Here is a 72,089-nt window from a genome sequence, read left to right as displayed (position 1 = left end):
TATTATTAATTGAATATTTTATTAGTAAAATCTAGGTCATACAAAATGAAGGTCAAATACAAGATTCAATAATAAAAAGATGATTTAAAAGGTACTAGCTCAATGTTTGCATAATTCATTTAATAATAGTAATATTGCTCTCAAGTCATTGTATGTTAAAAATTTATAACATAATTGGAAGTATGTCATTCATGAGTCTCAACACCAACCCCAATGATGTCAATAGGAGGATATCTTGGATCAAACTATGTTTCATTCAAATGAGGATGGTCTGAAGAATGTAAATAACATAAAGGCTCTAAGTCTGAGTGTTCATCACTTTCACAAGGAAGTTGTCCCCATCACATGAATGACTGTAGTTACTATGAGAATAACCATAGTCACTATTATTATAAACATATTGACCATGTCCATATTGACTGTTCAAACTCATCCCCTCCATATTTGAAAGTTGAAACAAATGAGTCAGCATTAGTCTGAGCACCACCATGTGTGGATCTTCTACGAATGAAAAATTGTCCCATTGCCCCAATTCCTAGCCCACCAACTCTATGGTCATGGTTGGAGTCTTGTGTGGCATTCGTGAATTGAAATTCTCCCGTGAAAGGGCTAATTCTTGCTCCACCAGCTTTATGGTCATGGTCAAAGGGTTTTTTTCCCCTAAATTTAATTTCTTTGAAAATGAAAGCTTTGGATTGAAAATTATAAAAAGGTAAAAAAGCTTGATATTGGAAAAAGAAAAAAAAAAAGTGATATATAGAGATAATGACATGTAGATGAAATATCCATGGTATTTCCACGATATATCCACAAAATATCCACGGTTTTGTTGAGTTGTGAAAGATATTAGCCCAAAAAGTTATATTGGAGATATATCGGTAATATCAGAGATATATTGTGAAATTTGGAGAAAAAAGATCTCACCCCCCAATATCTCTATCGAATGTGTGATTTTACGGATATATCACGGATATATCGTCATTATATCGAGATATTTTCATCCTTAAGAGAACGGTTTCGTGGAAGAGAAGCTTCTTCTCCAAAGGCAGTAAACTCACCCTTATTAGGTTGGTCTATGTTGAGTGGTATTCCAGTGTACTATTTCTCCCTCTTTAGAGTTCCCTGTTCGGGTTGTAAAAGTATAGTGAAGCTTATGAGGAATTTCCTGTAGGAAGAGGTAGACAAAGGTAAAGGAGCCCCTTGTGAGCTGGGAGATGATTGGAAAATCTGTGAACACGAGAGGGCTTGAACTAGGGAATTTAAGGACTCATAACAAAGCCTCTTAGCGAAATTGCTTTGGTGTTTCTCCCTTGATTGTAGCTAGCTGTGGTGGAGGATCATTGTAAATATGACTCACCCCTTTGAGTGGTTGTTGGGCAAGTTTAAAGGCACACACAAAAATCTGTGGAAGGATGTTTATTTCAAGGTCCCTTCTTTTTCTCCTCTTGTCCATCGCGTTTTGGGAGAGGGAAAAGAAATGTATTTTTGGGACAATTAGTGGATGGGGGATATACCCTTCTATACTCATTTCTCATCTTTTCTACCTTTCCTTCTTAAAAAGCTGTTTTGTGGATGATATCTTAGATTGGTCTGACAGCTTCATTTCTTTTTCGTTCAAGTATGTCGTCCTTTGACCGTTAGGAAACAACAGATATTATGCCTCTCCTGTCTTTGATTGGGGATGTTGGTTTTAGGGACGGGAAGCCTCCTGTCTTTGGGGCCTTCTCATGCAGCTCCTTTTGTTGTTTATTGAACTCTTTTCCCATTATAGACTCTTCTTTAGGCCCATCTGGAAGATCAACACTTCAAAAAAGGTTTAGTTTTTTGTCTGACAGGTTGTTTACAATAATTTAAACACACTGGATTGGCTCTCGAGAAATTGGCCTTCGTTGATTGGTATGTTTTGTTGTATCCTTTACTTCACACGTTTCTTTGGTGTTATGTTTTTCTTTTTTTGAGACGTTTAGCTTTCAGCTGGCCTATCAAAGAGACCTGATCGGTTTGATTGAGGAGTTTCTTCTTCATCCACCTTTTAAGGAGAAAGTTTGTTTCTTGTGGCATGTCGGGGTGTATGCATTGTTGAGAGATCTTTGGAGGGAGATGAATAATAAAGTTTTTAGAGGATTGGAAAGGGACCCGATTGATGTGTGGTCCCTTATTACTCTTCTTCGATTACAAAGCATTTAAAGGTTGGAGGCTCTTCTGTAGAGACTCTTTTTCTTGTGGGTTGGTCTTTTTGGTGACCCATGTATTCTTTTATTTTATTCTCAACGAAAGGTTTTTTATCCCTAAAAGAAAGAGATTTCTAAATATGGAGTTTTGACAACCCCGACTTCTATTCTCTAATATACGAATTGTCCAGCTCTATATGGGCTGGTAAAATATTCAATTAAATTCTTGCTTTTGCTGTGGTTTTCATGATCATGTTGATGATCAAGTTGGTGCTTATGGTATCAAAGATATAGTAGGTGGTCGATATCTTTGAAACTCTTTGTCCTCTCTTGGTGTGTACCTCAGAGTTATATCAAGTTCCCAAACAAATGGCTCCGTGATAATCGAGGAAAGGTCTTTTCCGACAACTGCTACTGGTGGTCTTTCTCAAATATGATTGGAGAGAGATATTAGGATCTTCAAAGGGGGTGGATAATAATTTCTTCCCACGATATAATTAGTACCTCATTTATTATCAATTGTTTGAGGCTAAGATTTCATATCCCTCCATGGACGTTTTGTATTCTTTGTGACAAATATCAAATACAAGTTATATTCCTGTAAAGGAAATCTGAGGCGATTTAGATAGCGATACATGATTATATTTAACTGTTCGATTTAGCTTGAAATGCTCGATAATATTTCATCTGCTAAACTTGAAGTTCTCCAACATTCAATAACTTGATTAATGTTTAGTCTTCTTACTGGATTATTTTGCAGGCCTCTTGGTGATCCATCCTATTTGTCCTGGAACAGAAATGCAGCAGGGCAGGCAAATTAACCATCTCTTCTGGGCCAAATTCTCTTCTAAATAACATACTTTGCTGTGGTTCTTAATCAATGCTTTAAGTTACAGAATGAGAGAGGAGATCTAACTGAATTGTAAGCTACTGGTAAAAGCCTGGTTTATTTTTCTGGTAGCTTGGACTTTGGTTTATATATGTATATTTTTGGACCATGTCTTGTTTACAAATTTTCCAAATAAAAGGATTCTATGTAAGCGTCAATGTGAAGATGGGAACTAAAGTTTATAATCCTTGTTTTGTTGAAAAAGGCTGAGAATTGAGGGTGATATATACACACATATATACTTTAAAAAATGTATTTTAGATGAGAGAAAATATATACCTACAACCGTTCATGTTTGGATTGACTTTTTAAATGCTTAAAAAATGTACTTAGATCGTCAATCCAAATAGTTGCCTCTTATTGAATTCGACTGGAGTTTACGGCCAACTAACTCAAATGTCTTCCTAGATGAACCAAACTAAAACATAATTATCTAAAGTTTAAAGTGAAATTAATATATTTTTGTTTACTCCATATGTTGATTCGGTCTATTTTCATTCGATTGAATATAAAGTATTCAAGTAATTAGGTTCGTTATCTAGATTCCCTTGCTATATTGATTCTTGGTTAAAAACCATTTTTGGTCTTATAAATATAGTCTGCTCTTTACTTTTACTTATATTTTAGCTTGTAATAGGTATCCCTTTCATTTTTAGTTTTTGGTTTTTGAAAATTAAACCTATTTTTTTTTTTAAATAATGATTTGTATCTTTTTTAAGTATAATAGTTGAGTTCTTAGCCAAATTTCAAAAAGAAAAAAAAAATCAAAAGCTATTTTTTTTTTAGTTTTCAAAATTTGAGTTTAATTTTTTTAAATCATTGGTAAAAAGTAGATAACAAATGAAGAAATTTGGAGGTGTAAGGAGTGTATAAGCTTAATTTTCAAAAAAAAAAAAAATAGAAAACTAAATGGTTACTAAACAGAGTTTTAGTTTTCAACTTTTCAATTTGTAATAGTTAGTTTCTACCATGATAAATATCATTAGAGATTGTCAATTTTAATTACATAACGACTTAATCTTTATAATTTACAAATGAATTTGATCTCTATTCAATTTATTAATCTATACATGTAAGAAGTTTCATTAAATTTTAATGATATTATACATAATATGGACTACAAATGGTAAAGTATAAAGTTTAAATCATTACTTATTAAAGTTTTGAGATTGAATTGATACAAATGAATGTTTAAATAAATTGTTACTTCATTCAAAGACGAAACGTATTTTTTAACACTTGATTTGCTTATTTAGGCACCAAAATTTAAGACATGTTTGGGAGTATTTTTAAAATGGTTAAATCACTTTGATCCTATTTAAAGTTATTAAGTCAAAGTCAAATAGTAAATTTAACAAGTGATTTTCACCATTTTAAAATCACTCTCAAACGTGTTTGTAGTATTTGGTTAATATTTTTTTATTATATCTAATCCAGATAATAGATTTTTTTTGGAAAAAAAACTACAACCCAAAATAAAATCCATCATTTATTTATTTTTCATGTTGATTTTATGGGCATTATCATATCACCATAAAGGTCTAGATAAAATTTCCATGTATGAAACTTTAAATTAGTGTCAATAAGAGTGTAACTCAACTGACATAGTGTTTGTACTATTGACCTCGAGGTTTGAAATTCGATTCCTTCGCCCCACATTTTAATTATAAAACCTTTGAAAAAAAAAAAACTCTAAATTAGTATTGAATATCATAAATATCTAGGTCAGTAGCCAATAAGGCACTAACCATTCTGATAGAACAAATTCATCTAGCAGAAGGTCAAAGTAGAGTTAATGACTAACCCCAATAGTCACCAAATGATCATAAGTTTAGATTGAGTTTTAAATGATTATGAAAGTAAAAGCTCTAAGTAAAGCATCTTTTGAAATTAAGCATTTTTGCATTTACTATTTTTAGAAGGTTACAAGAGGTGTCTATATAAAGATAAAACTCTAGAGATTGGTCTTCTTTCTTCTCATCGAAAAATCTAATTAAGTTCTAAAGGAAAGTCAAGAGAGAGAAACACAACACCTCACGGATATGTTATTCTAAGTACTTTTATTATGAAAATCATCTAGTTCAGAGATCTTGATATTTATTATTTTATACGATATTATAGTTAGTGGTGATCTTGATATTTATTATTTTATACAATATTAGAGTTTAGTATATAATCATAAAGTTAAAACTTTCATGTGGTATCGGAACCATATTTTAGAATAGATGATTTTCCATTGATGATTTATTAGGTCTTTCGCTGCAAAACAATTGTATTTTTATGAATTAAGAAACTTTTATCAGCTTCTGATAATTGTCGTTTGAAGTAAAGTGTTTTTCATAATTGGAATGCTTGCATTAAAAAAATGATATTTGTAATATATAGTAGAATAAGAGAAAAAATCTAAAAATATATTACATCTTTAAAATATTTGTAAATATGGATGAGTTGACTAGTCAATCTTTGATTTTTTTTAATTTCCAATTTCGCCCTCCTTGTCTTATCTTGTTGTATACCTTTTTTTTAGTCTTTTTATTTTCTTTATTTTCTTCAATTTTTGCTTCTTTCCTCAATTCTTTCATTCTTTCATTTTATTTTCTTTCTCGGTTTTTGCTTCTTCTTCTTTTTATTTTATTTTGTTCTTTCTTTTATCTGATTTTTGCTTTTTTCCTTTATTTTTTATTTTCTTCCATTTCCTTCTTTTTCCCTTTTTTTGTTCTTTCCTTTATTTTTTATTTTCTTTCATTTTTTTAATTTTCTTTTCTTTCTTCGATTTTTGCTTATTCCTTTTTTTATTTTTATTTTCTTTCTTCAGTTCTTGCTTATTCTTTTTTTATTTTTATTTTCTTCCCTTTCTCCGATTTTTGCTTCTTCCCTTATCTTTTTTTATTATTTTATTTTCTTTTCTTTCTCCGATTTTTTGCTTCTTTCCTTTCTTTTTCTTTTTTAGTTTTTCTTTCATTTATCCGGTTTTTGCTTCCTTTTTTTCTATTTGATTTCCTTTCTCTTTTTTTTTCAGCTTTTGCTTCCTTTCTTTCTCTTATTTTTAAAATTTTTCTTTCCTTTATTTGAATTTTTTCTTCTTCCCTTTTTTTCACAAGAATTATGAGGCCGAGTTCCATACTCATGACTTGAAAGTACTCAATTCATAAGTGACTTAACACCAACAAACCAATCATCAATTTTGATTATTATAACAAACAATAAATATAAATAGCAAATGAAAGTCTATCAATGATAGCCACTAATATTTTCTATCATTGATAGCTTAATCTTTGATTATATTTTCATAGTTAATAGCCACTTATAGAAATCTATCATTGATAGCCAACTTAGTGAATTTAATTAATAAAGTTGAATCTTGAACTAAAATATAAGTGGAATGCCTAGAAGTTATTACTAATAGCATGTTTATTAGTGATAGAAGCTATCATCGAAAGAAAAGGGACTTACAAATGTTTGGGAAGGATGAGAAAGGGGCAAAAAGGTGTTTGGTGGCTATGATTAATAGAAGCTACTACTGATAGCATGTTACCAATGATAGAAGCTAATACTAATAGCATGTTATTGATGATAGAAGCTATCCAATAGCACGTTATTGGTGATAGAAGCTACCACTGATAGCACGTTATCGGTGATAGAGAACTATCACTGATAGCATGATATCGGTGAGATCATTGATAGCATCTTATTAGTGATGTTATCAGTGAAAGAAGCTATCATTAATAACCACAATATGAGTAATGTTAGCGATATCGGTGATAAAACTTAGGTGATATCTATATATCGAGTTTCTTTCAAAGGTGATAACCAGTTATAGAAGTCTATCATTGATAGCCTTAAGTGTTAATATTTCAAGGTTGATTCTAATTGATGAAAGTCTATCAGTGATAACGACTGATAGCTGCTATCGGTAATAGTCATGATAAAAGATTATTAGTGATAACTACTATGGTAATCAAAGTTGTTGGTCTTCTTTCAAAGTTGATCACTATTTATAAGTATATCATTGATAGATACTGATAGCCTTAAGTAGTAATATTTCAACGTTGATTCCAATTGATGAAAGTGAATCAATTATAGCTACTAATAATTGATAGCAAATTAAAAGTTAATATTTCAAGATTATATTAATTTTTCTCAAATTGAAAGTTATTGTTGATAACAACTATCATCGATAACAATTGATAGAAGCTATCAGCGATAAGAGCTGATAACAGCTATTAGTGTTATCACTATAGCTGCTATCAGTGGTTATCACTGATACCAAGAAGAAGCGAACCCTGCTAATAGTGATAGCTTTTAATTTGAGAAAATCGAGAAGAAGCGAGCACAATGGTGACTAGGCATGGGTTTTTTAGTCTTTTACCATTTTTTGATCTATCTATGTAATTATTTTATCCTTGTACTACATATTCTATTATTTTGGACTTGAATTCTATTTATGCCACTAACCCTTAAAAAAAATTGAAAGAAAATCAAAACGATTGATGTCATCCGAATTTGATATTCATATAAAATCTGGTAAATAAAGATTTTGATATGCACTAGTGGGCTAACTCAAAACTAATTATTTATTATTATCTTTTCTTTTAAAATGTTAGTCGATGTCTTCTGGTTAAGAAAATAATTGTATGCCAGAGTAGTCATGAATTTTTGTTTTAAATTCATATTATTTTTAAGTTGAAAGTTCATGATTCTCAAACTTTTCCATTTAAGTTTTAATGTTTCTATATTTTGCATATTTAAATTTCATGAAGTTTGGTAAAATAAATTTATTTATTATATTTTCATGTGTTATGTATATCATGAGAATGATCTAAGTATGGATTTATCCATGTGATTTAAATTACTGAATTTAGATGGTATGAAATTTTTTATAAAATTATTGCAATATCAATAAATGTTTATTGTTAGGTGGGATTTACGTTGTTAATAAACTCTTGACCTAAACAAATAATATTTGTAATTCACCGAACCTAGTTCTTATACTAACTAGTAGTATAACCGATAAGTATGGGGTCGAACTTCAAGGAACCAATTGGCCAATTAAATCAAGTAACAAATTTCTTGAAAAAATGAAGTTTTGTTTTTTTTTAAAAAAAAAGAAATTAAAATAAAGTAAAATATAGATTTTTATTATTTTAAGACATAAAATTTGAGCACAAAATATATTTGTAAATTCTGTATGAAAAGATTCTTGGGAAATATAGTCATTAGGTGTAGTTCTATGAATTAAAAATAATTATGAAATTTACACAATTCCGCAACCTATTAATCAATGTCTATTAACCCAATTAGTTAATAAAAAATATATTCCAATTAATCCTAAATTAGTCAAAAACACTTCCTTGACAACAATTATCATGTTTAATCCTAATTTACGTTAAAATCTTGGTTATTTGTTGTGACGTTCTTTAAGTTGGAAAGCGAAACTAATTTATTGGAAAATTCTAATTAGATTACTTATGCAAGAATTCAAAAAAGTCTTTATTCATTACAAGTAGAATTCGTAAGCAAGAAACTAAAAGATCCGAGTAGCCAGTACATCACAATCAATTTCTATTAAAAATTCATACAAGAATTAACCAAGAATTATGAGATTCATAAGAAAAATTACAAAATTCTCAAGAACTAAACCTACTTGACTATTTCCCAAGAGTTAACGCTTATTTAGCCTTACATGATGTTGATTTCTTCAATCAATCTGAAGGGAATAACAAGAATTGAATGAAACAATACAAACATAGTTGAAAGAATGATGAAATTTGGGTAGAGTTTCTTCAAGGTGTTCTAAAATTCTCTAAAAAATGGTCTCTCATTCATGCAAAATCATAAATTTTTCTTTTATATCTATGGTGCAACGTCGCGACTCTCCAATGAGCGTTGCAACACTTTTATTGATCTAGGCCTCGAGCGTTGAGCTGACTTACGATGAGGCAGCGCGCGTGGAAGCTAAAATTTCCATTAATCTACATAGCGTTGCGATGCAAAGGGTAGGATTGCGACGCTGTCCTGTATCTAATGCTACTACCTTCAAGCGTCACATTGAGCGTTGAGCTAGGGTTGTGACGTTATACATTACCAAATGCTCTCTATTGAGTTGCATTTTGGTAATTTGAGCAACTTCTTCAATTTTGTTGATTCTAAGCTCCATTTTAACACAAATTTAGCTCATTTTTCTTCTAAGTGTCTCATTTGGTCCTCAGGATGAATTTACCCATAAAATGAATATTTTATGTATAAGAATCATACAAATATGTAAGGACATAAAACTAGCTCTTTTTTTTAGTGCTATCAAACACCCTCAACTTAACTCTTGATTGTCCCGAGCAAGGAAAACTTTCAAGCAAAAAGATTTGATTCATTTTATTCAGTCGTCATTTGATTCACTCAATCATTTGGTTTACTTAATCATGTGATCTAATCTCAAGTCTCAGTTGTCTAGAAAGTAATCCAATCAATCACTTAGATAGTCAAATATTTGCAAACAATCAATTGAAACTCAGTTTTGAAAAGATTTTTTTTTTTAGTAAAATCATGGAAGAAAGAATACAATGCTCTCGTTATTTTAGAGTCTAAGACACCGAAAAGGGTTTATTTAACTCTCATTTCCTTTTCCCCCTACTCTGTCTCATTTATTGACCTAAGACATACCACCCTGCAAAAAAGAGAGGTATTACTAAAGCAAGGGTGCCTAAAAACTTACACACAAAAAATATAGAAGATATCTTTTTTACCTAGAGGGTTGGCTTTCACACTCAACCTATAGGAACCTATCCATTCTTTTCTCGCACGGTCCTAACTAGATACAACAGAGGTAGTTTTTTTCACCTCTATCCATGCACCCACACACTTTTTTTTTAAGCTTAACTAGCAATGCTTTTTTTTTTAATGCATTAAATAACTTTTTTTTTTTTTTTTTTTTTTTTTTTTTTATACACCACACTAGGCCTTTTTTTATCTACTTTGTTTAGTCTTGCTTCTAAAACAAGTTGATTACTTTGAAGGCTAAAGATGGGCCTTTTGAGGTGACAAAAAAAATCAAGAAAGATAAAACTTTTCTAGAAGTCTAGGATTCTAAATGAACTTGAAACAAGACATTCAATTTTTCATGAGATTGACAAGAAAAATTTTCAAAAAAATGAGGTCAAATTTTTTTTTTTTTTGGTATCTAAGGTCTCGAAAGCATACACCTAAAGGAGTGCATCATCAACTTTTCATTGATTATAAATAAATTATTGAACAAAAAAAATGAATTGAATTGATTATGTTTGTTTTTCTATGTATGTTCATACAATCAAACATTCATACATTTGAACATTGAAACAAAAATGAAATGCTCAAAGTCACAATTTTTTTATTTTCTATCATCAAGAATCACAAAATTCTCAGATTTCACAAATTTATCAAAATATCAAAGAATATACCAAAGTCACAAAGCATATATCAAAATCATAAAATCACAAAACACCAAAGTATCAAAACCACAAACTTGAGCTCAGATGAATAATATTTCAGCATCATTTATCATCTAGATATTAAGCCAAACTCAAAGCGAGCATGCATCACACCTACCCCCAACTTTAAAAGCTAACATTGTCCTCAATGTTGTGAAATAAAGAAAAGTAGAAAGACAAAATAGAAAGGGGAATAGAAAACTCTCTTGATTTTTGGACGGGTGCTAAAGCTTTTAAGCAAAATGTTAAGCTTTCCTGAATGATTATTTCCTACAAAGAATAAAAAAATTCAAAATTATTTTAGTTCTTTATTACTTGAAAATGCTAAAAAGAATTAAAAAAAAATAAGAAATAAGAAAAATCAAAAGAAAGAAAGAGAAAATTTTGACGTCTAGCTTCCTCCTAGAAGGACAAATTTTTCTCGTTGGTTGCTCGACGTTGGGTGATTATGGGCTAAGTGTAAGAGGATTCAGTCAAAGCAAAGCTCAAGTGAGCTAAGCTAACACACCCTTCTTGGAATCTTTTTGAGCTTGAGCCTTTTCACCCTATCTTTATTTCCTTTTCTTTTTAAGGAACAAGAAAGTTTTCAATCTTCTTTAGGCCTTTCTTTTTTGGTCTCTTGAAACACTTGTCCAAAAAGTTGCTCTTTAAAAGAGTTGGGAGCGTCTTGAGCTCAATCCCTTTAACCTGTAGATTAACAAAAGAGCAAGAATGTATATATATATATATATTTTAAACATATTTTGAATTCTTAGAACCATGCTTTAAAGATTTTTCTTTTATACAAAAACTTTTTAAAGAATGTGAATCAATCAATTGACAAGAATTATCATTATGGCAAAAATTATTTGAAAGATTTCAAAACCAAATTTTTGGAAGATTTTTCTTTCATGCAAATATCAAGAGAAGAATTTGAACCAAGCTTTATACAAGAATCATATTTGTTGCAAAAATTCAAAGAAGCATGAGAAAAATTGTTTGAAGCAATTTCAAAATCATAGTCAATATAAGGAGTGACCAAACCATCAAATTCATCATCATTCATAGACATCACAATCTCATCAACAACATCATTCGTATCAACCTAACACAAAGACAAATGTTCCTCTGGAATTTTCATGACATCGTAAATATTGAATGAAACAATTTCACCATCAAATTCTACAGATAGAGAGCCTTTATGAAAACTAAAACTTTATGAACATGTATTTTAGTTTTCATAAAGGGTCTACCTAACAAAGAACATGAGACAGTTAAACAATCTGGGTCTTTTTGTTTTTTCATAAATTTTTATGTTTATCAACGTGTTACACTAATGTGTTAATACCACGGATTCAAGCTCGCTGATCTTTCTTTTCTTTGACAATATACCCTTAAAAAACTTTACATAACTAGGAGATACCCTTAAAAAACTTTACATAACTAGACATTTGTTCTAATGCCTCAATGAGAGGGATATTGATGTGTAATTGCTTAAGAACCTCAAGAAGCGTTTAAACTTATTTTCGTCATTCTTTTTCTGTAGGCGTCGTGGGAATGGTGCATTCAGGCACACCTTAGGCACCCTTGTGTTGGATGTACTCGGCTAAGAATGACTATCAGAGTCAGGTGCACTTTCTGGTTGGAACTCTCTCAAATTTTGTAGTTGTTTGAGGTGTGTCTTCAGACGTTGAAGAATGATAATCTTTTCTTGGGTCTCTCTTCTCTTCTATTAGCGATCTACCACTGCGAAATGTCACTGCATGACATTGCTCCTTTCCGTTATTGTTTCCTGGTGCTTCAGTATTACTAAGCAATGACCCATGCGACTGACTCTTCAGCTCGTTAGTAATGGCCAACTTGCATCTCCAGATTTCTGATCGATGATGTTTGACTTTTCAACAATGCATTGTTCTGGACTATATATATTCTTTTAATAGGTTCTCAAGTGGAGAAGATGCATTCAAAGCATTGCCCCCTCTGTTAAAAGATTGATGTTGTGGATGTTGCTAAGTGGGCTGGAATCCAGGCGGTGGCCCTTGCCTTTGTTGCTAATGTGTTCTAGACTAATTTTGACTCTTTTGGTAACCACCTCAAGAAAAATTTGGATGGTTTCTCCATCCGAGGTTATATGTACTAGAGAATGGGTTGTTCTTCAAAGTAGACTGATTGCAGAATTTTGGGGCAATCACTATAGGAATGCGGCTCACACAACCCATACAGCTCAATATGGGTTGCCTGAATGTGTTGATTTGTTGTACACTATACGTTTGGGCTGCATTGTTCATTGTCAAGTTTTCATTAAGTTTGTCATTATAGTTATTTGTGCTGAAAGAGTAGTTACTTCATTAGAATTGATCACATTTTGTTGTCGCCTCTTATTGTCTGTTCTAGAGTCATAAGCATCATCAACTTACTCCATGTTGTGTTTGGCAATCCTATCCAAAATTTCCTTGGCTCGTTGTAAGATTGTCCATAATACCGCATGCATTGGCTACGTTTGCTACCATTTGGGATGATCTATTCAATCCTCCATAGAAAGTCTCCATCTATATAGTCAGAGGAAATCCAAGGTTAGGATAGTTTTTGACCAACCTTTTGAACCTCTCCCATGCGTCAATGAGTGTCTCAGATTCTCCTTGCTCAAAGTTCATAATCTCCTGACGCCTCCTTGCATTGACTGTGGGAGGAAAATATTTTGCATGAACTTCTCTACTAACTGGTCCCATATTGTTATTTCGTTCGGCTCCAATGAGCTTGCCCATTACTTGGCATCATCTCAGAGTGGGTATGGAAATAAGGACAATCTGATTACTTCTGGTGTGGTTTTAGAAATCACGAATGAACTACAAGTTTCTAGGAAGCGTTTCATGTGAGCATGAGACTCTTCGCTGTGGGCTCCACCAAGCTGTCCTGCAGTCTGTAACATCTGTAGCATGATAGATTTCATTTCGAACCTGGTCCTGTCAGACATTATATAAATGACCCCAGACGAAAAATCGTACAACACCAGTGATGCAAATTCATGTATTAGATGCGTGCTATTGTTCGCTATAAGGATTGGATTTACTGCAGCATTAACGAGCTGTTGGGCCAAATTTTGGTTATTTTGGTTGTTTGCCATTTGTTGTTGCCTTAACCATCGATGTCGACTTGATCTGCTTCTCCCTTTGAAAGTTCTTTCAATCTCGGGGTCGTATCTGAGTTCAAGAGTGTCCTCTCCACTCATAAAACATTTACAAGTCCAGGCATAACTTGTAATACTCATTCGATTGAAAGTGTCTACAAAAAGACACAATATCCAAATTCTTGTTAGCTATGTTGCTAGAATCTCTAACAACAAGGCCAAAAAACTTATTCGCTTCATATTTATAATGATGAATGATGATAAATGATGATGAGAGTGAATTATTGTGATGGTAAATGGTGAAGAGATTTAATTTATCTCTTAGTATGCAAAGATGTTATGCGTTGATCTAATGATATGCATACACACCTTAATAGTGCATACAAGTCATCTTAAGCTAAACCCAAGTATAAATTTAGCCTAAGTGTTCTAATAAGCTCAGGGTCGAACACAGGGATTCTAAAGTATACTAACGCAGGGTTGGCTTTTGAATCTATTGCAGAGGTTTCCTATTTACTTAGTAGGTGTTTGGTTATTTACACTAATCTACTAACACATGCAAAATGGAAGTAGGAATTTAGAGAGGGAAAATGTATTATAGATGAGTTACTCCAAACGGATGTGGTATGCGTTGATATCCTGGTGAGAACAACAAGCCTATATGAGAGCAATGTTAATGAATATGGAGATGGTATGGATGTCTGCTAGATATAAGTGTATATATGATGCGTTGGAAATCTGTTCTTTAGTTTATGTTCAACATCTCTCGATGCGATTGTCACACTTAATCCTATCTCTAGGGTGCATGTGTTAGTTACAAAGAATAGACACAATACATGAATAATTTTATCTCTAAGATTACTGCACGCCTTAGCTTGATGCGTTCAACAATTAATTACGCTCTCGAGTGGCCTAACTGCTCTTTTACTTCACCCTACTGATCAGATGGATTCATGTACAAACTTTATGCATCAATCAAGCCAGAAAGTTAAAAAACACAAGTAACTTAGAAAATAAACAAATTAAGACGTGGAGAATGGTTGATAATGAGATTCAATTAAATTTATAAGTTTCGATACAAAAAATCTTAGTTCAATCATGTAGAATAATAAATGAGAATGTAAAGAACAAAGAAGAAGTCAAGCCGTTGAGTTCAATCTCTTATCCTCTTTGACATTATTTTTAATGCTTGCTGTGACCAACTTGGTGGAGGAGTTGAATGAGATATCTATGAACCCCGAATCCTAATTTCTCTACTTGAGTATGTTCCTTACTGAGATCAGTATAGTGAGTAGGTTAATATGGAAATTAGTGTGTAATGGTAGAGAAAAGGGTGAAAAATTAGAAAGAAAAGAGAAAATTTGAAAACTTGACTTTTGGAAAAAAACATGGAAAATTTGGCTAAGTATAAAAATTGTGTGTTGATGTGTTGGAAGGGTGTATTGATGCGTTGGAAGGGTTGTTGGTGATGGCATGCGACTGAAGAAGAAAGATGGAGGTGATGCATTGGAAGGCACAAGGGTAGGCAAGGCATGCGTTGGAAGGCAGCCCATGCATCCAGCTGTCGATGCACAGCGCCCTTTCCCAATTCGTCGAGCGGCCAGCCAAGCGCTCCTGCCATGCGTCGAGCGGCCATGCCTATGCATCGAACGCCTTACCGAGCGGCCATGCATCAAGCACTCAACCATGCATCGAGCGCCCTGCCGAGCATCAATGTGTCGAGTGACCTGCCAAGCGCCCATACGGCCAAGCAAGCGAGCGATGGCCAGCCTATGCAGCCCACCCATGCATCGAGCGACCAACCTATGCAGCAAGCCCATGCGTCGAGCGGCCAGCTTATGCAGCACGCCCATGCGTTGATCGGCCAGCGCCTATGCCAAACACCATGCCCGTACCAAGCGCGAGGATGAGCGGCCACCCTATGCGTTGGTGATGGCTAGCTCTTGCGATGGCTAAGTTGGATTGCGATGGTAGTGAATTGGCTTGCTATGTGTTGATTATAGGCTATGCATTGAGTATGGACTATGCGTTGAACATCCAAGAGTTGGACGCATATAAAAGATGAGATCGCCTAGAAAACGTCATCAAACCATATGTCTTCTTGGGAGGAAGCCTTAAGCTTTAAGAATTTGAGGTGGTTGCATCAGATTGGAAGCTCATGCGTTGGCTACATGGGAGAAAGACACTTAGGTTGCACTGATCAAAAAGATGTATTGGTAGTGTGAAGGAGAAACACTTGGACATGCAGCCAAGTAGATGGTGTCGACTTTGGAGAAGGTTTGGACGCCTATAAATAGAGCCAGAAGATTTCATTTTCAGATCACAATTCAAAAATACAGTAAAAAGAGTGGGAGAGTTGAGCAAGCCTTGCGTTGAAGCCAAATTCCATGCGTTGATCATAGAATTTCAAAGAGGACGCATTGGATAGTGAAGTCTGGAAAGCAGCATTAAATTGGGACGAGAAGATCTCCCAATTTACTCGTGTGTTTGGAGTGATTCTAAAGCCACCTGAAATCTCTGGAAGACTAGTTTTCAGGGTAGGGCTATCGGAGAAAAAAATGAAGGGATCAGGCTGAAAACTAAAAAGAAGATAGAAGGGTCAGGCTGTCAAATAAGCTTGAGCCAATCTTGAAGATTTTGAGATTCCGGCCAAACCACGAGGAGGTCTGAGCTCAAATTTTAGGGTAAGCTTTCTGAGACAATTTAGAATATGTTTGTAGAAGGAAGTATCTCAAAAAAAGGTTTATAACTATGAGTAATCTAAGCTGTAAGATGAATCTAGATTCTAGGAGTGAAAAATGGAGCCCGAGGTAGAAAAGGAACTACTAGAGTGAAAAGTTCTTAAGCAATCGAGGTGAGTGATTAAAACATTTTGACTAAAATGTTTGATTTACAATGTTTTATAGAAAGCATGTTTTAAAGAAGATTATTCTCATGCTAGCTAGTTTTACAAAGTGATTACCAAGTAAATCATGAGTTATATTTTAAACGCATGCATGTGTGGGAAGTTTGTTGAAAAACTATTTATATGTGTTAAATATACCCAGCATGTATTAGTATCTTTAAAGCTATGTTTGTATATGTGTTATACTTTACATGCTTTAAAGAAAGTCATTTATGACTAGTTTTACTTAAAACGTGATACCGAAGGACATTTGAGAAGGTATCCGCCCAACTAGATACTGAAGGACATTTGAGAAGGTATCTATTGGTACTGAAGGACGTTTGAGAATGTACCAAACCAACCGGATACTAAAGGACGTTTGAGAAGGTATCCCAGTAGAGTCCATGCATTAGATTAAGTCCCATAAATAAGTCCCTAACATGTGTACCTAGTTAGGCAAAGATGCCGATGAGAAGTGGCAGACGTAGTAAGCAGACTGGGGAGAGGAATATTCACCCTACCAGTGGTTGTCTTGAAGCTAGACGGGACCCAGATCCGAAGAAGAAGAGAGTTAGAGACTCAGTAGAGCAGGAAGCGACTTCTGCAAATGAGTCGAGTACCCCACGGGTAGATGTAGATCCCCAGATGGAAGATTGAGTGTTTGATAGGATCGCTTAAAGATTGACGGTGAGTGTAGGATCGATTCAGACCGATCCAGAAAAGAAATTCGACGTCGAGAGGGTGAAAGCTTTAGGAGTCATGACGTTCGATGGAGCCACGGATCCAGTAGATGCTTAGGTCTGGTTGGACTTGACTGAGAAATTTTTTAAGGTTATGAGGTGCCCTGAGGACCATAAGGTCGAGTTAGTGGCATTCTTGCTGTAGAAAGGGGCTGAGAAGTGGTGGAAAGTGATAGAGGCCAGAAGGAATAGTTTGGAAACTATGACTTGGTCTGAGTTTAGACAGATATTTGAGGATAAATACTACCCTAGTGCTTTTAAAGAAGCAAAGAGGGAGGAATTCCTTAGGATATCTCAGGGAGTGATGACGGTTGTTGAGTACGAGCAAAGATTTACTGAGTTATCTCAGTATGCCCTTCCGATCATCGCAGAAGAGAAGAAGAGGTGTAGAAAATTTGAGAATGGCCTGAGAAGAAAGATACGTACACCCGTTACCTCTACATCCAATTGGGTGAATTTCACTCAGTTAGTTGAGACCGCTATCTGAGTAAAGCAGAGTGTAGCGAGGGAAAATATACTCCAGCCAGGTGAAGAACAGTTTAAGATGCCTGAAGAAACGAGAAGTAAGAGATTTAGACCCCCGTTCTCTGGACAGTCGAGTATGAGAAGTTTTGGAGGTACGAGCCAACAAGGTTCGAGTCAAAAGAGGTCAAGACCTACAGTTGAACCGAGTGGTAAATCAGTATCGGGTCGTGCTAGCGAGTCGGTAGCTAGTACAGGAAGGAGACCACTTTGTGTAAACTGTGGTAGACCCCATACTGGAATATGTTATGGCAATAGGAATGTGTGTTTCCAGTGCGGACAAGCGGGGCATTTCAAGAGAGATTGTCCTCAGCTAGGTCATGAAGCACAGAGTGAGCAAAGAGGAGTTACCCAGACTATAGACCAACCCAGAGCGACCGGAACTAGAGGTGAAGGATCCGATAGAGCTAAGCAGAAAGGGGTAGCTGGACGACCCCAACAGCAACAGCAACAGCAGCAGCAGCAGGGTAGAGTATACACTATGAATCAACAGTAAGCGGAAGAGGCTCCAGATATCATAATTGGTACGATAACTTTATGTAAATAATCCGCTTATACATTATTTGATCCTGGTGCTATGCACTCATTCATATTTAGTATGTGTGCATTATATATAGATTAAGTGCTTGAGCGTATGAATGAGGATTTGTTTATCTCTATGCCTGTAGGAGATACTCTAGTTGTACATGAATATTACAAGAATTGTGATGTAATTCTTGGAAATCAGAGTTTATGGGTTGACTTGATTCCATTAGAATTATTAGAGTTTGATGTTATCTTAGGTATGAACTTCCTAAGTAAACATTATGCCACTATGGATTGTTTTAGAAAAGAAATAGTGTTTAGAAAACTGGGTGAAAAAGAGATAACCTTGGTAGGAAGTAAAAGAATACTTCTAGGAAGTAAAAGAATACTTCTAGGAAGTTTAATATCAATAGTGAAGCTAGAAAACTGCTGAGTAAGGGATGTGAAGCCTATTTAGCCTATGTAGCAGTTTCACAGGATAAGAAACTGAGACCTGAGGATGTACCTGTGGTACAAGAATTCTTAAATGTGTTCCATGAAGAGCTACCAGGCTTACCACCTGATAGGGAAATAGAGTTTACTATTGAGTTAGTTTCGGGTACAACACCTATATCCTAGGCACCATATAAGATGGCACCAACGGAACTGAAGGAGTTAAAAGTTCAGTTATAGGAACTTATGAATAAGGGGTACATTAGACCCAGTGTGTCGCCTTGGGGAGCGCCAATCTTGTTTGTTAAGAAGAAAGACGGTATCTTAGATTATGCAAAGACTATAGACAGTTGAATAAGGTGACCATTAAGAATAAGTACCCATTGCCTCGTATAGATGTTCTCTTCGATCAGTTAAAGGGAGCCATAGTGTTCTCTAAGATAGATTTGAGATCAGGTTATCACCAGTTGAAGGTGAAAGACACAGATGTTCCAAAGACTGCATTTAGAACTAGGTATGGACATTATGAGTTCCTAGTAATACTGTTTGGATTAACAAATGCTCCTGCAGTATTTATGGATTTGATGAATAAGATATTTCATCATTATCTGGATCAGTTTGTGATAGTTTTCATAGACGATATACTAGTGTATTCTAGTAGTGCCGAGAAGCACAAAGAACATCTGAGGATGGTGTTGCAGATACTAAGGGAAAAGGAATTATATGCCAAATTTAGAAAGTGTGATTTTTGGTTAAACCAAGTCGTATTCCTTGGGCATATAGTTTCAGCTGATGGAGTTAGCATAGATTCCTAAAAGATAGAAGCAATAGTCAATTGGGAATGACCCCTGAATGTAACAGAAGTACGCAGTTTTCTGGGCTTAATAGGTTATTATAGGAGATTCGTGGAGGGCTTTTCTAAGATAGCTCTATCATTGACAAACCTGACCAGAAAAGATGCGAAGTTTGAGTGGTCGCCGGAATACGAGCATAGTTTTCAGGTGTTGAAACATAGGTTAGTATCAGCACCAGTATTAACCCTACCTACACCAGGTAAAGAGTCTGAGGTTTATTGTGATGCATCCCGACAAGGGTTAGGATGTGTGCTGATGCAGGAGGGAAAGGTAGTAGCTTATGCTTCTCGACAATTAAAGAAGCACGAATGTAACTACCCTACACACGATTTAGAGTTAGCAGCAGTTGTGTTAACTCTAAAATTGTGGAGACATTATCTGTTTGGTGAACAATGTCATATATTCACGGATCATAAGAATCTGAATTGATCAGAAGGAACTGAACTTGAGACAGAGAATATGGCTCGAGTTGATCAAAGATTATGACTGCACAATTGACTATCACACAGGTAAAGCAAATGTGGTAGTTGATGCTCTAAGTTGAAAAACCAGATCAGCTAGAGCTAGTATCAATTCAATGAAGGGTACACTGATTCATGAGTTGTATAATGCTAGGGCAGCATTATCAATCGGTCAAACAGGAGGATTACTAGCTTCATTTGAAGTACGTCCTACTCTCGTGGAAGATATTCTACGTGAGTAATTAAAGGATTCTAATCTTCAGAAGTTAGCTGAAGAAGTAGGTAAAGAAGTGAGGATAGACTACCAATTAAGATAGCATGTGTACCTAACAACTTAGCACTTAAACAAGCTATTCTAGAATAAGCACATAGTTCGGCCTATGCTATGCATCCAGGCAGTACGAAGATGTACATGACATTAAAGAGATCGTACTGGTGGCCTAGTATGAAAAGAGAAATAGCGGAGTATGTTGATAGGTGTCTAATATGTCAACAAGTTAAACCGGAAAGTCAGAGGCCAGCAGGATTACTTAATCCACTCCCAGTACTAGAGTGGAAATGGGAGCATATTACGATGGATTTCCTGTTTGGATTATCTAAGACACCAGCGAGCTATGATGGTATATGGGTAATTGTGGATAGATTGAAAAAAACAGCTAAGTTTTTACCTGTTAAAGTTACTTTTACCCTAGACCAATTAGCTAAGTTGTATGTTGATTGAGTTGTGAGTCAGTTTGGAGCTCTAGTTTCAATTGTATGAGATCGAGACTCCAGATTTACATCGAAGTTTTGGCCTAGTTTGTAGAAAGCTATAGGAACTAAGTTATATTTCAGTACCGCTTTTCATCCATAGACGGATGGTCAATCTGAGTGGACAATCCAGACATTAGAGGACATGCTGAGAGCGTGCATATTGCAATTCAAAGGCAGTTGGGATATGCATCTATCATTAATCGAATTCGTGTATAATAATAGTTACCATTCAAGTATCAGAATGGCACCGTATGAGACACTATATGGAAGACCATGTAGAACTCCAATATGTTGGGATGAAATCGGTGAAAGAAAATTACTAGGTCCAGAACTTGTGCAACAGACATCAGATAACGTTAAGATTATAAGAGATAATCTTAAGACAGCTCGAGATAGGCAGAAGAGTTATGTCGATAAGCGGAGAAGAGAATTGGAGTTTGAAGTTGGCGACAAAGTATTTCTTAAGTTATCTCCATGGAAAGGAATACTCAGGTTCGGTAGGAAAGGGAAATTAAGCCCGAGATATATTGGACCCTACGAGATAATAGAAAGAGTTGGCCCAATGGCATATCGATTGGATTTACCTCCAGAATTATCTCGTATTCATGATGTGTTTCATGTGGCAACGCTTAGAAAGTATGTGCCAGATCCTATCCATGTGTTGCCTGAGTAACCAGTACAGTTGAGAGAAAATTTGTCTTATGAAGAGGAACTAGTGGAGATCCTTGACAGAAAGGAACAGGTCTTAAGGAATAAGACAATCCCATTGGTAAAGGTACTATGGCGAAACCATAGCACGAAAGAAGCAACTTGGGAAACCGAAGAGTAAATAAAAAACAAGTATCTGCAGTTGTTTAATTGACGAACTTGTAGTGAAATTTCGAGGACGAAATTATTATAAGAGGAAGGTAAATGTGAACCCCGAATCCTAATTTCTCTACTTGAGTATGTTGCTTACTGAGATCAGTATGATGAGTAGGTTAATGTGGAAACTAGTGTGTAATGGTAGAGAAAAGGGTGAAAAATTAGAAGAAAAGAGGAAATTTGAAAACTTGACTTTTGGGAAAAACTTGGAAAATTTGGCTAAGTATAAAAATTGTGTGTTGATGCATTGGAAGGGTGTATTGATGCGTTGGAAGGGTTGTTGGTGATGGCATGTGGCTGAAGGAAGAAAGATGGAAGTGATGCATTTGAAAGCACAAGGGTAGGCAAGGCATGCGTTGGAAGGCAGCCCATGCGTCGAGTGGTCGATAAACAACGCCTTTTCCCAATGCGTCGAGTGGCCATGCCTATGCGTCGAACACCCTACCGAGCGGCCATGCATCAAGCACCCACCCATGCGTCGAGCGCCCTGCCGAGCATCAATGCGTCAAGTGACCTGCCAAGCGCCCATGCAGCCGAGCAAGCGAGCGATGGCCAGCCTATGCAGCCCGCCCATGCATCGAGCGGCCAGCCTATGCAGCATGCCCATGCGTCGAGCGGCCAGCCTATGCAGCCCGCCCATGCATCGAGCAGCCAGCTTATGCAGCACGCCTATGCGTCGAGCGGCCAGCTTATGCAGCACGCCCATGCGTCGATCGGCTAGCGCCTATGCCAAACACTATGCGCCCGTGCCAAGCGCGAGGATGAGTGGCCACCCTATGCGTTGGTGATGGCTAGCTCTTGCGATGGCTAAGTTGGATTGCGATGGTAGTGAATTGGCTTATTATGCGTTGATTATAGGCTATGCATTGAGTATGGACTATGCGTTGAACATCCAAGAGTTGGACGCATATAAAAGATGAGATCGCCTAGAAAACGTCATCAAACCATGTGTCTTCTTGGGAGGAAGTCTTAAGCTTTAAGAATTTGAGGTGGTTGCATCAGATTGGAAGCTCATGCGTTGGCTACATGGGAGAAAGACACTTAGGTTGCACTGATCAAAAAGATGTATTGGTAGTGTGAAGGAGAAACACTTGGACATGCAGCCAAGTAGATGGTGTCGATTTTGGAGAAGGTTTGGACGCCTATAAATAGAGCCAGAAGATTTCATTTTCAGATCACAATTCAAAAATACAGTAAAAAGAGTAGGAAAGTTGAGCAAACCTTGCGTTGAAGCCAAATTCCAAGCGTTGATCATAGAATTTCAAAGAGGACGCATTGGACAGTGAAGTCTGGAAAGCAGCATCAACTTGGGACGAGAAGATCTCCCAATTTACTCGTGCGTTTGGAGTGATTCTAAAGCCACCTGAAATCTCTAGAAGACTAGTTTTCAGGATAGGGCTACTGGAGGAAAAACTCGAAGGGATCGAGCTGGAAACTAAGAAGAAGGCAGAAGGGCCAGGCTATCGGATGAGCTTGGGCTAGTCTTGAATATTTTGAGATTCTGGCCAAACCACGAGGAGTTCTAAGCTCAAATTATAGGGTAAGCTTTCTGAGACAATTTAGAATATGTTTGTAGAAGGAAGTATCTCAAAATAAGGTTTAGAACTATGAGTAATCTAAGCTGAAAGTTGAATCTGAATTCTAGGGGTGAAAAAGGGAGCCTAAGGTAGAAAAGGAACTACTAGAGTGAAAAGTTCCTAAGCAATCGAGGTGAGTGACTAAAACATTTTGACTAAAATGTTTGATTTAGAATGTTTTATAGAAAGCAAGTTTTAAAGAAGATTATTCTCATGCCAGCTAGTTTTACAAAGTGATTTCCAAGCAAATCATGAGTTATATTTTAAATGCATGCATGTGTGGGAAGTTTGTTGAAAAACTATTTATATTTGTTAAATATACCCAGCATGCGTTAGTATCTTTAAAGCTATGTTTGTATATGTGTTATACTTTACATGCTTTAAAGAAAGTAATTTATGATTGGTTTTACTTAAAACGTGATACCGAAGGACATTTGAGAAGGTATCCGCCCAACTAGATACTGAAGGACATTTGAGAAGATATCTATTGGTACTGAAGGACGTTTGAGAAGGTATCAAACCAACCGGATACTGAAGGACGTTTGAGAAGGTATCTTAATAGCTCGATACTGAAGGACATTTGAGAAGGTATCTGAGCAGAAGTACCTAAGGTATGACAGTACTTAGTATGGCCACATGCACGTAGGTAGTTAGAGTCAGAGATTGAACAAAAGGGTTCTCTCTTGACTAGCAGTTGATGTTGGGATTGTTTTTACCCACAGTGGGGTTATTGTCAACTGAGAAATAGTTTTAATATTTTATGATTAAAAAAGCTTTATATGCTTTATGCTTGGAAAATGTTTATATTGCGGTACAAGGTACTGTAGAAAGTTGATATTTTAGTTAAACTCTTTATTGAAATATTGCATTAGAATCAATTATCTTTCTTAAGTCACTCACTAGGCTCGCAAGCTCACCCCGTTTTCAAATATTTTCCTTTCCCCCCACAGGTAGCGGTCAAATTCTTAGAAGATAAGCTTTGCATCTGCTCTGCCACTAAAGGATAAAGATATTGTAACCCGGCTGTTAGGTGGTTACTGTAACTATTGTACACATGTTACTGTTGTTCATATAGGGACTAGGGTTTTGGGCTTTAGGACTTATGAATCTAATGTTGTAATGACTCTAAACATGTTATATTTCTGAGTTAATAAATTTTTGGCCTAAAGACATTCTATTGTATCTGAGTTATCTATTAGTATCAGAGTTATTCCGCAACAGTTAGTAAGAAGTAAGTGTCAATAAAAGGGTTGATAACTGCTGCAATCACGCCCTTTCTCAAGCTAAGAGGGTGGTCTGGGACGGGGTGTGACAATATCTCTATCGAGTTTCTCCCCGGCAACACTTCGCTATCAATGATGGAAAATGGTGTTCGTCCCTCCTATTCCTTGCTTGCAGATGGAAAAGTTGAAGAATAAATACTTGCTAATTGTCTAACGTTTAACTCTCTAGCCATTCTCTTGTAGGTAGCTTCTTTTTAAATAGACAATCACTTAGCTACTTGATGATGTGATTGCATTAAATTTCATACCCTGGGATAGCTGCCTGCCATTCTACTTCAATTAGACGCTACCAGTTAGATGCCCATGCCTGCAAGTTGATAATATCTTCCATGCATAAAATAGTTTGGATGCATACCCCTTGCGCTGGCCTTATCTGCGACACTTATTAGATTTTTCTGATTCCTGCATCAAAATGCATTTGTGAAGCAGTTTTTCATTTGAAGGATACTTTTGTATGAGTTTATCATATATATATATAATTTCATACTTTTTTCCTTTACCAAAAGTGCTTTTACAATACTAATAATCCTAATTGTTCCAACTTTGAGAGAACAATACATTTATATTTCTACAAGTTATCATGGGCAAAGTTTTGGTCTCTCCTTCGTGCAAAATCTGAAATTTTCCTTTCATATCTAGGTGGCAGTGTTGCGACTCTCCAATGAGCATTGCAATGCTTTTATTGATCCAGACCTCAAGCGTTGTGGTGAGCATTGCAGAGATTCGATGTTGGCTTGCAATGAGGCACGTGAACGTGGAATCTAAAATTTCTGTCAATCTACGTAGTGTTGTGACTAGGGCAGCGTCAACGCTGCCCTATATCTAATGCTACTACCTTCAAGCGTCACATTGGAGCGTCGAGCTAGGTCGTGACGTTGATGCATAGGCAGATGCTATTTATTGAGTGGCATTTCGGTAATTTTAGCAACTTCTTCAATTTTGTTGATTCTAAACTCCATTTTGACACCAATTTAGCTCATTTTTCTTCTAAGTGACTCCTCTAGTCCTCAGGATAAACTTACCCATAAGGCGAACATTTTATGCATAAGAATCATATAAATATGGTAAAGCTAAGGACATAAACTAACTCTTTTTTAGAGCTATCAGTTATTTGCAAACTTTGTGATGTAATTAATTGTGAGTGTCTTGTTATAATATCTATGTTATGTGATAATTTATTAGTTGCCAAAGTGACCACATTAATAAATTCTATAAATATTAAATTAAAGTTAATTCAATTAGTCATGTTTATGTAATGCTTGTGAATGAGATGATATTATAAACTATTAAAGATTTTATCATGAGTATTTTGATGTTTATTATTATAAAAACATTTAAAACGCCCAAAAGTTGATTAATAGTTTTATAATTTGAACCTTATTGTGGTTAATTGAGGTAGTTGGTCAGATATTTTTAATTTATCCAAAGATAATTAATGTATCTAATTTGAGAATTTTGATTACTAATTATGTGAAATTAATATTTAGCATCAATTATGTATGAATGTTATATATTGTTGTATCTTCCAAAGAAGAACTTCAATATATGCTTAATGATTATGTAATGTTATCTGAATCTACATTATATACTTAAGTTTATTTCTCGAAGCAATAATGTATAAACATATTTATTTTGTAATTGCAACATCTGTTTCTGTTTCTCTTCATTCGCAAGGTACGTCTATAATCAAGTTTAATGGACTCAATTTCTCTGATTGGTGCGAATAAATTCGATTCCATCTTGGTATTTTGGATCTTGATTTGACACTCTTAAATGAGAAACCTGCTGCACTTACTAATGCTAGCAGGTTAAGGATAGATCTTTCTATAAAGCTTGAGAAAGATTAAATAGATTGAGTCTAATGTTTATGTAAATGACTTTAGCAAACAATATCAAGTCCACCATTGAAAAAAATTGAAAATGCTCATGAATTTATGAAATTTTTAAAAAAATGTTCTCAATCAGAGTCGACTGATAAGTTACTTGCTGAAACACCGATGAGTACTTTAACCACCATTAAGTTTGATGGTTCTCGTACTATGCATGAGCATATCCTTAAAATGGTGAACTTAACAGCAAGGCTAAAGACCATGGGAATGGAAATTAATAAGAATTTTTGGTATTGTTTATCCTTAATTCCTTACCTTCATAGTATGGTCCATTCCATATGAACTATAATAGATAAATGGAATCTGCATGAATTACAAAGTAAGCTCATTCAAGAGGAAGCAAGACTTAAGAAACCAGTAATTCACTCTACCAATCTCCTGGGACATATAGGAGCTGGAAAGAAACCAAGAAAGAAGAATGTAAAGGGAAATCATAGACAGCTAAGGATAAATCAATCATCTGTCCCAATCTACAAGAAGAAACAAATTAAGGATGAATGTCGTTTCTGCAATAAGCCAGGATACTATCAGAAAGATTGCCTGAAATGTAAGGCATGGTTCGAAAATAAAGGTAAACATAATGCTTTAGTATGTTTCCGATCAAATTTAACTGAAATTTTGTTTGATTCTGGTTGTTCCATTCATGTTTCAAATACGATGCAGAGATTCCTTATGATCCGAACCACAAACCCAAATAAGAAATTCATCTTTATGGGAAATCTAATCATAGTTTCAGTTAAAGTTGTGGGAACCTATCATTTAACTTTGGACACTGGACATCATTTTATGTTCCTTCTATTACTCGTAATTTGATTTCCTTATCTAAACTTGATACTTCAGGTTATTATTTTAAATTTGGTAATGAATGTTCCAATTTATTCAAACAAAACGTTTTTATTGGTTATGGTATTCTTTGTGATGGTTTATACAAATTAAAACTTGATAATCTTTTTACTGAAATTTTGTTAGCTCTGCATTATATTGTTGGTACTAAATGTGGTTTAATTAATGAATCATCAGCTTAAAAGGATTTATCAATGACGTTGAAAGACAATTAGATAAAAAGGTGAAAATTGTAAGGTCTAATAGAGGTGAAGAATATTATAGAAATATGACAAGAATGGATAGTGCCTTGGTCCATTTGCTAAATTCTTAGAAAGTCATGACATATATGCTCAATACACAATATTTGGAATACCACAACAAAATGATGCTACATGGTTAGGATTATGTTAATTAATTCATGTTCCCATATCTTTATGAATGTATGCATTAAGAACTGCTCAATATTTATTAAATAGGGTTCCTAGTAAATTAGCTCCAAAGACACCTTTTGAACTATGGACAAGAAGGAAACCTAGTTTAAAGCATTTGTATGTTTGGGGCTGCCAAGCGGAAGTAAATATTTATAATCCACATGAAAAGCAATTGGATTCAAGAACAATAGGTGGTTTCTTCGTTGGTTTTCCAGAAAAATCAAAAGGGTATACATTTTATTGTCCCAACCACATAGTGAATAGTTGAAACTGGAAATGTAATGTTCATTGAAGATGACAAAATTATTGGGAGTTTGGAATCACGTATAGTGGAAATTCAAGAAATTAGGGTGTAAATTCCTTTATCTATAACTTCTTCTCAAGTTGTTCCTGTAGTTATTGACTTTGTTGACAATCCACACGAAGAACAAATTAATGATCAAACACCACAAAATGATATTATGATGAATGAACCTATAATTGAAGAACCATAAGAAATAGATTAAGAATATCTGTAAGACAAAGAAGATCCGCTATTTCTGATGATTATGTGGTCATACTATGAAATGTTAATCTCTATAGTCAACGGTGTTATAAAGAAAGATTAATCATTTCGGGTTTCGGTCTTATACGAACTTTTTGCATAGGATATCTTCATTCACATGTCTTCACATGAACGATTAGGATCAAATCATTTGCAATACTTTACAATTTTTGTAACAATTACAAAGTGTGTTGTATCTATAGTGTTACCAGGATAAGACACCCAACCTTATCCATATACTACAAATCATTTAGATTATAACTTAAGCATGATCCACCTGTATATCAACCATATACATGTTTAAGTTACATAAAATAACATTGGATCTTTCTTTAATGGATTATTGCATATATAAAATAATCAACCATTATTTCAAATAACATATAAGTACAAGTCTTTAGCGCATACATCTCAACAATTGGGGACCTTGTAGAATTGCCTAAAGGAAGTAAAAGTGTCAAATGTAAATGGGTCTTTAAGACCAAACATGACTCAAATGGCAATATCGAATGACACAAGGCTAGACTTATTGTCAAATGTTAAAATAAAAGTGTCAAATGTAAATGGGTCTTTAAGACCAAACATGACTCAAATGGCAATATCGAACGACACAAGGCTAGACTTATTGTCAAATGTTAAACTTAGAAATATGGTATTGGTTATAAAAACTTTTTCTTTAATTCCTAAAAAAATTCAATGAGAATTATTATGGCTTTAGTTGCTCATTATGACTTAGAGCTTCATCAAATGGATGTCAAAAACTGCTTTTCTAAATAAGAATTTAGATGAAGAAGTGTTCATGGATCAATTAGAAGATTTTGTGGTTAAAGGAAGGAAACATGTGTTGTGTAAGTTAAAGAGGTCAATATATGGACTTAAACAAGCTCCCTGACAATGGTATCTTAAGTTTAATAATACCATCACATCTTTTGGACTTAAAGAAAATCGCTAGTTGATGTACATATATCTAAAGATCAGTGGGAGTAAATTTATAATTATTTTTCTGTATGTTGATGACATCTTGTTGGCTACTAATGACTTTGGTTTATTATGTCAAATCAAATTGAAAGATATGAGAGTCATCCTATATGATTGAAATTGAAATATTTCATGATTGAGCACATGGATGGTTAGGGTTGTCTCAAAAAACATATATTAATAAAGTTTTAAAGAGATTTAAGATGGTAAATGCTCTTCAAGGATAGTTTCAATTCAAAAGAGATATATGTACAGTCTCATGCAATGTCCAAAGGATCAACTGGAACAAAATCAAATGAAAATCATTTTTTATGCTTTTATTATTGGGAGCATAATGTATGCATAAACTTGTACCAAAACAGACATCATTTTATTACCGGCATGCTAGACAGGTATCAAAGTATTCAAGAATGAATCTTCGGAAAGTTGTAAAGAAAGTGTTAAGGTATCTGTAAGGAATGAGTGATTATATGCTTACTTACCTAAGATCTGATCATCTTGAGGTGATTGGATATTTAGATTCAAAATTCGTCAGGTATATGGATACGTAGAAGATCCACATTTGGCTATTTGTTCCTATTATGTGGAGGAGCAATTTCATGGAAGAGTGCAAAGTAGTTTATCATCGTTGCATCCACTATGAAAGTTGAATTTATAGCATGCTTTGAGGCTATAGTTAATGGTTTATAACTACAAAACTTTATTTTAGGACTTGGAATTGTCGATAGTATTGTCAAGCCACTGAAAATTAATTGTAATAATTTTGTAGAAGTCTTCTTCCATAGAATGACAAGTATTTAAAAGGTGTTCAATAAATGATTGAAATACTTTGTCACTAAAGAAAATGTTTAGAAACAAAGGGTGTCAATTGAACACATTAGTACTAAACTTATGATTGTGGATCCACTAACTAAAAGATTGCCACCAAAGACATTTAATGAATGTGTTGAACATATGGCCATTAGTGGATACCATTATTGATGTTATCATTATGTTATTTGACACTTTGAGCTTATTTATTTATTGTTTCTAATTTTATCTTACGATCTTGTTTCTTATGATTTGTATATACATAAATGAATTATGTAAATATGTAAATTAAACATGATATTTTCTTTGATAAACACACTCATTGTTGAACCATTATCGCTTATCTTTATTATAGATCATGTTAGATGAAGAACTATTTCCACGATACATGAAAGGGAGTATGTCAATGTAATGATATATGACCACTATGATCCTTTAGTAGTTTCTTTCACTTGACATTGATATCATGATATGAAGATAATTTTTTTTTTATCTTCTCTTTACATTATATTTTTCAACTTATATATAAAAAAAATAATGTCAAATAAGCTAAGTGGGAGAATGTTATATTTTATTTAAAGAGCTTTCTACATAAAAAGCCTTAAATATAGGTGTTCGTGTCATGCTCTGTGAGTGCTCAATCGTGTTCTATAAAGCATAATAATATTCTAGTAAATTGCACAAGTTTTATTCCTAATAGCCCAAGTATAAACTATTCAAGAGGTAGTCTTGATAAGGACTGAGGTCGAACACGGGGATTTGAATTAAAATAAGAAGCAATTCATATAATGAATTTCTACTCTCAAACGCAGGGTGGTATGCATACTGATAGATGGTAGTGTGTTTTTGAAACACATGAACTAAATAGAATGCAAGGAAATATGCTGAGAGAAGATGTAGATGTAAGTGGATTTATGAATGCATAGCATAGAACGGGTAGAAATGAAATAGATGAGAAAGCTGAGCTGGAATAAGCAATCCTCAAACCTTTTGAGCTTATAAATGACAAACTCATGTTCATGTCATAACTTTTTGGACTCCACCACTCGGTGAGTTAGTCACACTAATCATGTCTTCATGATGTCATGCATGGGTTACTTGGAACATAAGGTTTATCTTTAAAAATTTCATTTACTCGGGCTAATGAAATCCACAATCACTTACTCTCTTAAGTAGTTAATTGCTATCTTATGAATCTAATGATTAAAAGGATCCATAAGTTGGATTCGAAGCTTCATTATCCGAATGAAATGCTTGCTTAATCATCAAGCTTACAGGAATGAAGATTAACTCATTCTAACTCACTTTAGATTTAGCTACTCATGGTAAGAAAATAAAAATAAAAAAGATAGAAGATGAATTCATGATATGATATTGAAATATGAAATAGTTTGTTACAAGAGCAAATAGAAAAGTGCGTAAAAGATAATGTAAAACAAGAAAGAACAAAGTAAACTAGAAGGTGAAAGATTGATGATGAGGATCACCGGTGGCTTTCTTAAACTTCTATCGATGTAAGTGGATGTCAATCTGTGCTATGCATTTGGTGATGGAGGAGATGCTCTCTTGAATGCTCTTCTTCGATGGTGTGGTTGGATCGTTCCAGGAAGATCTCTTGGAATCTCTCGATTTTCAAGACTCTTTCAAACTTCTCCAATCTCTCTCATCGATCTTTCTACATATATCTCCATTTTTTTTCATTTGGGCAATGTATATATAGAGCTAGTGTGGGGACCACTTCTGCTACACAAGACAGTGGCAAATGCTCGTCAGGGAATGTGTGCGTTCGTTCTTGCCACCAATCCACATGTGATGTGTGAATAATGAAAGTTATGGGTTGTGGTCCCCTTCAGATGCATTGGGCTCTTGCTTTTATCGCTTTCTTTGCTTTACCATGTGCCTTGTTGTTGATCTTCTTTGCTTCTATCTTTCGATCCTCCGCGGTTTTCTTCTGTCACATGTACTTTCGTCCCCATGGCCATTCTTTGATCTCAGCGCATGGCTTCTTTCCTTGTCTTTTCTTGTATTTCTGCATTGCAAACGCATTAGTGTATCATTTTTTTTTCACTTAAGTTCTCTTTCAGGTTTAATAAATGCATGGGATTCGATTTGCCCAATTTTCTTCTATTCTGCATGCTTTTCTCATCAAATACTTATAAATATTCTAATTTCAAGAGACAAGAACTTGTAAAACTACTAGATATCAATAGGCTTATATTACATTAATATCTTTTACCTTCCTTCCCCTAAAAAATAGTTCCCTACTCTTTCTCCTCAATTAATGCTCGTTCCCTCATTTTCTATTCTCCATTCATGTTTGTCTCCCCCATTAATATGTCAATTAAGGAAAAATCGAGTGTCTCATTCCCCATTTTCTCTCTCAGAGATCGTTTCCCATTATTTCTCTCTCAAAAACCGTTTCTCTCCCTCAAAAAACATTTTTTTTTTATTAATGCTCTATATATACAAAAATTTATTTAAATATCTAACCTATAATATATACCTCAGTATAAAAAAATAAAACAAAAACAAAACACCTACTATATATGCAACTAGACATATATATGTCACATCATGTTTTAATCATATCCTTATGTATGAAATATCACATTTAAATACACTTCTGTATACACAGAATATATGAACCTTTGTGATTTAGGCGTTTTTATATATGATATATACATGTGTATATTTGATGTTAAACATTGAATTAATTTGTTATTTATTTATTATGGTATATACCGTTATATAGTTGTATTATATGTAATATATGATATATATTGTGGGTTATGTGAAAAAAATCATCACATATTGGAATGTTGTAAACAAGTTACAGAAAGAGCACAACGGAGAGAAAGCAAAAGGATTTCACATTCTTCAAGTAAACGGGGTCCAAAAAACAACATGAGAAGGAATAAATTATCTATTTTATTAGAAAGAAGTATTTGATATACACATGTTAATATTATATATCAACATGTAAAATGATTGACTGTTATCGGTTGGGTTACTACAAGAATTCTGGCCTTTAATATCAGTTTTAAACCGACATTAAAGCCTAGAATCCATGTCCCTTTTTTTCAATTATTGTCCAATTTTTTAAATCCCATTGTCGAATCCATTTTTAATGTCGGTCAAAAAATTAAAAATGACATTATATGTCTCACGTTGGGTCAGGAAATGTCTGTCATTGTTTTTTTATTAAAAAATATGAAAAATTGTTCATTGTAATGCGTGCTTGTTATATTCTGCATGGCACACCAACAATATTTGTCTTCCACCTACGAATTCACTGAACTCAAACCTGAAATATAACAATAGACAGAACAATACACTACTACAAAACTAAATACAAAGTTACCTGCAAACAAGAATTAATATTTCCAATCCATTCTATAAGTACTCATCAAATATGAAATAAACACACTAACCAACATTTGTATATCGACAACAGACTTTCATAGGACAATAATTACAATTGTCAACCACCTCTATAATATTAATAATCATTTCTCCCATTCACAAATATCAATTAGTACTTCCATGAATACTTACACCAAATACCCCATAAACAAAATATATATATACATACATCTTCCAATAAATAGATTAAGGTTAGATAACAACTCGTCTATTCACAAACCAACTATTAGTATTTTGGATTCATTATAAACTTGCATATTTTACTCAAAACTCGTCAAGATTCATTCTAAGCCAGCATTTACATTCTATAGAGATAAAAAAAAACAAGAAGTACATCCTTACACAAATCGACCAATAAAACTTGCCCATTGGATTTGAATTATGTCAATCTTTCCTTGGGTATATGCATTTTTTGTATTAAACTACAAAAAGAAAAAAAAAAAAAAAAAAGATAAACTCAACATAAGTTTACATCATTTATTAAATTAAAGCTAGTATATAAAAAATAACTAATTTACGTATGAGGCTAGTAATTGGAGTAGTAGGATTATGCACTATTTTACACATATACTTTTGCACATAGTACCTGCATCCTACAGAATCTAATTAACGGGGGCACTGCATATAAAGAAGTTGAAAACAGTTATTCTTATGTTCGAATAAACATAAATTGTTAAAAAATGAATGCAAATTTACCTTTACAGATTTCTATTTTGGAGAAGACCGATGGTGTTGGAGGTCGTACTTGGCTTACCATGTTTTCAATCCACTAAATATTTTGAAAACATTAGTTAAACATAAATACTTCAATTAAGAGTTAAAAAAGTTCAATTACACTTACATATTTATAACTTCATGAAAATCCTCTTGAACCTTACTTCGAATAAAATCCAAAACATAAACACAATTTTCTTGTAGATTGATTACAATCAATATCCAATGATAACTATAATAAACAACAATTTTGAAATATTAGTACGCGTATAATGCAAATTAAAAATAACTAAAGAACTTGTATTTACTTACCCTATGTTATATGAAATAAGAACTAATTGGTCCAAATTAGCCAAGTAAGACCAAATTAGTTTATATATAATTGAAAGAAAAGGATTTTGATATACACTTAAACCACACAAAGCAAGACTATCAACCGAGTACATATTTTTTAACTAATTTCATTCCAACATTAACAAATTTCAAGAAGTTTAATCATTGGAACAAAACATAAAATTAATGAAATAACACTTGAACCACACCAATCAAACATAATCAACCAAGTAAGACTAAATTAGTTTATATAGAGTTGAAAGAAAAGGATTTTGATATACACTTGAAACACACCAAGCAAGACTATCAACCGAGTACATATTTTTTAACTAATTTCATTCCAACATTAACAAATTTCAAGAAGTTTAATCATTGGAACAAAACATAAAATTAATGAAATAACACTTGAACCACACCAATCAAACATAATCAACCAAGTAAGACTAAATTAGTTTATATAGAGTTGAAAGAAAAGGATTTTGATATACACTTGAAACACACCAAGCAAGACTATCAACCGAGTGCATATTTTTTAACTAATTTCATTCCAACATTAACAAATTTCAAGAAGTTTAATCATTGGAACAAAACATAAAATTAATGAAATAACACTTGAACCACACCAATCAAACTTAATCAACCAAGTAAGACCAAATTAGTTTATATATCATTGAAAGAAAAAGATTTTGATATACACTTAAACTACACCAAGCAAGACTACCAACCAAGTATATATACTTCAACTAATTTAATTCCAACATTTTAAAATTTCAATAAGCTTAATCATTAAAATAAAAATAAAATGAATTTAATAACTTTAAATTACTAAATTGAAAATTCATATGAAAATTAAAATTTACCTTTCCAAGCAAACAATTTAAACAACTTACAAACTTGAAGAGATCCGAATCAGATCTCGAAGATTGGAACGTCGGTGAGCACCGGACCTTGCAAACAGAGTTAAGACGACAGATCTGGCAAAAGTACAACGCCGACGACTAGATCGGAAGACCTATGAGTAGATTAGGCAAATAAACGACCGGATAAAAAAAACCCACAATTAAATCTTAGATCAACGTCGGTGACCCACCTCCACGACCAGAACAAGCTGGACGAACGGGAGCTGACCCATCGGAAGAATAACCACGATGAACAACCATCGGAAGAACAACGCACGCCGACGACGAAAAACAACTGGAGAACCCCATGCGACAACGAAAAACAACTGAAGAATGCCCAACGACGACGAAAAACAACCGAAGAACACCCACAACAATGACGTACCACTAGAAGAAGCCCACGACGACAGAGATCCAAGCAACACCGATGACGACGATAACGATCAGAAGTGATTTGCACGACCAAGCTAAGGAGAAATGAGGGTTTGGTAAGAGAGAAGTGAAAGGAGAGAGAAGATTTGATATGAAATTAAGAAGATATTTTTAATAAAGTTTAAAAAAATAAAAAATAAATAAATGAGAGGCCTTTAATGTCGGTTTTAAACCGATATTGTAGCCCATATTCAATGTCGGTTTAAAACCGACATTAAAGATTCCATTTTTTAAAACCGACATTATACATCCGATTTCACTGTTTTCAACAGACATTAAAACTCAAAATTCTTATAGTGGGTTCTAAGCATATACTCTAGTTAGTCTGTGATATTCAACTATATATTCATATAGTTTGGATATACAATTCCTTATATGTATATTTTATTATTTAAATATAGTTGAATATGAACTAGTTGTTTCGATTAGGTTAGATTTATATTTCAAATTATATGAGGTACAACATAGACAAGTGTGATATCATGCATACATATTGGTTTCGAGTTATCTATTTTAGATGAAAGAAAATTTGATATACTCACGTTGATGTTATATATAAACATACAATATTTAAATATCTAACATACTTTATATAGCGCAACATACATACAAAATTAAAAATAAAAAAAAATAAATAAATAAAAAAAGGCACATACAATATATACCTAAATATATATGTGACACATGTAGCGTGCTAATTAATTAAGGAACGATAAACCTATAATAATATATCGAATCAACTTAAAACAGTTTTTTTATGCACAGACATACATAATAGTATTTACATATCTAACATACCATATATACCTCGGTAAATTAAAACAAAAAATATACCTATTATATATACACTTGGATATTTGTGTCACACATATATATTGAACACCTAAATGTACCCCAATGTTACACGAAATCAATGGATCCATCACTAACCCATAGCAATATTCAGTAAAAAAACACCTACGGTATATAAAGACATTTCTGAACAAGAACTCTAAAGCTAAGGGAAATTCGACTTTTTTCTTCATTTCCATTAACTTTAACAGTTTCAAATCTAGGCATTGCCCTTGTTATATATTAAAAAACAAACCCATTTTTCCACACATTGGCTGAGAAATCCGATCGTCTTCCCCATCGTGTTCACAACTCTCCAATGATAAATAGAGTAAAATTATTAAATTAAATTAGACGAAAACATAGAGCTCCAAAAAATGTAGGGCAAAAACCACTAGGGAGGGTGTCAAGGCCACTAGAAGTGATCGACAACAACGCACGGTGGTGGAGGCAAGGATCATGATCGGAGGATAGCGACAGAATATTGATAATGAAAATGAAAAAAAATGGAAAACTGCCAAGAGTGAAGAAAAAAGAAAGGGACGATGCCGAGGCGAAGAAGAAAATAGTATGAAAAAGATGAAAGACTCATTTATCGTGAATGAATCGATGAAAAAAGATGGAGAAGATGAAACAACGACCTATAGTTAAGGCATTGTTAATCATGGAATATTTAATGAAAATGTTGTTATGAAAAGGAGGGCTCATTAATGACATAAAAACGAATATAATAAAAAAAAATGGTAAAAGTGTCCAAAATTATCCCTAGAAGTCTTGAATGAAAATTTTCAAATTAAAATATATTTATGAAAATATATGGCTCTAACGGGATTTTTTTTTAAAAAAAATCTCTTATTTAAATTTAATATTATCATTAACGTGCATTATTTACTATTTTATATTTTAGGTCTATTATTTTATTAGGTCAATTAAGTAAAAGATAATTCATGGAAAGATTCTAGTGATTGGTCATCGTTAAATAATTATTTTTTTCTTATCAAAAAATCTAATTAAGTTCTAAAGAAATGCCAGGTGAGAGAAATACAATCCCTCGCGAGATCATTATTATAGATAAAGATATGTTATTCTAACTAATGTTATTATGAAAATCATCTAGTTCAAAGATCTTGATATTCATTGTTTTATTATAATATTAGGATTTTATTGTATAATCATAAAGTTAAAGCTTTCTAGGTGGCACATTTCCTTAGTAATATTCCTTCTAGAAAGTTGGAGCAAAAAAAAAAAAAAAAAAAAAAAAAAACTGTCTACAAAGGAGGATTATTGACTTTATCACAATTAGAGATTATTTAGCTTGCCTAGTTCTGATTTATATTACTCTCTACACTATATGTAATTTTTATGTTGCCTCCCTTGTAGGCTCAGTAAATTGTTTTATTCCCATTTCATATGCTTGTGCTAATTGGGAACTTTTTAAATGACGAGAGAGTTTCAATTAAGTATTTCAAATTTGAGAGTTGTTGTGAGATTTTGCAGGATGAAAAACAGTTGCTAAAAATTAGCAAATAAATGTCCATACTCACCCTAAATCACCCAAAACCACGTATAAAAAACGAGTTCCAATTGATGTTTCAAGTTTGAAAGTTGTTGTTAGATAAAAAAAAACTAGCAAACAAAGGTTCATATTCACCCTAAATCACCTAAAACACTTAGAAAAATGTGTCCCATAATCTAAAATGTTTTTTTTTTCAAAAAAAAAAAAAAAAAAAATTCCTAACATCTTGTATACCACCCAAAATCACTTAAAAATAGTTTTTCTGAAAAACAAACCAAAATAAATCCAACCAACAACAATGTTTGTAACTGATCTTAATGGAAAATAAACCCAAACAACAACTTTTGCAACTGATGTCATGAAAAATAAACCCAACAATAATTTTTACAAGTGAGGTCAATTGAGACTAAACCCAACTAACAACAAAATTCACAAGAAGCAAGCTAAAATAAACCCAATGAACTTCTACAAATAAAAAAACTCAATAAAAATTAGGGGTGTTTAGCTTATCAATATGAGTTGAGTTGAGTTATATAATATATCAACTCAATGTTTGGCCTACTAACTTTAAATATTGGTAGAGTTGAGTTGACATATTTTACCAACTCATCCCAACTCTTCATTATTCTAATGTTTTCAATAGCTCCACCTATGACCACTTACAGCGACTATTGTTGTTACATTGCGAGAACCAACTCCGAACTTCGACAACCACCTCCAATGACAACTTCGACGACCAACTCCGTGCTTTGACAACCACCTCGGATGACAACTCCAACGACCAATTCCGAGCCCCAAGAACTACTTTCGCGCGACCAACTCCGACAACCAATTCTAGGCTTCGGCAACCACCTCTAATGACAACTTCAGTAACCCAACTCCTACGATCACCTTCGCGTGACTAACTCCGACGATCAATTTCAAGCTTTAGCAACTACTTTCAATAACAAACTCCGATAACTAACTCTGACAACCAACTCCGATTACAAACTTCTACGAAAATTATCTTCGATGATCAACTTCGAGCGAACAACTTTGACAACTAACTTTGAATTTCGACAACCACCTCCGATAACAAACTCCAGCAACCAACTCCAATGTCACCTTGACCAACTTAAGGCTCTAATTGCGATAGAAAATTATATTTGATAATCTTAAATTATGTTGTAGGGTTGTTAATTACGTAAATAATAGTATTTTGTCTACGTTAAGTGTGATGTTTATACATAGAAATTTGTAAAATATTTTTATTTAATTGAATTCACATATCAAATAAATGTTAAAAATATTTGAAAAAAATATGTAATAGATAACAAAAAAAGTCATCAATGGATATTTTTTTAGTAGAATATTTTCTAGCAAGAATTAGTGAAAAATGAAGAATTGTTCTCTAATGATCCTCAAAATTTGGAGAAATTGAAAGTGAAATTGTTGAAGAAATGTGGTGGCATTATATTGGCTACTAAGATGACGGGAGAGATTCAATTCAAAAAATTCTTGATAGCATAAAAATACATAGCAACAACGAGAGAAAAATAAAAAGAAGAAGATGAAATTAAAAAAAAAATGGAATCAAAAGTTTTATTTTCTCTTTAGTGTCTCAATTTATTTAATCATATTTATGTAAAAGAAAATGTAGTGAATCATTGTTATTCATTATAAAAAAAAAAAAGGTGGGGGTGAAGAAAAGCTTTAAAAAGTAAAAGAAAAAAAATTACAAATCATATTTTATTGAAACAAAATCGGATAAAATTATTAAATTAAAAATTTTCAAAATAAATATAGTAATAATAAAAAGAGATTATTTAAAATTTTAAAAACGTACTAAACATATGAAGTCAATTCTATCCCACGATGGAAGAAATAACTGGACTCACAAATATATGAACCGTTTGAAGGTGCTGCCATTCGAAGTTGCCGCCGCTGGGGAAGAATCGCCGCGTGGAAGGTGCTGTCGAAGAAGAATCGAACGCGAGAGAGAGGCACTGCTCTTCTTTTCCTTCAATTTAGGTTTTATTTAACTAATGGCCATAGGGACATTTTTCCTTCCATTTGTCTTCCCCCCCCACCAAAAAAAAAAAAAAAAAAAAGCTTCTTCCCTCTAAAATGTATCATATTTTTGTCAATTTCCCATGACTTTAGGCTTATCTCTGAGGACCCTTAAAAACCAGGCGAAAATCACTGTTGGAAACGGCAGATTTCGGAGTTCTATACATCAAATCAAACATCCTTTGCATTCCCATGGCTCCCTTGACCATGAATCTTTTACCCTCTTCTCTAAACTCTCCCGCTCACGTTACGCCCACCAACTGTTCGACGAAATTCCCCTTAAAGATATCTCACACTACAATCGTCTTCTCTTCGATTTCTCTCGCAACGATCATAATCGAGAAGCTTTGCATCTCTTCAAGGACCTTCACTCGTCAGGGTTGGCTGTTGATGGGTCCACTCTGTCCTGTGCTTTGAAGGTCTGCGGAGTTTTGTTCGATCAAGTTGTGGGAAGACAGGTGCACTGTCAATCTTTGAAATCTGGGTTTCTGGAAGATGTCAGCGTTGGTACTGCTCTTGTTGATATGTATATGAAAACGGAAGATTTTGAAGATGGCAGAGGAGTCTTTGATGAAATGGGTATAAAAAATGTTGTGTCATGGACTTCATTGATGGCTGGATATGCACGCAATGGGTTGAACGATGAAGCTATACATTTGATTAATCAAATGCAGATGGAGGGTGTGAAGCCAAACGACTTTACTTTTGCAACTGTTCTTGGATCTTTGGCTGATGAGAGTAGGATTGAGGGAGGAGCTCAAGTTCATGCCATGATAGTAAAGAATGGGTTTGAGTTAACCACATCTGTATGCAATTCTTTGACATGTATGTATCTAAAATCTGAAATGGTTGGAGATGCTGAAGCTGTTTTTGATAGTATGCTTGTTAGAGATCCAGTCACTTGGAACATTATGATTGCTGGTTATGCAGCCATTGGGTTTGATTTAGAAGGCTTTGAAATGTTTCATCGAATGAGACTTGCAGGTGTTAAGCTCAGCCATACTGTAATTTGTACTGTTCTAAAGCTATGCTCTCACCAGAGGGAATTGAGTTTCATCAAACAGCTGCATTGTGGGGTGGTGAAAAATGGCTATGAATTTGATCACAATGTCAGAACAGCACTCCTGGTCACTTACAGCAAGTGCAGCTCAGTGGATGAAGCTTTCAAGTTGTTCTCCATGGTGGATGGGGCTCATAATGTTGTAACCTGGACAGCCATGATTGGTGGGTTTGTGCAGAATAACAACAACGAGAAGGCGGTTGATTTATTTCGTCGAATGAATAGGGAAGGCATAAGACCAAACCATTTCACCTACTCCACGGTCCTTGCAGGTAAACCTTCTTCATTACTTGGCCAACTTCATGCACAAATCATTAAAGCTGATTATGAGAAAGTACCTTCAGTAGCTACTGCTCTTTTAGATGCATACATTAAGACGGGGAATGTCGTTGAGAGTGCACAAGTTTTTTATTCTATTGATGCGAAGGATATTGTTGCATGGTCAGCCATGTTAAGCGGTTTAGCTCAAACAGGAGATTTTGAAAAGGCTATGGAAGTATTCATTCAATTGGTGAAAGAGGGAGTGAAACCAAATGAGTACACCTTTTCTAGTGTCATCAATGCATGCTCATCCCCTGCAGCAACAGTAGAACATGGTAAACAAATTCATGCAACTGCAGTGAAATCAGGAAAGAGTAATGCTTTATGTGTAAGCAGTTCTTTGCTCACAATGTACTCCAAAAGAGGTAATATTGAGAGTGCAAATAAGGTTTTCAGTAGACAAGAGGAGAAAGATATAGTTTCATGGAACTCAATGATCACTGGATATGCCCAACATGGTGATGCCAAGAAAGCTCTTGAGGTATTTCAAGTTATGCGAAACCAAGGATTACCAATGGATGATGTAACATTCATTGGAGTTCTTACTGCTTGTACTCATGCAGGCTTAGTGGAAGAAGGTGAAAAGTACTTCAATATTATGATCAATGATTGCCATATTGATCAAACAATAGAGCATTATTCATGCATGGTTGATCTATACAGTCGAGCCGGAATGTTCGACAAAGCTATGGGCATCATGAATGAAATGCCATTTCCTGCTAGTCCAACAATGTGGCGGACTCTGCTGGCGGCCTGTCGTGTTCACCGTAATCTAGAGTTCGGAAAACTTGCTGCAGAAAAGCTCATCTCACTTCAGCCGAACGACTCGGCCGCATATGTCCTGTTATCCAACATCCATGCTGTGGCTGGCAATTGGCAAGAGAGAGCCCAGGTGAGGAAACTGATGGATGATAGGAAGGTGAAGAAGGAAGCTGGGTGCAGCTGGATTGAGGTAAAAAACAGGATTTTCTCATTCTTGGCCGGTGATGTTTCACATCCATTTTCTGATGTTCTTTATGCGAAACTTGAAGAGCTAAGTATTAAGCTAAAAGATATGGGTTATCAGCCAGATACAAATTATGTTCTTCATGATGTAGAAGAGGAACATAAAGAAGCCATTCTCTCTCAACATAGTGAGAGACTAGCAATTGCTTATGGATTGATTGCTCTTCCACCTGGAGCTCCAATTCAGATTGTGAAAAATCTAAGAATTTGTGGAGATTGTCACACTGTAATTGAGTTAATATCGTTGATTGAAGAGAGAGCTTTGATTGTCAGAGATTCAAACCGGTTCCACCATTTCAAAGGAGGAGTTTGCTCTTGTGGGGGTTATTGGTAATTACCATTTTGGGTTAAATTATCATTTTTGTCCCTTTTGTTTTTTTTTTAAATTTTAATCCTTGTACTTTTAATTATTCGATTTTAATCCTAGAATTTCAATAAATCGTCCATAGAGGGCCTAATTCAATTCATTAAAAAAAATAAAATAAAATTGGGGCACTTTCTGATAACCTCCTTTGAGTAGGGGAGACTTTATTATATTGAGAAAATTCTATTTACTTTTGAAGGAAGAGGAAAAGTACCTACCTTCTAAAAGTCCATTTTTCCGAATACAGTGCTTACTAGCCACTCGTATCTAGAATTGAAAAGCCAATAGAAATTTTTTATAAGGGGAAGATCTTGAAGAAGGAAGTCATTTGATTTGTGGAGATTAAGTTGAATGTTTCTTCTCTCCAAAGAACTTGGCAGTTTTTGAGATCATCCTCAGTGTTGCATAGTGTTATTTCTAGTTTGGCATAGATAAATTTGCCCGGTTCTCCCATTGCTGGTCTGAGAGTGCATTTGGGATGGCTCTTGAAAATGATAATTTCTATTTGAAATCACTTTTCTCATTTTAGAAGAATTACTGATCATTTCTAGTGGAATGTTCTTTAGATTTTGAAAATCACTTTTGATTTTCTAACAAGATACCATTCATTAAATTTTTCAAAGTGCTTTGTTAATTTTATATATTATTGAATAAATTAGAGTACATAATTAACCTTTTACAAGGTGAATATAGGGGTGGACAACAAAACCGCTTAAATCGAACCGATTTGCAAAACCAAACCGATTTATAAGAAAAACCGAAAAAATCGGTTCGATGCGGTTCGCGGACTGTTAAAACCGAATTTAAATGGTTCGGTTCGGTTCCAAGTTTGAAAATCGGTTTCTAAATCGAACCGAACTGTTTAAATATAAATATATAAAATATTAATAAAAAGATAAAATATTCCCTTCAGTTCCCTCGTGCTCGTTCGACGTTCGGCGTTCCCCTTTGCTTTCGTTTCTTCTTTAGGGTTTGTTTGTGGCCGTCGCACCTGTGAGTCCGTGAGCCTGATGTCTGAGTCAATTCTTCACTTTCGTTTCTTTCTTTCTTCTTTAGGGTTTGTAGCTACCGCACCCGCCACCCGCAGCCAGCCCGGCGAGCCCGCAGCCGTTATTTGTCAGCCAGCAGTTCAGGCGACTTTCCAGTTCAGTTTGAGTCCATTAGCCAACATTTCAGGCGACTTTCTAGTTCAGTTCGTCTTCGACTTGTCACTCTTCATTTCAGCTTCAGTTTGAGTTCGAGTTCGAGGCTTCATCTTCAAGTTCCAAATCATTTATAGTCTTCATCTTTGAGTTCGAGTCCCAGTCTTCGTCTTCGTCTTCGTTTTCGAGTTCGAAATCGAGGTTTCATCTTCCCTCAGTCCTCATCTGATTTAGATTTCAGGTAAATAAAAAAAATTTGTTAAGTAGCTACTAAAATTGTGTAAATCTTTATCTGTTGAGTGTATCAAAAAATGAGGACGTTAGATCTGATCGGGCATTCAGGCCTATTGAACATAAGGTAGACCTACTGAAATTGTGTAAATCTTTATTTTAGATTAGGGATTTGATATGTTTTAGCACAAAAAGACATAAACTTTAATAGCTAATTAAAAATCATTGGAAAGAGGAGAGATTTGATATTGTTGATGTTGTTGTTGTTGGTTGTTGTTGTGTTTGAACTTTGATCTATCAAATGAATGAAGGATCAACAATTCGTGAATTCAATGAAATATTTGAATTTTTAGTTTAATTAAATGATTTTCTTTGATGGTAATAAGTTTTCTCTCTATTTTTCCCTTTATAGGTACCATCACAATGAGCTTGTGCTTCAGAGATTTTCCATTTTGATTTTGAAGATTTGGATGAAGATGATTCGCAAAGTGTGGATTTAGAAGTTGATATTTACTTACTGGAGCCTTGTGTTAAACGTGAGGATAACTTTGATATCTTAGATTGGTGGAAGGGAAATTCTTCTAGATATAAGATTCTTAGCAAAATTGCACGAAATCTTTTAGCAGTTTCGGTATCCACAGTTGCTTTTGAGTCTGCATTCAGCACTAGTGGGAGAGTAATTGATCCTTTTCGTACCTCATTATCTCCAACCACTATTGAGGCACTTGTGCACAAAACTGGTTACGTTCTGAACAAATTAGCATTGGTTTACGACAATACTTGGAGGAAATTGAAGATGAAGAGGAAGGTTCGTATATTCTAAACATATTTATATATATATTTTAACATATTTATTCATATATTTATTATAGTAACTACTAACAAGTTTATGGTTTGTTTCTTAATCTTTATAACGGGATTGAACGGAGCGGCAAATGCAAAAAATAAGGAGAAGGAGAATCATGATTGACAAGCGAACAAATTTGTTTGTATTGATTGAACTTTTAAAATTCAGCACTAGTGTTTAGCTTGTTATTTGCTTTTATGTGACTTAGACTTTAGTTGTTTGAAATTTGTGTATTGTGTACTTTGGAGAACTTTTTAGTTTTTAACTTTTTATTGTAGTCATTTGGATTGATATGTTTTTATGAGTTATTGTGGATTGATATTTGAGAAATTTGTGTATTGTGTACTTTTGACATGTTCTTATTGTGGATTGATATTTAAATTATGTTTAGAGTATAAAAAAAGAGAATATACAAATTTCAAAAAAATGAACAAGGAAAATAAAAGGCAATTTAAATTATGTAAAAAATTTGTAAAATAACAAAAAAAGGAAGAAGGAAAATAAAAGGCAAGAGAGAGTGGAAGGAAGAAGGAAAATAAATGACAGAAGAAAAAAAAAGTTTAAAAGAGGCAAAAAAAAAAAAAGCGAAACCGATTCATGAAATCAAACCAAAACGAATGGAATCAGTTTGGTTTGAACCACACAAACAGTACGGTTCGGTTCCATGTATAAATAATATCGGTTCGGTTTGGTTTGGTCTCTAAACCAAGCCGAACCGAACCAATTCCACCCCTAGGTGAATAAATAAACATCAAGAAATCACTAAGGGGTCATTTGTTTGGAGGATTTTCTGCATGGAAATTAACACAAACATACAAATCCCATGTTTGTTTTACCATTTTCAATTTCTATCTGGAATAAGTTATTTCCAAGAATCTGTAAGACCCCTAGTTAAGATTATGTGGGGATAATTAGTAGAATATTAGTATGAGTATTAGAAGGAGTAAATTAGCAAATAGTTAGTAAGAGAGTTGGTATTTTTACTATAAACATAAGGAGAATGATTGGAGAAGGGTATGAAGAATGTTGTGGGAATTTCCTTTGGGAAATTGAGGAAGAGGGTAGCCCTCTCCAAAGGCTATGGTATATTGGAGTTTCATTATTGATATTGCAATACAAATCTATCTTTGACAGTTCTTATTTGTTTTTATATTCTTGAGAATTTCCTTGTTAGATGGTATCCTAACAAATTGGTATCACAGTTGTTCTTTCTTGGGTACTGTTTTATTTTTTTAGCAATGGGGGAAGAAGAACCATGGATATGGGATCAAATGCAGAAATGGATGGAAAATTACAAGCGTGAAATATTTGAAAGAGAAATCTGAGAGAAGTTGCAAAAAAAACCGAGGAGAAGAAAAGAAAATGGTTCAAAAAACAATGGAAGAGAGGTTGGATGATATCGATAGAGGCAAGGCTGAGACAAAAGTAATGATATAGACCATTCTTCAACATTTGAAGCTGTTGAATGTTGAAATTCAGAGAATCAAACCTTCAAGTGAAGAAAAACAGGAAAAGTCGATAACGAGAGCCGAATTTGAAACCTACAATGAGCTTACAATTGAAGGCTTATTTATAGAAGGATCTTCCCAAATGTTGAAAGGCATTAATGAAGAAGGGAGGATGAAGGTTCTAGGATGCTCCATTGAGAGGAAATCTACAACAGTGATAGACAAAGGAGAAGGTGAATCCAATGGAACCCTTGGGAACGATGAGAAGATGTCATTGATGGAAGCAAAAGAAATAAAGAAAGTAATGGCAAGCTCCACAAAAGAGGAGAAAACGATAAAAAGGATGTTAACTCGAAATGGAGCAATCGACAAAGAACAAAAACCTGATCGTTCGTATCCACCACTAGCAGTGAAGTGTGAGATGGTCGGAGATAAGGACTTAGGGGAAGTGGAAATGTTGATCAAGAGATGTAGAAGCATCAGAGAGAAGGAAAAAAACATTAATGAGGAGAAGACAGAGAGCCAGATGGTCGAAGAAACAATTGAGGGAGTACTCTTTGAGGAACAAAAAGTCGAACAAACGGGAGGTCAGATGGAAGAAGAGACGATGAGCACTAGTTAGGTTGGTGATAACGTTTCTAGAAAGGTACGAATGCAAGTTTTGTAAAGAGAAATCAATTACACCAATAGAATGTGGGTGACGATGAAGACGTAAGGAAGACGGGAAGTCTTCACGAAGGATGTGACGGAAATTACAGAGGGAGATGTGTAGGATTGCATCAACAGTAGCGGAAGCACAAGGATCATCTAAACATTCAAATTCACTAAATTTGGCAAAATATAAAGTATGCTTTTGTAGAAAAATTGAGTTTCAAGACATACCTCTTGTGAACTTCTTCAAAGCTCCATCTCCAGCTGTTATCTTCTCCATATCTTGTTGTAGACTACCTCAAGATCTTCTCCACTATTCTCTTGGTGCTCTAGATTGAGTTGTAGGACTCAAAACAAGCTTGAATCAAGGGATGAAGGAGAAAAGCTCACTGCTGCAATCTTGTTGAAGAACCTTTCTTCAAACCAGTTTTTCTCTCAAAACTCTATAGATTGCGTGCCCGATTTTCACTCCAATCTCTTCATTATATTGTGAATCAACATACAAAGAGAAGAGTTGCATGAGTTGCAACTCATGCTAGGAGAAGACAAGGCCAAGATGTTGCTTCATGTGTGAGCTACTTCAAATATGGATAATGGAAAAATCCATTTTTCCATTTTGTATTTTTGTTTTCCAATTTTTTCAATTTTATCTTAAAATCAAAATTTTATTTTATAAATCTATTTTGATTTTAAAAATAAAAATTTAATTAATTTCATAAATTAATCATTAAATAAAACTTAATTAATTTAATATCAAATATTAAATTAATTTTAACATATATAGTCCTACTAGGTGATCCTCAAATACTTTAGCCGAGAGGGCCTTCGTAAATGGATTAGCTATGTTTCTTTTGCTGATTCGCTTACAGCAACATACTCAGCTTCCATTGTGGAGTCCGCAATACAACTTTACTTGATGCTTCTCCACACAACTGCTCCTCCATTAAGAGTGAATACTGACCCTGAAATTGATTTCCTCGAATCAATATCGGTCTGAAAGTCAGAATCAGTGTATCTAGTAAGGATCAAATCCTTAGGACCATACATGAGCATATAATCTCTCGTTTTTCGAAGATACTTGAGAATGTTTTTAACAATAGTCCAATGGTCATGATCAAGATTAGATTGAAATCTGCTGACAATTCCTACGACATAGCATATGTCGAGACGAATACACAACATTGCATATATCAAACTCCCAACTGCAGATGCATATGGAATTCTATTCATCTCCTCAACCTCTTGAGGTGTCTTAGGACTTGCTCCTTAGACAAGTGAATTCCACGCTTGAAAGGTAAAGATCCTTTCTTGAAATGACAACTGTAGATGCATATGCATTTTGACTATTTACTCGAACTCGATCTACTCTTATGTCTCCACATAAAGTTCAAGTACTCATACAATAGTCATGAGTTTTAGTTATTGGTTTTAGACTTTCATACAATTTATGAGATCAATAACAAATATATTGATAATAGAAAATGTTTATCATTTTACATACTGCGAGTTTTAGGACATAAAACCCAACAAGACAAACGTCCATGGAAGAAAAAGAGGGCGCAGAGCAGATGCCAATTTCGTGAAGGAAAAAAAATTTACCCACGTGAAGTAGTTTGTGGGGCCGGTTGTTGGAAAACAAGAGCCAACCACTCTAATCTTCATGAAGGTTTTTGGGTGGGATTGCAGGCCCATTTATTTCCTTTTGTTCCAAAGGAACAATATTCATCAAGAAGAGGAGCAGAGACATGTAAGAAGTTGGAACCAGGGATGACAGACTATTAGGATTTTGTAGGGTTGAGTTAAGGATTGGCCCAACCAAACAAGAAGCGGCCCAATATGTTATTTCTCTAATAAATTGACAATGGGTCTTGATTAAGATTAAGCATAAGAGGATTATGGACAACAAGTTGATTTTTATCAATATATTGAATGATATTTATTGTTTAATTAATTAATCTATTAAAATATATAAGATTTTCATGCTTAATTTCATAAATTAAATGCAAAAATAATTTTTATTCATAAAATTCTAATAGCATTTCCTATACACAACCAAACACGGTTATCTTATATTCTCAGACATCTTATTCTTAGGTATCTTACACATCGATAAAATCTTAAAACGAATGGCCTATAAGGTCGTTTGGTTGGAATGTTTTCTGCATAGGAATTGATACTGACATTCAAATCTCAGCTTCGTTTCACAATTTTTAACAGTTTGCCTAGTAATAAACTATTTTTAAACATCCTCATTTTTCACAGATAAGTGTTTTATATTCTCTTCCAGGACTATAAGTTTTTTCTTTTCCCCTCTCCATCTATTTTTTCATTTTTTAAATAATTTCATTTGGAATATAATTAATTAATTAATACTAATTTAACAAAATTAATATGAATATTTATTTTAGTAAAACAACAATAATCTATTAAAATATTTACTTAACTCACTTTTACAATAAAAACTTATTAAATGAATGCAATTATTTTTTTACATAAATTATTAATTAATTAACTAATAATATCTTAAATATATTTAATTAGTAAACTAAGATTAGTTCAATTTAGTTAGTACAAAAATTAATTTTTCAATAGTAATAAATTCTTTTTTTATTTTTTTAATAATCAATCATTTATTTATTGAGACTAATTTTAATTATATCCTTATGACATATAATTATTATTGATTATTTATATTCAGCTAATTATTTATTATGATTAATTTATATTGCTTAATTCATTATTAATATATTATATTCTTAAAACTTTTTTTTAATTTTCTCTATTAACATATCACATTTTTATCTCATTTTTCACTTTTTATATAATATATTATTTATTAGAATATATTTTCTTATATTATTTAATTAAATTCAAAATTAGTAATGTTGAACTTAATTAATTATTAAAATGATTAAATATTAAATTATAATTAATATGACGTTTCTTGAATATATTAATTGGTTGATTTTAATTATAAACTACTCAATTTTTAAATACTTATAACTAAAATTATCATTGATTTTTAATTAATTATTTTTTAACAATATATTGAATGATATTTATTGATTAATTAGTTAATCTATTAAAATTATATAAGATTTCTATGCTTATTTCATCAATTAAATACAAGCATATTTTTTGTTCATAAACTTGTGATAGCATTTCTAATGCACAATCAAACACAATCATCTTTGATTTATAAACATCCTATTCCTAGGTATCCTATTCTCAAGTATCTATCAAACCTTAAATCAAACGACTCCTAAAGGAAAATACCCTAGAAGGAAAATAATAATTAGGAATAAACCCTAATTTCCTTTAACACCATCCCACAAACTCGAGGTGGTAGAATGATGAACAACTTGAGTTTGGAACTTTTGAATCAAATCAGAAGATTTGTGATAGAAACAGAAACCCACGAAGAACGAAAACACAAAATACGTTGGAAACATAAACCCACGAAAAACAAAAACAAACTTCTTGACTAAAAACAAAGATTCTCATAGAGAGATTGATAACAAAATTTGTGAAGAACTTCTAGGCTGAAAACCAAGATCCTCATAGAGAGATCTACAACCAACTAATTGAAAACGGAACATAAATCCGCAAACGCAAATCTAGTTGAAACTGAAACCTACGAACGAAGAAACCAAGTCTCCACGAGCTTAATAAATAGACCACGACTGAATCATAACGAGCAATTAGATCTCTGCGAACCAAAGATGAACCAGCCTAGTTGAACTGAACCAAGTGTCTGAATCGAAGTGATATGACCAAAATGGAATTGAACCGGACCGAACTGGTTGGAAAAAGAAATAGAACCGGCTTAAATAAACAGAATCGGCTGATGGTTGTATGGAAGGGCACGTGAACACAAATTGAAATAAGAGACCTCTGGCCCGTGTGTTCAAGTGGATTTGGACGACATGGATTGGAACCTGCAGCTGGGCGGCATGAACGAAGTAGCAGAGATGGTCGACAGTTGCAGTGGATTTCGGCGAAGACGAATCTGCGAGTAGATCTGGGTGACGGAAAGACGGATCTGAGCGCACAAGGGACCTGGTCGATAGTGATAGAGAACCTACGACGGTAGACAGATGGAGGACGGGCAAGGTAACGCAGCAGAGGACAAACGACAGAGGATTACGTTTGTAATTGCGGTGGAAGGTTGCTGATTTCGTCTGCGAGGTGGAGAACAGGTAGAAACAAGACAGAGAAGCTTCAAATTGGAGACGAATCTAGGCGGCATAATTATTTGTGGATATGAGAATAGAGTACCCACAAATAGTGACTATCTGGTACATGAACAATAGAGACTATCTTGGCTGGGGTAAACAACGGCTAAACCAAATAAAATCCTAATAAACTCATTGCTATGATACATGTTAATTTTATATATTGAATAAATGAGAGTATGAATAAATAGACATCAAGAAATCACAAAAAAAAAATACATAAATGAAAAATACTCAAAAAAATAATAATAATGGAAATTAATAATTAGGAATAAACCCTAATTTCCTTTAACATGCTTATAATAAGCTAAAAGAATCTTTCCAAATTCATCTTAATGACCTTGGAAAGATAATCATTGGTGGTGTGATTCAAGTTGCTTTCATGAAGGCTGGGTTTGAATCATTGTTGGTGCCATTCAAATCTTTTTTATTTCTCGAGACCTAATGTGGACAATATTGAAGCCAATTAGTAGGACGGGTAGTTGACATTTATATGATAACAACTAGATTATGGGTGTGAATTGCAAACTTGAAAAGATGGAAAGATGGGCTGGTTTCGTGGGGTGTAGTATCAACTTCTTTCCCTCTTCTTATCTAGGTCTTCTTCTTGGATAACCCTAGAATGGTTTCTTTTTGGAATCTGGTAGTGGACAAGGTTAGGAAGAGATTGGCTTCGTGGAAGAGAAGCTTCTTAAAGCAGTAGACTTACCTTTATTAGGTTCATCTGTGTTTAGTGGTATTCCAGTATACTATTCGGGTTGTAAAAGTATAGACAAGCTTATGAGGGATTTCCTCTAAGAACAGAAAGATGAAAGTAAAGGAGCCCCTTGGAAAATTTGTGAACAGGAGAGGGATTGAGCTAGGAAATTTAAGGACTCATGTAAAGCCCTCTGTTGCCTATTGAATTGAATGATGAATAATGAAGAATAAAGTACTCTATTTATGACAAATTTCTTGGTGAGAACCAAAGTTGAACGCATGGATTTTGTACTAACTAATTGTTGAACTTAATATGATGGATGCAAATACAAGTTTATCAAATTAATGCATTGAAGTATGTGTTTATACAACTAAAATACTAAGTTAATTACAAGCCATAGGTGGAATGGAGGGGAGTGAACGTGGAGAAGTTATGGAAGTGTGATGTGTTGAAGATGGTACTGCGTGGAAAGTGTGAATTGTGAAGGAGATGCGTCGAATGATGGAAGTGATGATGTTAGTGACATGCAATCACAGTCAAAGGACCGTGCGTGAAAGTGAAGGAAACTAATTGATAAAGTATGGTTGAGAAAGATTACCAATATTTTCCTAAGTAATGCATAAGTATGTGTTCATGTCATTAACTCTTAAAATGAATAACTCACATCGATGTTTTTAAGCCACATTACCCTATCTCTAGGATGCATATTCAAGTTAATGTTAGACAAAAGGTACAAATCACTAGTATGGCTATCGAAATTGTGAGCATTGGTATGAAGGTTCTAGATCAAAGTGGTAGTATCTAAAGACCCTTAGCTATTGTTCTCGAGAAATGACCCGATCTGGCCCATTCCTTGAAACAAGTTTTTATGGGATCCCTATATACCAAAATTTTGACTTCTGGTGCCGGTGAACAAATAATCATTGAGTCCTCCTCTTTCCAGAAAACACATACTAAAGAGACCCGTCAACAATTAACTTTATCTCTAAAGCTATTTATTTCCTTATTTAATGAAATCTACAATCACTTACTCTCTCAATAAGTTGATTATTTCTACTTAAACTGATTTGTCAAATGGATTCAAGCAATGTATTGAATACATATTAAACAAGGTGATCTTTGACTTATGTAAAATTAGTGAAAATGTCGATTTGGCTTTCTCAACCCATTAGAAATTTAGTTGCTCATGGTGAAGAAAAGAGAAAGCATGGATGAATGAGAGATGTGGAAATCATATTTATATTAAGAAATATGAGTTTTTCAATCTCAAATATCTTAATACAAACTGAAATAACAAAAAAAAAAAAAATGGAATAAAGATTAGACTATAATGTCTTGTTTCTTTGGCTGCTTCAATGGTGGTTGCTATGAAAGATGGTGTGCTCTCTGACTTTTTCAGTGAAAAAGACCAAGCTCTTGCTCATAATTCTTCAATGAAAAGCTTGAGGTTAAAGACAATGATGGAAATGGGGAGAAATTTGGGTAAATTTTCAATCAATTCTTGGTAGAAAATTCAACAGTTGTATTGAAGTTTACTGGCCTATTTAGAGGCATCAAAAGAATGTTCTTTGCTTCTTTTTAATGATTGTCAGGCACCTTTGCTTTTAATTCTATGTTCTGCTGCGCCGAATAATTGCGTCATAGATTTATTGGTTCTAGCGAGACTATCTCAAATCAGCTATCAACATGGACTTTGATTTGACTGCCACTGCCATGCATTTGTCGTTTTCTTCTCTTCATGATTCTTTCGATGCATGGTTCTTTGTGCGTTCAAGTTGGGCTTGATTTGAACTCTTTATGCGTCCATGACTGCAGCTTTCGTTTCCTTGGTTGATTTTTACTTCTTTTCATACAAATCTTGCATTTGAAAATGTTAAATTTTATAATTTTCAAGATAATGAGTTGTATAAATGCATGACCACAAAACTTAATTATTTACATGAATTTCATTTCAAGTTAATGTATTTTCTCATGAATTTCTCTAATTATTCTAAATAAAGAGCTACAATGATTTATATTTCAACAAGTTATCACCCTTCCGGTGGAATTGCTTTTGCATTTCCCCCTTGATTGTAGCTAGCAGCCTAGCTGTGGCGAAGGACAATTGTAAGTATGAGACTCACACTTGAGTGGCTGTCGGGCGAGTTTAAAGACGCACAAACTTCGATATTTATTTCGAGGTCCCTTCTTTTTCCCCTCTTGTCCATTGCATTCTGCCGTTCCTCCTTAAAAAAACCGTTTTGTGGATAATATCTTAGGTTGGTCTGAGAGCTCCATTTCTTTTTCGTTTAGGTTCGGTCGTCCTTCGACCGATAGGAAACAACAAATATTATGCCTGGATGCTGGTTTTAGGGACCGGAAGCCTCCTGTCTCTGGGGGCTTCTCATGCAGCTCCTTTTGTTGTTTATTTTGCAGGCCTCTTGACGGTGATCCATCCTATTTGTCCTGGAACAGAAATGCAGCAGGGCAGGTAAATTAACCATCTATTCTGCACCAAATTCACTTCTAAATGGCCTGCTTTATTTTTCTCGTTGCTTGGACTTCGGTTTATATAGTATATTTTTGGACCATGTCTTGTTCACAAATTTCCCAAATGAAATGATTCTATGTAAGCTTCAATGCGAAGATGGGAACTAAAGTTTATAATCCCTTCTTTTGTTGAAAAAGGCTGAGAGGAGGGTGATATTGTAAGGGAGAGAAAATTTATATACGATCGTTCATTTTGGATTGATTTTTTAAGTGTTTAAAAAATGTACTTAGATTGTCAATCCAATAAGACTCTTCTTGAATTCGAGTGTTTGACCTTTTAATTCAAGTGTCTGCTCAACTTCAACAACTCTACAGAGACGAAGAACCAAACTTTAACGTAACTCTATCTAAAGTCCAAAATAAAAATAATATATTTTTGTTAACTCCATTTAAATAATGTTGAACCAGTGTATTTCATTGAATAAAATATAAAATATTCAAGTAATTGGGTTTGTTATCTAGATTCACTTGCTGTATTAATTCTGGATTAAATCACTTTTGGTCTTATAAATTTACTCCCTAAATTCTTTATATTTTTACTGATGTAAATATAGTTTTCAACTTTTCAATTGGTAAAAGTTTACTTCTTACCATGATAAATATAATTAGTTTTGTCGATTCTTATTACATAACAATCTTTATAGTTTATAAACACATTTGATTTTCTATTTAATTTATTAATCTACATGTGTAAGAAATTTTATTAAATTTTAATGATATTTTACATAACATGGACTACAAATAGTAAAGTATATAGTTTAAATTGTTGTTATTTATTAAAATCTTGAGAGTGAAATGGATACAAATTAAATTTTAGAAGCTAAATTGTTACTTCATTCAAGGACTAAAAGAATTTTTTTAAAAAATTTTTTTTTGTTTACTCTTGATTTGTTTATATATGCACCAAAGTTTAGGGCATGTTTGGGAGTAGTTTTAGAAAGGTTAAAATCACTTTGGTCATATTTTAAATTACTTTGAAATATGCTTTTAATAAGTCAAAGTCAATTTTGTTGGTATGAAATTACATTTAAAAGTATAAATTAAATTGATTTGAAATGATTAAAGACAAATTTAAAAGTGATTTTTAAATGTGACAAGTGGTTTTCACCATTTTAAAATCACTCACACTTATACGGGTATAAATTGGTTAAAGATTTTTTTTTTTTATTTTTTATGGGTAAAGAAATGGAAAGTATGAATCAGATGCAATCTAATTCATTGTTTTTTTTGGTTAATATCTTGATTATATCTAATCCATTAAAAAGTTTTTTTAAAAAATCTCTACAACCCAAAATCAAATCCATCCTTTATTTATTTTTCATGATGTGCTTAATCAACTAGCATATATTTCATGGGCATTATCATATCACCATAAAGAACTAAATAAATTTAGAATAAAACTTTAAATTAGTTTTTGAATATCATAAAGATCTGAGTCAGTAACCACTAACCATTCTGATAGAACCTGAAATTCATCTAGCAAAAGGGTCCAAGTAAAGTCAATGACTAACTCCACTAGTCACCTCAATGATCATAAGTTTAGATTGAGTTTAAAATGATTATGAAAGTAAAAGCTCTAAGTAAAGCACCTTTTGAATGTAAGCTTTTTTCCATTTACTACTTTTTAGAAGGTTCAAAAGCACTTTTTCTATAAGTTTTTTTCCCCCTTTTAAAAAGAAAAGCAATCTTCAAATATTTATGTCCAACTGAGTTTCAAATAGAAAGAAAGGTAAAATCAAATGAAATGAAAAAGAGTGGATAAAATCTTACAGCACTTGCATTACTATAAGATAAGAGGATGCTTATGGCATATGAAAGAGTAGAAAGCAAGAAAATGCTTCTACATGAGTCTTTCTGAAGCAAGGAAAATTACTTATAGCAAACCCACAGCAAAAGACTGATATAACAAGTACTTGAAATGGGAAAGTTAAGTTTTGTTTGATTGAAACTTACAACAGTAGACCACCATTTCTCACTCAATGTACAGATAGAGAAAGCAGAAATAGTGATGATATGGACCCTTAGATTAGAGTTTAAGTGTGAGATCAGGGGTCGAGTCTTCTACGTCCTCCGACGATGTCTTATCTGCTGAGCTTATGCTTGAAATACCAGTCAATACGAAACTTGGTCGAGTTAGTTCATGAGTGTTTCTAGTTTCTACCATTGGACGAAAACTACCTGGCCACATAACTTCTGCTTCGTCGTCCTCCAAGAAAATCGGCATGCCTAGATATCCCGGTCCCGGTTCGAATCTAGCACTGCTTCTAATTTCAGTAGGCTTCATTGGTGCAGCGATTCCATGGAGCAATGAAGAGTGTGCTTTAATCCCTAAGGACTTAAATGATGAGCCTTTCAATGGTAAAGATGCTAAACTTGCATATCTTTCAGCTAGAATCCCCATACGCATCGCCCGTTTCGCCAACGTTCGCTCGCGCTTATGTGCATTTTGGTGGCCACCGAGAGCTTGTGAACTAAAGAACTTGCGTTGACAGTAGTTACAAGAAAACACTCTTGGGACAGCCATTGTTGCAGTGTTGTAACATGCTGTAGGTTCATTACTACTCTGATCACTTGTGCTTGACAATGAAAATCCTGTCGAATCGGGCCGTGTTTCGTGATCTTCGATGTTAAAGTTGAGAGTCAAGTCGAGGCAAACCGACTCAAATCCTGATTGAGCAGCAGCAAGATTGTGGTTAGCAGAGTTAGTTATGAGGCTATTATCATTAGAATTTTCATGGAGTGGAGAAATGTAGTTGGAAGAAGCAACTTGGCTACTAATGTCAGAATCATTTGCCAAACAAGAAGGCTCCTTTTCAAGGTCAAGAAATGGTTTCATTATTGAGTGCTGTTGGTAGAAATCAGAAGCTATACTTTTACATCTACACAAGCTCAAAATTAGCTATCAATATCACCCCCAACTGCCTCCTGTCAAATGTTCAACAAGATACATATCAGCATTATTTTTCTGGCTTTACTCAAGAAACTATCACATCCCATGAATGCCAAAATCAAGTGATCTCTATGAATTTAGTTCATTTTTCATCTTATGAACAAAGATATCAAAGTTACTTAAAGAGAGTGCTGAATGTTTTAGAACTCTTCTCTGAAATATAGATATAAACAGTTTGCTGAAAAGGGGTCAAGATAGAGAGTTCATAAAAATCCAATCCCAAGGGGAAAAAACATGAAATATGATGTGAACTGTAAAGTTCATGATGGTAAATTTACAATCTAAGAACCAAAAAGGGGAAGAGAGAGGAAAAACAAAGTAGCTAATCACTTGATAATCTTTCTTCTTATAAAGACATAACAAAAACAGAGGCCTAGAGATCAAAACCAGAAAAAAACAAACTTTTGATAGGAGAAGAAGAGAATAAACTGTTCTTAATCTGCAATCTCAGCAAGAAAATGGAAAATAGGAGAAACATGGGGGAGATTCATACCATTTCAAGATGAAGATAAACAAGCAGAAGGAACCCAAGTAGCCAACTGCAGATTCTTGAACAAATTGTTGTGAAGCATGAAGAGAGAGGAGAAGATTGAAGGCAAATAAGAGATGGGAAGTGGGGAAAGAGGATGAAGAGAGAGATTTGAGATGGTGGGTTAATTATTGATGTTGTTTAATTATGGGAAATGGATAAAGCAATTAAGGATCTCAGTTTTGAGAATCACATTTGGAGTCAAGATCAAGTGGCTGATTTGTTTAGGAACTCATAGTCTACTTCTCAGCTTCTGCTTTTATGTCAAAAACTCATGTCTCTGATCCAGAGTTAAAGTATGAAGGCAAGAAACAAAAAACCAAAAATGTTATCAAACGAGTCCTAACATATAATTTGATTTTTTCGTCTCCAACCATTTTTCAAAAACTGAAAACAAGAAACAACAATGTCATCCAACAGAAAATAGTGCTAACTAGTTGACGTGTAAATTATATCTTAAGCTCGAGAAAAGGCGAAGCTTAATCTAAAATAAAACCATAGTTATATAAAGCAAAGGTGTGTTTTTCAAACGAGTCCTAACACATAACTTGAGTTTGTCGTTTCCAACCGTTTCGCAAGAATCGAAAACAAGAAACAACAACGTTATCAAACCGGACATATATAATTAATCAATCTTAAAAAGATTGCAACTATCTAACTAGTTGTGTACATGTGTAAATTATATCTTAAGCTCAAGAAAAGTAGAAGCTTAATCTAAAATAAAACTATATATAAATGTAAAGCAAAGGTGGATTTATTCTTTAGCTAAAAAGCAAGTCATATCAAATCTAGAAATGCTCCCTAATGTCAATAGTCACTAACACAATTGACCAATGTAACTCCAAATTTTTGGGATCAAAAACAGAAAATGAATACACAAAACTAAAGCAAAACCCCACATTTGAATTAGTTGAATTCATTAATAGTGGGATGTAATATTGGAAGCCTCTTGTTCCAATATTTTTTTTTTTTAAAAAAAACAGAAATAAGCTATAAAGGCAAGGCTATTAAGTAGGCACTAAAAGGCCTAAGCACATGTTTAAAGAGGATTCCTTCTTTTCTTTTGTAGAACCCATACAAACAAAAAAGAAAAAAAAAATTGAAACTTTCATTGGTTCTCGATATATATATATATATATTATATTATATTTTTGAAGTTAGGCAAACACTCTCAACTGAATGCTAACTTCGATTCTCTCGTATCATAATCTTCCACGTGAGTTTGAGCATATCTGATTGATCCATTCTATAATCAAACAAAAGGGAATGATCTATAACAAAAGAAAAAGGCCTCAACTCAATGAAACAGTGTTGCCTTTCTCGAGAGTACTGAATATTACTTTTATAATAAGAATGTCAAATTACAAATTTAGGGTATGTGGTTTGAAGAAGGTTAGAATTTGATATTCTTTGATCTAACCCTCGTAAAGAGTTTCGAGCGTTGCCATTTCAAATGTGTTACAAGTTTTTGAGGTTGAAATTTAAACGTTCATCAAACTACCCTTACATTTTATCTTTCACAAGTTGTACTGTTATGTTTAAACTTTTCATAATTGTTTCAAAACTACTCATGGAGTATAAAATATTTTGGGATTTTGATTGAAAAATTGTGACATGAAATGAAACAGTGTGGTGATGGCCTAGAATGAAAGTTTAGATCGTCACACTATTCTAAGTCACTGGCAAACTGTTATAGGTTTGAAACATGAAAGTTCCGTTTGGTAATAGTTTTGTTTTCTGTTTTCAGTTTTTTAAATTTATTCTCGTTAATTTCCTCCTCAATTTATTTTCGTTAATTTCCTCCTGAATTTATATTATGATTTTCTCATTTGTTAGAGAAACATTTGAATTCTAAGTCAAATTTTAGAAAAATAAAAAACAAGTTCAAAGTTTAGCTTGGTCAAAAAAACATTAGTAAAAAGTGAATTGAGGAAAAAAAAAACTTATAGATAGAAATAGAGTATATAAGCTTCATTTTCAAAAACCAAATAATTACCAAACTAAGTCTAAAGAATAACTTTGACACTTCTATCAAAAGTCAAAGAAAAAATAGAAATTTTTTTGAAAAAATGATTAACTTCATAAGTATTTTAAGAATTTTTCACATATAGAAAAAATGTCAAATTATTTATAGAAATAAAAAAATATTGATAGATACTGATAGACTTCTATCAGCGTCTATCACGTAATATCAACGATTGATCTCTATCAAAGAAGATTAAGTTTTGTTATTTTGTGTAAATAGTTTCCCTTATTTTTCTATTTTAAAAATCTCCCTATTTTCTATAACATAGTCTATTGATAGTAGCTAAAGCGAGCATGACATAACCTACAATGTTTACCAATTGTGTTTACAACTACTTATAATCTACGATTAACTAAAATAATATCATTCAAAATTCATATTTGATACAATATTCACTACTTTCCATCTATGAATCCTCTCTCTCCTTACAATATTTACTATTTCCTACCCAAACTAAAATAATCTATACTCCGACCCACAAATTATACATAATAGCAACTTAGTACCCCAAACGTCCCTAACGATCAAGGAGTTTGTAGCGTTCGAATTCTCCTACCCCTTTTGTACTCGAGATAAAAATTTAGTTTATTAAGTAAAAGACAATAAAGCCCTTCCCATCTCACTTCCCACACCTGCTAAAATAAAAGTGATATAAATATAAAAAGCATAAAATAGAGAGAGAGAGGACAGAGTTTTGTGTAAGGTAAGCCATGGCAGTTTCCGACAGCTTTGGCTTTGCGCCGCTCAGCACAGCTTCCAATACAAGTCTGGTCCGTCATGCACAGTGCCACCGGCGACCACCTTGTTGCTGCTTTGGTCCCCTCCACCACCACTTTTATTTATTTATTTATTTTTAATTACTTAGCACTAAAAGTTTTGGAGTGGATCTGTGATTATATATTATATGGTTTGTAATGATAATTTGAGTCACGAATTCTAATATTAAACTCTAATATTTACTTAATTCAAACCCCACAATGTTTACTTATTATTCCCCTCTCTCTTTATTCCCCTCATTGCTTTATTTATTTACTTATTTTTGTTTGTTTTTCTTTAATCACCAATGACCATTTTCTTGCATATATGCTTCTTTCGTGGTTAGGCCCCAGAATAATAGTATTTTAATTTTTATGTTCTTATTTATAAAGTTGGTATATGCCCCCTGGATTTTTTAACCATTATATCCATATCATTTCTCTATTTTCTTTTTACTTTCGGTGTCATAATTGCTCATTATCATATTCTTCAACATTCTTACCCGAGTTGGGTTTTGGGCAAAATATCAGAAATAAAAAAGGAGTTCATGTCTTTAGTTTTAAATTGTCTCGGTTAAAAATATTTTAAACTTGGATGTGTTAATTCTAGTTAAATTCTCTTTTGCATTCTTTAGTTTGAGAGTGGAAAAGGGATGTGAGCAATCAAAAACTTAGAGAGACGGATTTTATAATTGGAACCAATGAAAGATTTCTATGAAATTTTAATAATTTTTTACATTGGTCTGTGATTTTTTTCTTGTGTTTCCAATTTTATTACTTAATTTCTTTTAATTTCTTTTATTATTTTTTTTGTTTGGAGTAGATGTAGAGGTTTTTCCTAACACTAAGTTCATTTCTAATCAACAAAAACAAGCTAGTATAGTTTAATTGGAATAAATTTTACTTATTTCATTTTCACTTATTTGGTCCAATTTGCTCCATTCTAACTCCGAATTTGCCCTTGCAAATAAATTATTTAAGCTCATAAAATCTCTAGAACTAGCATTATTTAAGCTCATTTTCACTTATGATAGATCGCGATAGACTATTGTGTATGTCTATCATATCTATTTTCGTTCCAATACATTTAAAATCAATTAAAAATATTCACTTCAATACAATTATTCTTCTCTAAAATTTTTTAATTAAGATAGAAAAATTAGAGAAATTATTTAAATGACAAAATTACATAAAATATTTACAAATAATAGTAAAATTTCACGGTCTATCAACTGCTATCTATGTCTATCATATCTATTTTCATTCCCATACATTTAAAATCAATTAAAAATATTCACTTCAATACAATTATTCTTCTCTAATCTTTTTAATTAAGATAGAAAAAATTAGAAAATTTATTTTAAATGATAATAAAACTACTGAAAATAGTTACAAATAATAGTAAAATATCATAGTTTATCTGCGATAAAACTACTATCTGTGTTTATCACGATACAGATAGTAGTCTATTGTGGTCTGTCACAAATAGACATTGAAATTTTACTATATTTAAAAATATTTTAGTTCATTTTACCATATTTGAAAACAACCCAAAAAATTATCACGTAATTCATTATAAGTAGAGAAAATTATAGATACTAAAAAGTAACTACTCTCTGTTTGATTTTCTATACTTCTCTCTGATTTACATTAATTTTACGTTTAAAGAAGATTTATATATGTGCGAAACTTGTGTCATAATGGTTTTAGTCTAAATTAACTCACTTATAAAAGTTTTAACATTTAAATTGATTTAGGTCCAGTTTTATAACCTTATTTGTTTTATTAGTTTTGGTATTTCAAAATTGTGCATATAAATACCTCTTCGTTGACTTTTTACTAATATTTTAAAAAATCAACGCAAATTTTGAAAAACTTTAAAAAGTTGTTTTTAAGAACCTATTTTTGTTTTTAGAATGTAACTGAACTCAGTCCTTTTACTTTGGAAAAAATGAAAAAATACGGTATGAAACTGAGAGGAAACATTGCACAAATTTCAAAATTAAAAAAAAAAATTAAGACCTCGTTTGGTAACTATTTTATTATTTTTTTTAAAAAAAAAAAAAATTAAGGTTATGAACAATACTTCCACCTTCAAATTTTTTTCTTTGTTTATCTACTTTTCACTCATGGTTTAAAAATCAAGCTAAATTTTGAGAACTAAAAAAAATTGTTTTTGTTTTTAGAATTTGGTTAAGAATTCAGTCATTGTACTTTTAAGAAAATATGCAAATCATTTTAAGAAATATAGATGAAATAAACATAACTTTCAAAAACTAAAAGTAAAAAACGAAATGGTTATCAAACTGGGTCCAAATGATTATGAGACGAGACCTTGGAGTTGAAATTGACACAATCCCTACAATTTAGAAGAAGAAATTGATACTTGCCCAAATATTTACGCCCCCATTTGATAACCATTTGGTTTTTTATTTTATTTTTTTTAAAATTAAGCCTACTTCATCCATATTTCTTACCATCATTTGCATCTTTCTTAAGTATAATAGTTGAACTCTTAGCCAAATTCAAAATACAAAAACAAAGCAACTTTTTAACGACTATTGTTTTAGTTCTCAAAATTTTGCTTGGTTTTTTAAATCATTGGTGAAATGTAGATTAACCAATGAAGCAATTTAAAGGTCGAAATAGTGTCTATAGATTTAATTTTTAAAAACAAAAATAAAAGACAAAACGATTACTAAAAGCAACCTTATATAGTTAGGTTCATGTCATCCTTAACTTATAAATTTTTTTTTTTTAATCTTCTGCAAACTCTAGTAGTAATATAGACTTCTTCTTCTAATTATTATTATTATTTTGAAATGGTAGTAAATGTGATTATTGAACCTTCACATGAAAACAAAGGCTTTTGAGTGGTTCTATTTGATTATTAGACTCCACAACTTAACAGTTATAATAAGAATGCTTTTAATATTCAATTGATGTGGACTTGTAGTTCCATCTTGTTTAATATATTTTTAAAGAAATTAATATTTAAGCACCCAAAACAATTATTTATATATATTGTTCCAACCCATACTTAATGAACAAACTAAGTTTCAAATTTCAAATATTTATATCCTCAACTAAAGCATGCACTTCTAAACTAGAAAACTCTATTTATATGTAATTTAAAAAAAAATTAAAATTAAAAAAACTATAGTAACCAGCCTTGCCTTTGGTGACAAGTTAATGGCCACATGTGGCAGCAACTTCAACATTCTTTGGGGTTGCATACTTGGTTGATATATACTAATTTTTATACCATAAAATATGTAAATTGATTAGTGAGAATCAACATAACTTAATTAACGGTAATTTTACATATATTTTAACCTTTCAAATTAGAGGTTTAAATCTCTACACCCCATTTATTACAAATTTAATATCGATTTCAAAATATGCAACACTATCTAAATAGTAAATTTTAATTTCATTTGCATCCATTGAGTAGGTAAACGTTATGCTTTAAGATCGTATAACCTTTTTTAAAATTTCTTTTAGCATAGTTAAGGTCCCATTATTGGTTCCGTTTTGTGACTATTTAGGTTTCATTTGGTAATGGATTAATTTTTTAATTTTTATTTTTGAAATTAAATCTATAAACACCCCTTCTACCTTCAAATTGATTGTTTTGTTATACACTTTCTACTAATGTTTTAAAAACCAATTTAAATTTTGAAAACTAAAAAAAGTATTTTTTAAAAAAAAAACTTATTTTTGTTTTTTGGAATTTGACTAAGAATTCAACTCATTAAATTAAGAAAGTTGAAAACAATTATAAGAAATTGAGAGAAAATAGACTTAATTTTCGAAAATCAAATGGTTATCAAACGAGCGGACCTTAGTTTTTTAGTTTTTGGTTTTTGAAAATTAAGCCTATAAACGTTATTCATTTCACCTCTAAATTTCTTTCTTTGTTTTCTACTTTCTACCAATGTTTTTTTTTTAAAAAAAAAGACCAAGCCAAGTCTTAAAAACTAAAAAAAGTAGGGCCTCATTTGGTAGCCATTTAATTTTTTAAAATTAAGCTTATTTCCTCTCATTTTCTTACCAATGTTTTCATTTTTCTTAAGTAAGAGAGTTGAATTTTTAACCAAATTCGAATAATAGAAAACAAGTTTTTAAAAACTACTTTTTTATAGATTTCAAAACTTTGCTTGATTTTTGAAAATATTGGTAGATATTTAAATTAGATAACAAAGCAAAAAAATTATAGATGGAAGAGGTATTTATTGTCTTAATTTTCAAAAACAAAAAATAAAAATCTACATGGTTGCCAAACGAGACTTTGGTTTTTTTAAGAACTTATTTTTATTTTTGAAATTTGGCTAAAAATTCAACTCTTACTTAAAAAAGATGAAAATCATGGTAAAAATTGAGAGAAAATAGGTTTATTTTTTTTAAAAAAAAAAACAAATGGTTACCATTAATTGAGGCTATAACTATTTAGTTTTTGTTTTTTTAAAATAATGTCTATAAACATCATTTCCATCTATTGGTTTATATGTCTTGTTGTCTAAATTGTAGGAGTGTTTTCAAAATCAAAGCCAAATTTTGAAGCTAAGAAAAATTCTTAAAAAACTTGTTTTTGTTTTTGGACATTAGCTCAATATTAAATGTTTATTTAAGAATTATAGAAACAATGAGTAAGAAATTGCGAGAAAACATGCACAATTTTCAACAACCAAAATAAAAAATCTATTGATCACCAAACCGACCTAATAATATTTATTTGTTTCACAAATCACAATCAATGTTTTTGAACCTTACTGTATACGACGCTCTATATAATGATATGTAGGAGAATTTAGTTTAAGATATAATCTAAATAGTCCATATTATATGTTTCCACAATTTCTCATTGTTGAGCCATTCTTATTACTTTTGTTACAGCAGTGTGATTGACTGATTTTATTTCAAGACTATAGTATAATTGGTTGATTTTATTAAGGCAAAATTCGAGCGACATGTTGTGCAACATGTCAAAGACATTGTTATTAACATTGTTACATGTTTGGCAGCATTTTCGGCAAAATATTTTTTTCTTATTTTTCTGTATTCATTTCCAAATTTTCGTGGCTGCTTTCCTTATTCTCCTGCACATAATATTTATTCACTTCTAAAAGATATTCTCAAAGCGAGTCTTATATATGATGATCTTTTCATTTTTAGGGTTAGCCGCCTTATTAAAAAAATGTATATTGAGAGTTTTGAGCTTAGGGTTTGTCTAAGTCTTAATCTCCATGTATTATTATTGAAAATCCTTGTATTTTTCGTTGAGATTTTGGTTCGGCAGCCATTGTAGAAGTCAGGAGGGGTTTGATTTGATATTATGTTTAGGGGGAGCCTAAATATGTTGACAATAATGAAAACTCATATTTAGGGGAGCCTAAATTTGATGAATGTGAGGGGATCTCACTCTTAAGGGAGCCTAAGTATGTTATATTGAGGGGTTCTTATGTTATATTGAGGGGTTCTCATACAAAGGTTGGAGAAGCATTTTTGTATAAATGAGGGGAGCTCAAACTTAGGGGAGCTTAAGTTGAAACTGAAGAGGTAGTTGTATATGAGTCACTGAAGAGGGAGTATGTTAGACAAGTACTTTCGTTGTAATTATTAAACTCTTTATATAGTGAAGTTTCGTTCCATCGGGCACACAACCTCCAGACGTAGGTGAATTTGCACTGAACTGGGTTATCAATCTCTATGCCTTTATATTTTTGTTTGCTTTCGTGCTGCCCACTTATCATACATATTGTCTGTGGCATCGTACTTGACATTCTATCCTGTACTAGATCCACCCTATTTTTTTTCAACTTTTATATTTCCAATGGTGTGGTGTGATAACTTAACCATTGTTTTGCTTGTTCATTTTTTTAACATGTTTGAACTGATAAGCGTACAAAAAAGCATAATTGGAAAGTTTTTGAAATGGTCAAAATTGCTTTTGTTAAATTTAAAGTCACTCTGAAACATAATTTTAATCATTCAAGATCAATTTAGCAATTGATTTTATACTTTTAAGCGAAATAGGTTTCGATAGAGATTAAACAATCTACCTATAAAAAACTTAGAGTGATCAAAACTTAGCAACATTAGATGAAAAAAAATCAAGAAAAGTTTTAAGTGCAAAGACATGTTCAAAAGAGGATTAAGTCTACAACCGATAGTAAGGTACCTTTATGATATGAGTGTTGGAATATAAAGAATACATGCACAGCGGAAGCAAGGATCGATAACGTTCTAATTACATAAAAAACAAGAATAAACATGCATTAAGGGTTTGAAATTACAATTTTGTAGAATCCACCGCAATCTTTCTCTCTCGTACTCGATTGACACCACCAACGGTAAATCCTCACTATTCTCCGGTTGAAGAACACGATTGTGGGACCGTTTTGTTAGTGAAAAACAAGAGAATTGATTTTGGTTGAAGGGTCAAAGTTCAAAGAAGCATTAGATTTTACAAAATTCAAAAACCAAACTATTTATAGGAAAAATACATGCAAAATCCTATCTTGCATGTCTTCCACCTCAAACTTCACTAACATGTAAACTTTAAGTGTCAAGCCTTGGAAGTGCCACTTCAAAGTCCACTTAGTTAGTGGAAAAATCCAACAATTGGATTTTTCCACTAACTATTTTTTTATTAAAAAATGAAATACAATTTTCAAAATTTAGAAATTATTTAATTAAAACAATTTCAATTAAATAAAATAAACAAATTTAATATCATATATTAACTTGTCTTTGACACCTAGTTTTGATTAATCACATTAGTCATGTTTAAAAGACTCTTTCATGCTAATATTCAAGAATACTCTAAAAAATAATTAATTAATAAATTAATTATTTAATTGTAAATTATATCTCATATAAAATACAATTTTCCCTCAAGTTCAAATTTGAACATTTCAAATTCTCACTTCACCTAGTTCTTCAATTTTGTCCGTATTGAGCTAGCAAGAAGACTCGATGGACCTACAAATCATGGGATCCAACGATTCGAGACTAACCAGTCAAACTCTTTAACCTAGTTAATCAACATTCGTTAATTAATAGGACTATCCACTATAGCCTGTAGTTGTACTCCCCTCACTGTAGATATATTATGTGTCTATTTGATATAACCATGATGAGTAATTCAACCATTCACATGTTGTTCGTAATAGCGGTTGGGTCAAAAGTTGTTTTACCCCCAAGATTACTCCTTAGGTCCCACTAATCCTCTAATGAACAATTAGTTTGTGATCCAATCACTAAACTGAGTCCCTCTCGGGAAAATGAGAGGGTGGGGCCCCTTGTTCAAGACCCAAAGTCAACACTTAAGGGAACAACCTCTCTACTATCCCTAAAAGTGGGTTGGAGTGAATTCTGTCTTGGACCCTATGTCTCCAACTATCTACCTAGTCTTACCCCTGGAATGAGAGGCTTATTGAACCGGCGCTGTTGAGCCAACCCTCACCCATGCAAATCTACATAATCCCGAATAAACAGGAGTTCATAGTTAACTCAGGATCAAGGTCAAGTTACCTAGGTCATCACTTTAAAATAGTTAGTCTTAAACAGTAAACAACGTTATAAAGTAAGAGTGACTTAGGTCTTGGTCCGATCTTATGCAAACTCATTGCATAGGACGCCCCCGCTCCTCATGTCAATACATGAACGAACTAGGACACTTTGTTTGTAGCATTTTACAACAAATTGTAACAACCACAGAGTGGACTGCATCCGATAGTGTTACCAAAATAAGGTACCTAACCTTATTCATATACTATAGACCATTTTGGCTATTTACTGAACTTGATCCACTCTTATGTCTCCACATAAAGTTCATGTATTTATATAATAGCCATGGATCATTAATTTATTGGATTTAGACTTTACAAGTTCAATTCACATATTCAATAGCAATTTTATTCAATAAACGTCAATAATGTCTTTATTAATAATAGAATATGTTTAACATTACAAACTGCGAGTTTTAGGACATACAACTCAACAATGAGTGAATTTGAACCAAACGAAATAAGCCAAAAATGATCAGGAAAAGATAAGATTTAATCCTAGCTTGTTTAGGATTAGGAAGAAATCATTAACACTAGATTAAATCTCCTATAAATACATAATTATAACTCTATATAAGGTAACTTAAACTTATGATTTCTTCTCTATTCTACAATTCTCATTCTAACTTTGGCATCAGAACCTTTTTTTCTTTGTTTTGCACGTTCTCTCTTCCCCAAATTACAAATTTACCTCCGTTGTTACATGAAGGTCATATGCATTTTTCTCTATCCAAATTTAGGCATCAACACTTTCTACTAAGTAGATTTCTCCCACATAGGAATGTACAACTAGACAGTGATCTTCTTTCGTCTAAGTCCTCCTGTGCAAACTGCAAGCAAAATCAACATAATTATAGATCTTAATAGGACTATACTTGCTTTATTTAAACAGTAGTTTAGCTCCATGAGTGCCCCTTAAATACTTGAATACTCACTTTTCCTAGTTTAGTCACATTCATCACTTTTCCTAGTTTAGTCACATTCATCACTTTTCCTAAGAATGAATAAGACTTTCCTCGAGAATGCAATTGTAAAATAACTGAAAAAATAGTTGAGAGATGGTTGTATGTGTGTAAAACAAAGTAAAAATGATCCAAAATATAAGAGGGACTCAAAACCGCACATACCCTTTAGTTGGAGAATGTCACCTTTCAGGAAATTGCAATTCTGACTCAAACCTTAACATAGTGAATCTGATTCAACATCTATTCAACTTCCTATGAGGTATTTTAGGAGTCTAAACCATTAAATATCTATGATTAATGAAAACTTAGATGAATCACAATCAAAGGCTCTAAATGTTTTTCCTTATGTCTAGTATAAAAAGTAAAGGTTTAAGTTTAAGTTCTTTTCCTATATAATCTGTATGAAAACCAAGTTTTACTTAACCCTTTTAATATTAAACTCAATTTTTGGTATACTAATCTAGGTGATCAATCTAAATTAATAATAAAAATAAATTCAATAAAAGTAAATCAGGGATGTACAAAGTTACTTTGTGTGCATGTTTGAGGTACTTACATATTTGATTTTCAATGAAGGGTTTCACTCATAATGAAACAAAAGAAGCCAATAAAAAGAAGAGAAATGCATATAAAAAGAAATAAAGAGAAAGTAAAGATAACAATGTGAACTTGTATTAATAAAAATGAATGTAAATACAAAACTTGAACTTGAAGGAATAAGTAAGAAGTAAAGAAAGCTAAATAGAATTAAGAAACAAAAGCACTGTTGGAATTGAAGTTAAAAGCTAGAAATACACAGTAAAAGAAAGTTCTAAACCTGAGAGCTCTTACTGCAATCTTCTTCAATGAACCTAATTTCCTTTGTCAAAGATAGTTGTGTCTTAACACCTTAGATCTTTCGAGAAGGACGAGTTGAATACAGAAATAGCAAGATTCGTAATTGAAAAGAAATTTGGGATAAGAAAATTCGTAGTTAAATACACCCTAGATTGTGGAGTTGCACATTATAATTAGGGAGATAAAGAAAATTTCTAATCTGATTTGATTTTGGATCCCATCGAAAGATATTGGGATTAGGAACAAATCCTCCACTATAAATAAAATCATTCACTTCATTCCAAGACCAATCGAAAAGAAAGTCATTTAGTACTTTATATACATTGAAGGGGTTGTTAAGTGACATCTTGAGAGGTAAGAAGAAATTCAAAGTTTGAGATCATGGAGTTTGTAATGGGAACAAACGTGACACGCGTCAGAAGTTCTTTATTGATCTTTCTTTGTTGATTTTATTAGGATATTTTTATTAGATTTTTTGTTTTAAATTAATGATTTTAGTTGTGGAACTTTGAAATTCATGTTTTGGTTTTATTGATTGATTTTAATAAAGATTCTTTCACATTGCACTTATCTTGCATGCAAATTAAATGCATAATGCTTTTATTATTTTGACCGTTTAATGAATCATCTTTTATTTGGTTTTTAGCTAGATTGATAGGGACTTAGATTAGAACATAATATTTATATGGCAATCTGTAAATCTTAAAATAAAAGTACAAGGTTCACTTAGTGTTCATTTAGAGGAGGAGCTTAATGTCTTGCTTGATCTTTAAAAATAATGCAAACATTGTTTTTTTTTAACTCTAAAAATGATAATTATTTGAGCTTGACAAAGCCTTTTTAAATACTCTTTACCTTCTCGACCTAAGAAATTACATGTTGGTGATGAATATTTAATAAATTAGTTATTTTTCATAACATCTTTATCTTCGATTGTTGTAGTTGAGATACTTAACTAAATTAATGGTTTAATCCTAGACGAAAATTGAACTCAATTATCTTTGTTGAAATTAGGATTTTGCACTCTAGGGGCAATTTTGTCTTTTTCATTGTACCCTAAAGCTTCCCTGTTCTCTATTTAAGCTGTTAGTCTGTTGTATTTCTTTGTATCAGTTTTCTAATAAGAATCCCCTTATCTCGTGGTTTTTCTCTCTAATTAGGGTTTTCCACGTAAAATCTTGGTGTGTTATTTTTCCTTTCCCTACTCTATTTTTCATCATGATATCAGAGCATAGAGACGAAACCCTGGCCACCAATGATAAAAATCCAACAGAAGAATCCCAAACCAATAACCCAGGTATAACCAGTATTATCCAAAAAGTCATTGACAAGTACTTCCAAACCCTTTTTCCCCACTTTCGTGAAGACCAGTCGTCGCCGCCCTACCCACTGCCTGCCGACTCCTTCGCAGACGAAATGACCAGCCGCCAGACCTAGCAACCGGCGACCAGCGAACCAGCAGCTACCCATCTGGTCCGACTGCGCGCAAATGAAGACGACCATCTGGTTCGGACGCACGCAGACGAGGGCGACCAGCGACCGGCTACACGAAACCTGTCCGGCCGATCTCAGACGCTGCCGACCGGTCCAGATCCATGATGCCCAGCGCCGTCCAGTCCAGTTCCCATCCGTTGAGGTTGCCGTTGGCCTTCTCCTCTCAGATTGGTGTCTCATCTCAACCTCTGCCGCACCAAAGGACAGATGGAAGAAGTATGGGTATTTTCCAAC

The 72,089-nt window shown here is 33.1% G+C and overlaps 3 protein-coding genes and 1 pseudogene across 6 annotated transcripts in view; 3 read left to right on the top strand and 1 right to left on the bottom strand.

Annotated features, from left to right (window-relative positions):
• Nucleotides 1–3,264, top strand: part of LOC120089010 (ALA-interacting subunit 5-like) — a 16,618-nt gene extending 13,354 nt beyond the window's left edge. For both annotated transcript variants that reach the window (XM_039046449.2, XM_039046454.2), the window contains one exon: nt 2,932–3,264. In XM_039046449.2, the coding sequence (XP_038902377.1) occupies nt 2,932–2,992 (61 nt within the window). In that variant the 3' untranslated portion in view covers nt 2,993–3,264. The remainder of the gene's footprint in view (nt 1–2,931) is intronic.
• Nucleotides 3,265–26,134: 22,870 nt separating this feature from the next.
• Nucleotides 26,135–27,108, top strand: LOC150038438 (uncharacterized; annotated as a pseudogene).
• A 12,865-nt stretch (nt 27,109–39,973) lies between these two features.
• LOC120070318 (Tetratricopeptide repeat (TPR)-like superfamily protein) lies at nt 39,974–45,471 on the top strand. 3 transcript variants are annotated; one of them, XR_016530493.1, is made up of 3 exons: nt 39,974–42,911; nt 44,002–44,328; nt 44,731–45,471. XR_016530493.1 is itself a non-coding variant. In XM_039022243.2 (2 exons), exons 1-2 carry the CDS (start codon nt 40,279–40,281, stop codon nt 44,816–44,818), a joined length of 2,721 nt encoding a protein of 906 aa, XP_038878171.1. In that variant the 5' UTR covers nt 39,974–40,278; the 3' UTR covers nt 44,819–45,468. The 3 variants fall into 3 exon arrangements, 2 of the variants coding, with proteins under 2 accessions (XP_038878171.1, XP_038878172.1); XM_039022243.2 differs by lacking the exon at nt 44,002–44,328 and having other exon boundaries at nt 44,731–45,468; XM_039022244.2 differs by lacking the exons at nt 44,002–44,328; nt 44,731–45,471 and having other exon boundaries at nt 39,974–43,068.
• Nucleotides 45,472–56,483: 11,012 nt separating this feature from the next.
• LOC120092202 (zinc finger protein 7-like) lies at nt 56,484–58,441 on the bottom strand. Its single transcript, XM_039050444.2, has 2 exons — nt 58,172–58,441; nt 56,484–57,653 (listed from the first exon to the last, which is right to left on the bottom strand). Exon 2 carries the CDS (start codon nt 57,562–57,564, stop codon nt 56,755–56,757), a length of 810 nt encoding a protein of 269 aa, XP_038906372.1. The 5' UTR covers nt 57,565–57,653; nt 58,172–58,441; the 3' UTR covers nt 56,484–56,754.
• Between the last annotated feature and the right edge of the window lie 13,648 nt (nt 58,442–72,089).

Source organism: Benincasa hispida, chromosome 1 (assembly GCF_027475165.1).
Source record: "Benincasa hispida cultivar pf3 chromosome 1, pf3_genome.v1.1, whole genome shotgun sequence".
NCBI lineage: Eukaryota > Viridiplantae > Streptophyta > Magnoliopsida > Cucurbitales > Cucurbitaceae > Benincasa > Benincasa hispida.
Note: the sequence above shows the minus strand (reverse complement) of the source record. Positions and strands in the feature narration are given on the sequence as shown.

Bases quoted from the DNA above. Each gene is read 5' to 3' on its own strand.
- LOC120070318 (XM_039022243.2), top strand. From the start codon at position 40,279: ATGACTTTAGGCTTATCTCTGAGGACCCTTAAAAACCAGGCGAAAATC. The intron at 42,912-44,730 runs GTAATTACCATT...TTCCCTTTATAG, and splicing joins TGCTCTTGTGGGGGTTATTG to GTACCATCACAATGAGCTTG.
- LOC120092202 (XM_039050444.2), bottom strand. From the start codon at position 57,564: ATGAAACCATTTCTTGACCTTGAAAAGGAGCCTTCTTGTTTGGCAAAT.